Genomic DNA, 72089 nt, shown 5'->3' with positions numbered 1-72089 from the left:
AGGTACACCGTCTCCCGACTTGCACCTGGTCAAACTGTGGGACAAGGGACTGGAGGCTCTTCTATGCTACAGAACCAGGAAATCCCTCCGGAATAAGATACGCTTGAATCACGCCACAGCCGAACCATCAAACTCTGCCGCACCACCGAGCATAGCCTGTGCGACTCTTTTAATGAACGGACAGGCTACCGCAAGCTGTGGCAGGTCTACAAAGGGCTCGCCGCGAAAACAAAAACCAGTAACACCGCAAGCAACTTGGCCCTCCGTTTAGATATAACAGGGGAGGAGCTCGCGGAAGAAGCAGGAGATTATTTCTTTTCGCAACAATCCAAACCTCCAAACCTCCCACGGCCGAAGTATACACCCGGCAACCCATCCTACACGAACACCCGGCAGACGCCCCCTTCACGCTCGCGGAGCACCTAGACGCCCTAACGGCAGCACGAGCGAAGACGGCACCTGGCCCAGACCTTGTTACCATTACTTCGCTCCGGAATCTTCCATTAGACACCATGAAGGAACTTCTAAAAACATACAACACCACCTGGATGGAGGGAGAGCGACCTGCCGACTGGAAGAGATCTACAGTGATTCCTATACCCAAGCCTGGCAAAACGCCCCACACGGTGGCCAACCTACGTCCGATTTCTCTCATATCCAACCTTTCTAAAGTCATGGAGCGCATGGTCACCGCCCGCCTGTCATGGATCCTCGAGTCAGCGGGGGCCTTCCATCCCATGCAGACGGGTTTTAGACCACACCTCTCAACACAGGACAGTTTGCTCATGATTCATCATGACCTCTATGAGCGCCGACTCTTCAAAAGCCAGCCCCGTACGCTCTTGGCCATTGACCTACGAAAGGCGTTTGATTCGATTCCGCATAGCACCATTGTGTCTGCCGCCAAGAGGAGAGGTGTTCAAGGCCGCTTGCTGAACTTCATCAAGACGTTTCTAGAAGACCGCACATTCCAGGTCTCCATCGGTCAAACTAAAGGTCAGTGGAGAACAAATAACATCGGAGTCCCACAGGGGGCGGTCTTGTCCCCTGTTCTGTTCAATCTCGCTATGGTGGACCTCGCTCTCGCCCTTGAAGCCGTCCCGGAAGTTCGTTTTACAATCTATGCGGACGATGTCACACTGCGGACGACTGCAGGTGGGGCGAAGAGCCAGCAGAACAACATACAAAGGGCGCTAAACATTGTCACAACCTTCGCCCTTAAGTCAAGCCTCGAAATATCGAAGGAGAAAGCAACATATATGGTCATCCCCTGTCGACGCCGAAGCGCCCGAACAGACATCGAACTGCGGCTGGATGGAATTGCCATAAACCCAACCAACTCCCTCAAAATTCCAGGGGTCACATTTGAAACCAAGGGCGGCGCCGTTACCTGGCTCCGACAAGTAAAGTCGCAATGGAAGGACGGCATAGAGCTACTGAAGGCTATCTCGAGCAAAGCATGGGGGGCTCAGGAAGACCTCCGACGACGACTCGTTCGCACCATCCTTACATCTCAGGTTGTGTACGGACTGAATTACTTCCGTCTTACAAAGAACCAAGAAATGACACTTGTAACTATGATGCGAGCGGCCATGCGGGTCGTGACAGGGCTGCCCCGCTTCACACCGGTTGACCAGCTCGAGCGTATCGCACAAATGAACACCATCAGGGAGATTTCCGATGAGATGCGGATTAGCCAGGCTTGTCGACTGTCTCTAACTCCTCACGGTCGAATTATTCTTACATCGAGTGGACGCCCTCACCTTATCGAAGGCCCACTAATACCTACTCCGACTTCACCCTGGGATGCGGAGGTACTCACACCTGTCAAGCCCCTCCCCAGTCATCAAGGACTTGAGAACCCCGGACGACGAGCCACGCATGCAGCTATTCACCGGAGTGAAATCAGCAAGCTTGCCGCTCATGTAGAAATCTTCTACACCGACACGGCGAGAGACAATAGCGATCACACTGCGATTGCATGGCATTCTCCTACTCGCAATGAGACGAGTCATCAACTCACATCACACACAAAGAGCACTTGCACGGCGGAACTCTTTGCTATTATGTTCGCCGTTGAGACTGCCACGACCACTTTAAGAACAGAAATAAGAAAAACGCGTATATACATCGACTCCCAAGAAGCGGTGCGCGCACTTCGGCGCTCCAGCACATGCAACGCTACAGTTGCGCATATCCGAGAACTTGTTCGCCAGGCCGGGGCCCGAGAGACGATCATCATCGCGTGGATACCGAGCCACGCAGACATCCCGGGGAACGAGAGGGCGGACGGGGCCGCGAGGGCACTGCTACAGGCAAGTATTCAGCCCTCACAAGGCCCGGTCCCCTCTCCCGTTCAACGGGATGTTCCACCTGACGAAGACTATGACCCATCTGAGTCGAAGAAGGAGGAAAAGAGAGCCCGAAAAGAACGTCTCTCGGCGCTCCTACCTTCCAACCCCCACCCAATCCCACGAGGGCTTCCACGATGGGAGCAAGTGGCCTTGCACAGACTACAGAGTCGCAGCATGGTGAACCCCGTTTGGCGTGCCAGGTTCTACAGACCAACGGACCAGCAGGACACAGGCCCTGACCCGAATTGCACGCACTCTGGCTTCCCCGCGACTTGCCATCACCTGGTATGGTCTTGTCCGGGAGATCTCGTGAACGGGTTGCGGCAATCAACAGTCTACCGCCGCCCCTCCGACCGACGACCCTACGGGAATGGACCCACCCGACGACGCCAGCACCTGCTGACCGAACACTAGTATTTTCATCAATCATCTCCTACCTCCGGTCCTCCGGGACTGGACGGTACATCTAACCCATCGTCATCGCTAAACCCCCCTTTCCCCTCCCCCATGCCACATGGGGCCCAATAGGCCAGGCTATGGTTCACATAATAAACGTTTCAATCAATCAATCAATCATGCGCTCTAGACAGGACCCACAAATATGGCGCCCAGTGAATACTCCTTATAGTACGATGTTGTCACGTGCTAACCATGTTAAAGCTCAGTTTTCTGGTTAAATGTGATGTTCTCAACACAGTACTCCTTTTCACTTTACGTGTGAGCGTACAGAAGCTGAAAGAGCGAGCTCCGGGCTTTCAGCGTTTTTGCCAAGCACGCGCGCTCTTGCAGTGCAAGCACTGGTCAGGACTACATGCTCGCACTTGTTGCATCGGCAGCGTCTGGACTTGAAGGGGCCCTGCATAGCGTTTCTGGCCATTTTTTTTAATTTGCATCGCGTTCGCTCTAACTAGTGAGTGTGCCTCTAGCAACACATTAAGTCTGAGATAAAGAAAAATATTTCACGTATTTTCAACATGAGAGGTCAAATAAGTTCAGTTTTTTTGAGCGCATTTTCTTTTGTTGATGACGTCCTTGGTCTGAACCACTGATCTATATATATGTCTTTAGACGCTTTAAATACGCGCCAGATTGAGCCACCATAGCCGACCTTCTCTCGTTTTTCCAACATGCCGAGCCGCTGAAGCGGGCATTGACCATCCTCCCCAAAGGCCTATGCTGGGGAGAAAGACACAGTAGCACCCATCGTGGCAATTACCTGTCCTGCTGTGAAAATGATGAAGTGAAACCAACGGAATAAGAGGACACAAAAACTGAAGGTCGGTTATGGCGGCGCGTATGCACAGCTGCCTGTAAGCGTCTATCTGCAGGATCACGTTTGCCCGCTCCGCGAATGCGGCCACTGGCGGCCATCTTTTTGGTAGAGTTATATTACCTCTAGCCAATGCACAGCTGGTGCAACCACTATCATCCATCCATGGCAGGCTGCCATAAAAATAGCCGTGGGTGATAGATATTTCGTTCTTGATTGAAATTGTTCGACGAAACATATTGTTAAAACCGGGCTTGAACGGTAGCCTGATCTTTGAGGACCCGGTGAAAGTTTCACGAAATCGCAGCACCGCGGCAAAGCAGCACAGCACGCATCGAAAGTCGCATCGAAAGAAGCATCGAAAGCAGACGCCGGTACGAAGTCTGTTTTCGGTGCGAGCTGCGCTGCTTTCCCTCGGCGCTGCGCTTTCGTTGAACTTACGCCGTGTCCTCAAAGATGGGGCTACCGTTCACGCCGGGTTTCAAGAATCTGCTTCGTCGAACAACTTCAACCAAGCACGAAATATCACCCACGGTACAGTGTACTAGTCCCACGACTATTTTTATGGCAGCCTGGCGCCATTGCGTTGTCCGCCATATTACTATGATGGCTAGATATAATATAACTCGACCAAAACGATGGCTGACCGTGGCCGCATTTCTGTTCGTAGGCGGAACTGTTCAAACGCAATCCAGCAAATAGACATAGAGATCAGTGGTTTGAACCAATAGAGCCTAAATGACAAAAGCCTGGAATAACTATGCGCGATCTAAATGTTGGAAATTAACATCCAGTTATGAAGGTGTGAACGCCTCACCAATTTACGGGTGTTCCCAGGAAACATTTGAGTGAGAGGCACGTGCTTGAATGGATCAGAAGGGGTCACTTGCGCCTATTCAGATAGATTTTCCTCTAGAATGCTATGTCGTCATTATCTCAGGTTCTAGGTAAATATAGTCACTGAACGCTCGTGTACGACACTTATAGAAACGCCTTTCGAAGCAGCATTTAATTTTCTTCGTCCCGTTGCAATGCGCCTTGCAAGTGGGCGCATTTCAGTCTCATGCGCATGGGAAAGGAGCTGTGAAGGTGGCAGAGGAGGTCATACTAAGCTCCGCCTCCGGGGGAGGGGGGGGAGAGGGTTGCGGATGGAATCATCTCGGCGTTGACAACGGCGGACGTGCTGTAGCAGCTGCGGCTGTAGCCGCAAGTCCTTCGCGTAACTGCTGGTTAAAAAAAAATAAAATAAAATCGTTCCGCTTTTGTTTTGTGTGATTTAGAGGTCGGCTCCGATCAGGCGCTGTCCAAGGGGCAGTGTTACCAGTGGAATTTAAAACGTGCTGCGTCTTCGGATGTGGTGGGCGCATTCACGATGGTGCATCGCATTTTAAACTTCTGGGAGGATTGACAGATTCAGAGCTCTTTCTTGATTCGGTGGATGGTGGTGCATGTCCATTCTTAGTTGGTGAAGCGACTTGTCCGCTTAATTCCGATAAGGAACAAGACTCTAGCCTATTAAATAGGTGCGTGGTTCCCTGCACCTTACACTCTTCTTAGAGGGACAAGTGGCTCCTAGCCGCACGAAACAGAGCAATAACAGGTCTGTGATGCCCTTAGATATCCGGGGACGCACGCGCGCTACATTGAAGGAAGCAGCCTGTTTTATCCCTGTCTGTTAAGACAGTAAGCTTAGAAAAAAGTGACTTGATCAAATACAGAGGGCTAGTTGAAACCCATCGGATTGCCCCCGAGCAAGTGCTATTCTGTTGAAATAACAGGACATAGAAAAATAAGTTTCCATAGAATTTCGCCAAAAATAAAAACAATAATGATTTCTTGGTGTCAACGAGTCTACGACATAACTTTCGCGATAATCTCGACGCCGCGCACGAAAGGAGGGAACTTGCGGACGTTCACCACCCTCGTTCTCGGTTGTTAGCAAAGAAACCTCGGCGCGTCGGCCACCTCGCCCGTGAGTACCTTGGCTTCGCTCCTTGATACGTGTCTGCTAGAGTTGTTAAACAAAAACACATCGTACCGATCAAGTTATTTCGTTTGTCCTCTCTGAAAGGCGAAGTCGAGCTCGCTGGTAAAGGTAAGACAGCTGTTGAATAGCAGACGACGTTGCAAAGGAGCAGACGACGCTCAGATAGTGGGTCTCGGCGACCCCCTATCTTTCCGCTCGAGCCAATCAGGGCTCGGCGTTCTGACGTCACCGCTACCCCCTGCGCAAGAAGCAGATGAACTTGCCCTCCGCATACCCCTTTAAGCTGAAACGAAGTACTGTATAGCGAAAGGGGATGTCGAAATTGTAAACTTCTGCAGTAAATATAGCAGTCTCGCGGTGATATGTGGCGGCCAATAAAATGTTAGAGCGCGCATGACTGATAAAGCACAGAGTTGTTAAATGGGGCTCCAAAACAAGCGCACGTAGAACCGAATATAACTTCAGCCTCCCTAGAATGTATTCTGCGAAGTTTCGAGCTCGTGCAATCCGATGCCCAAATGTAATTTAAATTGGAAATAGTGTGTGTTCTTCGCGATATTGATGTGTAATTAGTAACATAATTGCACGCATCTCTATTAGAGAAATACGGACGATAACCAACCAAGTTCGGAACAGTTAGGAGTCCGACGTTTCAAAACCGGTTCGGTATTTTCATCAGGGGAGACTTTTTGCACGTGGAGAGCTGCAGCTTATTTTCTATCTACGGTGTGTCGTTTGCTTCCTTCACTTTTAATGCGAAAGCATGAACTATCCTATGGAGCGAACCGACGTCATCACGCTTGAAGCCGCGACAAACGGCGCCTTCCCCCGTCCCAATGTCGCGTGTAGCAGAAATCTGATGGACTCCCATTGGCTGCGCGTGTCATCAAGGAACGAGGCTCCCATAGCCTCTCGTGCGGCGCAGTTCCACGAAACGCCACCAAGGAAGCCCTCTCCATGGCGGCGCAGCGCACGCAGCGGTCCGGCCGCCGGCAAGAGGTGCGGCGGTGTGAGCCTGGCCGCCAGTTTCGCCAGGTCTATTGATTTCTCAGTAGATCTACTTATTTTGCACAGGGTCTGCTGATTCCTCGATAAAAAAGAATATCTAGTGACTTTTTTTTAATAGATAGTGAAAACATTTTTAAAGGCATAACAATACGGAGTTTAAAGCGCTGGCTCTCATACTAGCCAGCAAACGCATGTAAAATTATTAAAAACGAAACTATACATGTGTATCTACGTACCCCTCGATTCATTCAGCTACTTACCCAAAGCCGTATACAGCCAACGCAGCCGCGTACGCGCATACTTACGAAACCGATACGACTTCGGCTTTGCCTGATTTCGTCCCTGTACAATAATGAACGGCGACTCTTCAGATAGCGAGAACCGCACTTCTTCAGCACCTCCAAAAAGAAAAAAAAATAGGAAAAAAATAGGGGGCGTGGCTAATGACGTCGCAAACGTCAAAATAACGGTTTTTTTTTTTACGTCTAAGGCGTCACAATAATATTCAAGCGGCGAGCGAGCAACTAGCTCGCACTTTTAGAACTGTCGTGCGTTACCTTGGCGACAGTATGCGGCTGCTAATTACAAAACTATTAACCCACTTGGCCCCGTCCACGGTGGCCCCGCCGTACACGCCGCTTCGCGGCGTCGAGCCGGCAAACCAAGCCCCACTGTCCCCCATGCACCTCCGGAAAGGAAGTCCCATACCTTTTTGTTTAGTGAAAGTTCGTCGACAAGATTCGTTTCTTTTTTTTCTGTCTTAATCTTAAACAATAAATGTCGCAATTATCACCAATTGCCCCAACAAAACACAATGGTCGAAAAAAAAAAAGTAAGCCTGCACTGTGGACCGAACCCGCGAGCCCTTGGGCATGGAGCAGACAACTTACCACTATGCCACTTTGCAACTTCGGAAATCTCGTATAAGCTATTCGTTTTATACGAAGCTTTCTTTGATTGCAACAGAAGTGAGGGACGGCACCGGGCGTGCGAAACTGGAAAACACTTCCCTTGATGTTCCTGGACGTCGGCAATTGATACGCAACAGAACGCGACGAGAACGGGCGGCACGTCGACAACACCCACCAGCGAGGACACCGCCGAGCACCCGAACACGCACACACTCGCCGACCGACCGACATCTCAGAATGCAGTCGGCGGCATCCAAAATGAAACGTGTTTACGTAAAAATAACAGCTAATATAATTTTGACCCCCGTGACGTCATTGACACGCCCCCTGGACTTCAAATCGGTGTCGGAAATACGCACCCTTTCTTATCAGTTGTGAATGCGAAAGCACGCTTTGCTGCCTTCTTTCGTCTGCGGCGTACGGCTCGCTGACCTTGGGCGTGGAGGGTGGAGCAGCTGCTTCGCGGACACGCAGCGCCATCGGGTGAGCGATCGTTGAAATTGACGCGCAGTGGCCAATGAGAGCTTCGTCGACGCGCGCCAGCCAATCGGACCCAAGCCGAAAATTCATCAGCTTTACTTCGCTTCTTTGGGATCGGGGAAACGAGGTGGCCGTGTCTAGGCTTTTCGAGTGGTTTCATAGCTGGGAGCTGGCTACACTTGAGAAAGGACTTAAGGTGCCATTTTTGCGCTTCAAACTGATGGCGTCGGTTCGCTTTATGAGGCAGTTAATGCTTGCGCATTAAAAAACATGCAGCAAGCAAGATACACAACTAATTCCTATCTATGTATATTAGCATATTATTTATTATGTTATATTATGTATGAACAACGGTTAAGAATAAAAAAAAGAAGTTTTTTTTTGCATCTACTGCTTGCTTCGGTGACTTACTGATATTTAGAGGGTCCATCTACTGACTTTAATTTTTTCCATCTGGCAACACCACTGGCCGCACTGCCCGCTCGGGCAAACTCCGAAGATATTGCACGGCCGAGCTCAACGCGGTCTGCCCACTTCACGAGAAAGTGACTAATTAAAGACCAATTAGGTAGCTGTAATATCGAGCAGAATATAAAATACTACTTTGTTCTATTTAACAAAAAATATAAAAAAGCAAGGGTGACATTTATTTGCAAATTGAATTGACCGGCATCTTAAAAAGAAGAAAACCTCAGACGCCGAGCTACGTCGAAAATAGAGAGTATTAGTAGATCGTTCCGATACCTCCGATAGCCCCGATAACGATACTATGCATGCGCAAGGGAGGCGGTGGCGGAGTATCGGGTATCGTTATCGGAGTCATGGGAACGATCTACTAAAACTCTCTAATGTTCACTTTGGTACGCGCTATTTTATGCCAGATCCGATCTGAGTACGAAGATAATTCTTTTCTGCATGATTATACACCTGCATCACGGTGCTGAGTGTAAACAATATTGGTCAGGAAAGCAAACGTTGTGACTGCCGCTCAGTGTTTCTATAAAAGGTAGACTGAAAGGGTGTGTCCTAAAAGTTTCCTGGCATTTTGAAAGTAGTATTGCTTTTAGGTCAGCTGCGTCGTCATCATATATATTGTGAAAGATATTTTGCAAACTAGATTTCAAGATATATATGGCGAGGACGTGCTCATTTCATGATTTAATGCGCTGTAATTAATTCCTACGTTCAAGAGCATAACAGCATTCGACTTTTAATACTGCGACGCAAAGTTGCAGCATTAACGGGAATTTTAGGCGACCTACCAAACTGATAACCTTTAGATTCAGGTAAAATATAGGCGAATGAGGTAAAAAAATAGATGTTGTGTCATATATGTTAATCTAGCTTTCTTTTACTGTTTCATCAAAATTCAATAACGCAATTTATTTTGTTGTTTAAAATGAAAGTGAACTCTACGAATGATAAAAATCTATATAGATACTCCTTTTACTGTTGAAATAGTGGCTATTGCCAAAGAAACGCGGAAAATATATTCTCAGTTTTACGGTTCGAACCGGTTCGAACCGTCATTTCTTGTTCCCCGGAACTTAACCGGAGCTGAACCGAAAGCCGTGAACTTGAACCGGAACCGAGCCGGTAAAAATTTCGGTTCCACACCCTGGTCTGCAGCCCCCGGCCCGCGGGCCGGGTCCGGCACACGGAGATCTCCTGATCGACCCGCGACCCTTCCGCGGTTTTCAACGAAGCTCGGCCCGCGGTCCGTTTCTAGCAGACCCGCCGCTACCGGCGCCAGAAGAAGTGCGCGTAAAAAAAATGGCGCCGCGGCGCGCTCCCAACGCATAAACGAATATACCGGCAGGAATGAGAGAAACTGCATCGTAACGCGCGTCCTCTCACCCTATCATTAATTGAATATTGTCATCATCAGCATCACCATTCTTAGTCCACTGGTTTATGTCGGTGTAGTACTTTGCGTTCCCATGTATTACATTGTGCATAGCGTTCTCTTACCCAATTATTGCATATTCTCGGCATTAGTTTTATAATTCTCATAAGTCTTTTTCCACTTCTAGAATGTGTCAAAGTTCCCAAGCACTTTGATTTTTATCCGGTAAATTTTCTTGCTCACAAATGTTGTTTAATGTCATAGCTAAATATAAAATTTCAAATTTGTTTATAATACTTATTCTAACATTAACAGTTTTTTCGGTTGAAATGTTTTAGGTGTATTCGTTTAGTTTTTCGTTGTTTATAATTACCTTTTTATTCCCGGCCTGCGAGACTGTGACAGATGCCTATAGTCGGTTGCAAGCTAAGAAAAAACCGGAAATGCCTGTCAGAGGAAAATGTAATCCTACGCCGAGAAACGCCAGCCAATCGTTTTCATGACGTCACGATTCCGTGGACCAGTCGCGATCCTTTTGAAAAAAAGAAAAAGCTCAACATGGCTGCAGGTCTTAGCAACGCGAGGCTAACTTCTCGTGACAATTATTCTGCTTTTTTCGCACCGTGTTTTAGGTGCCCGAGGTTACGCCATGAAATCTTGATGGTATCGGCTTGCGTTTGCAGCAGTTCTTGCGCGACAACGTGAGAATCCAGCGACGCTATCGCCAACGAAAATTTCGAAGCGGGCGCGAGGCTTAGCACTGCTGAGAGGTATGTTAGAAGGTATGTTAGACAGTATCTTGGACAGAAAATGAATTGGGAAGTCGGTACATTGGACATGACTTTCTTTCTTTACTAAACAGCTATTTCGTTGACAAAAACGTATTCTAACTTATTTAAATGTCCTGAATGAATTAAATAAATATTGTAGCAGTTTAAGACACGTTTCCTTGAGGAAGAAAAAGTAACGTTGCTAGCGAACTACTTTCTCGACGGCGGAGGCACTTCAGATGGGCGCAATGCGCTTTTGGGTGGAGTTAAAAGATTGTTCTCAGGTTGCATCCGACTATAATCCGGCACCTTAGCCAAACAGTTTGGAAAACCACGAGCCACAGCGACAGCCCTCCCAACGTTCTTGCCGACGTGGTCGGCCTTCACCGACTGAGGAGTCTGGTTAATTTTTGCTTTCATCGACGTAATGAGAGTGATGCCAGATCGTCAATGTTGTCGGTGTTGGTGTCGGAATGCGAAGACCCCAAGCTTTCACCGGTGATCTTTAAGCAAACCATGGAACTTGTCATTCTCAAGCGGTGATAAGTGCCGACACGGCACTCATCGGCCACGAACGGGAATCTAAATATTCGTCGACGGATTGATTGTTGACGAGGGCATACGTACGAGCGACGCAGTTCTCGTGTCCAATGCGTGAGCTGGGTTCGGCTGACGTGTTTGGGCACCGCAGATGCACCCAGTGAAAAGGCGGAGAGCTTTCGAAGGAAAGGCGGTAGGAAATAGTTCGCTATATCTTCAAATTTTAGTACTGAAAAGCAGGCTTTGGCTTTTTACCCTCGTGTACTAGTGTCTTAGTGCGCACTAAACCATTAGCGATTAGTAAAATCCCAATCTAAAATAATTTATTCCAGCCCAAACTTTATATCATTGTCTTTTCCACTGTTCCTCGTCGTCGGGTTTTGCGCTGCGTTTCACTTTTATTAAATCCGTTTTGCGATTACCGCTTTCTTGATGCGCACGCTTCAATGCAAACAAATCACAGTTCCACAACAACGCGTATCGCGACGAATCGCTTCAAGTCACTATCCAACCAAAACACAAATAATATATATAATCGCATGCACTCGTGCTAAACATTTTGTTTTCGCCTCGTACTGTTTAGAGCATTACGCAGCTGTTTGCACACAGCTCTCGCCATGGAGCAATTATGCAAATCTAGTTACAACTCCAGCAAAATCTTCTCGTGACACACGTTCAAAACTTTAGCGTGCGGCCTCCAGTTTCTAGAACATTTTCGCACAATAACAGGTAAACATCTGCAGCCATGTTTGCAGTTATATGCATAGACCGACACCCGGCGCGACTCTGTTTACCAACACGGCCGGAAGGCCGCGCATGCTCAGAAGCTATGTGGGCAAAAGCGGTTTGGCTCTTCATGTTTTCGCCATTGCGTTGTGTGGCATGCGGTCGTTGTTGACGTTGTAGCGACGCTTCTAGATTTATTTGTGCGTCGTATTTCTTGTCAACGTATGTCGTACGCTATGCCTGACTATTTGAGCTCGCTACCCGAGCCTGAAGGGCTTGCGGTATCGGGAAAAAAATGTTGCGTGAACGGCGTTGCCTTAGACGATCCGTACGCCGTAAACCTGCTAGAGTTCCGATATGAAGTTGCGTTCACTGACGCCAATGGCTCACGTCGTCCTTAATTTATTTTCTTCGCCAAGCCAGTTCACGGCCGACACGGTGCAGGCGTACAGGTCTCTCAAAACCCACAATTACTTCGAGCCGCTTTCCGCGCTGCCGGCGGGATCAGCACAGTGGATGAGCAGACGGTGGATCTGCGGAAGTGTATTTATTATTTTTTAAATACATACAGCGCCTTTTAAGTCAAGGTATGCTATTTTTATTACCCTCACAATCAGAAGACATGACAAGCGGTCACGCATTTTTCCGTTCTGCCGCCGGTTTCCTTCCGCTTGGCAGGATGCGCGTAGCGAGCAGTGTGGTAGCCGTTACCGAAGGAAAGTAACGAAATATGTCGCTCGTTACATGTAAATAAAAGGAACGCGTCACCGACCTACATTACGTTGAAATAAAAGGATATCGCTACCGTTTAAAGCAACGTACGTTCCCCTTTTGCATGAGTTTTTTATTTATAAATTACCAATGACCGTTTTTTTTTTTTTTGCGACAGCGTTTTTCAACATTGGGACAAAGGGCGTAGGCGTTGGGAATTTTCCGATGTGGGACTTTTTTGCATGGGGAAAAGAGAAGCAAAATTTTGAAGGTAGGTGGAATGAAGTGCAATAATTAATTACTTGGCGCCTATACTTCGTTTCAGCTTCAGTTCAGAAGCAGCCGACGCTACCAGCTAATGGGACCAATCAAGCAGCGCCAAACGAGGGAGTCACTGGGCCTTTCTTGTTTATGACTGGTTCAGGGGTGGTAGAACACGTACAGAAACATGACGGACACCAGGGTGGTGTGTTTTTGGCGATGTCGATCGGTCCCATCACCTCGTAGCGCCGGCTCCGTCTGGGCTGAAGGTTTACGACAGTGTACAAAAGCACCAAACAAAATACTTTCTTCAGGTCTTGGGAAGAATATGTAACGAGTAACGCAACCAGTAGTACGCGCTATTCGAAATAAGTAGCGTAAGTACGTTCCCCGTGCTGTCTTGAAAAAGTAACGAGTACGTTATTACGTTACAGAAAAAAGTAACGAGTACGTTATTACGATACAGAAAAAAGTAACACGTTACCGGCAACGCCGTTACTTGTAACGTGTTGCCGTCAACAGTGGTAGCGAGCCACCGACAAGCGCTTGGCCGATGCTTTGTGCGCGATCACCGTAGGAACAAAATCTGGGGGGTCTTGATCAGACGACGGTTTCCCTGCAGATAAGCAGGCATCGGGACGGAGATTGAAATGGGAGCCACACTTACCTTCAAGAAAATGCTTCCCGCACAAATGGTCGTCCGTGCGAGGCAAGCATCATTTTCGATTTACGGATATTATCCACCCTCTGCGCCTTTCAGAGTCGGCCGAGAACTTGGGAAAACTCGCTCCGCTACTTTTGCTGCACCGTTCGGTGTAATTAACGGCTGCACAACTTTGCGGCATGCTGAAGTGCTATGACGCTCATGCTAAACGCGCGCCCTTTTGCCCACACCACCCGGCTCCGGCGCGATCGCAGCGCCGCGCATCTTCGTGATGTCAAGCCCGCGTGTCGGTCTATAGACTAGTGGTGACACAAAGCTCCGAGAGCATTGAGTGAGCAGAGCAAAAAGCTGCCGAAATATGGGTGCAGCCGTATTTTCGTGACGACATAGAAACTTCAATATCTAATCAAACGGAGCAAGTAATTCCGCATTAAACAAAGCCGTAAAAATTATGTTGGAGTTATCAGTGTCATAAGCTTAAAACGAAGTGAACCATTGTCCGCGAGATTTTGTGTGTGCCAGAAGGAATAACATCACAAAAATGATTTGCGGAAAAAAATATTTGTAACATTCGTCCCTGTGTGTGACGTGTTAGGAGCCTGTGTGCTCGCATTCCCATCATTCGACATGTCTGTCGTTTGTTTTTAATCAAGAGGCAGATGTTTAATTTCAACTTCTGCTCAGTAATTTATTCAACGTTACCTCAGGGCCCGAGGGCGTCACATGGTGGAGTATGTTACAAAGAATCAAACAAATAAACAAAATCCAGGACTCAAAAATATAAGTACAGACTTTCAAACGAGGTATTGAAAGAACATTGTAAAGACACTTAGACGTAATATATCGTCTGATATGTCGGGTGTTTGCGTAAACAGAATACCGTGTTTGTTTGCTCGTTGTTTTTTTTTTGTTTTTTTGTGTGTATTTTTCTTGCCTCAAACATAGGTTACCTATCGCCACACGTTCAGTATCCGCCCGACTGTAGTTGCAGGCGATTGGTACCTTGTGCAAATATTTCACAACTTTTCATTTTACAATTCAAATGTTTTAAGTGATTTTTCAAATTGAAAAAAATTATTAGAGGGAGGTCAACTCTATAAACGCCAATACATGGAGATTATTCGAATCTAACACTTGAAACAGAACTCATCTTCTTAGTAAAACGAACTAAAAGTTGCGTGTAACCTTTTAATTTTGATACTGAGTATGAAACGGGATTCTTAAACAGTACTTATAAAAATTAATTAGCTGTAAAATGTAGCAGCTTCCCAAACAGGTATACCGGCCGATTTTGTCTCAATTTTGATGGCGCGGTAAGATGTGGCAATAAGAAATTAGTAACAGCTCACACAAAAAATGAATAACAGGCTGAAGTTGAGCTAGTTGGTACATAATTTAGGTAAATGGTCAGCTAGAACGAGAAGGACAAACACAGACAGGGAGAAACAGAGACATACACACCGCTGACTATCAACTAAGACTTTATACTTCTTCTTCATCACTGTGACCCACAAATTCACACCTAAAGTAATGCCAATGAATGACCCTAAATCCTTACAGTACACTACTAAATCAAAATACTGATTAAATATTATTAAATTAAAATTTAAACTAAATAATTACATTAAATTATTAATTATTAATTTTGGTCCAACCCACAGACCACCACCGAAACATATCCCTCCTAGTCCCTTTCACGGCGCCGTGCCACACTGCAAAAACTGTCTTTCTTTCTTGCTGACCGTGATGGAGGGCATGCTCACGCAGTCGTCGCCGGTTTGCTCAATGGCCAGGGCCTCGAGGATCTCGCGCGCGAAAGCATTCCTGTGTCTGTTAATAATGGAAACGCTACTAAACCGTGGCCTGCACCCGCACGTGCGGCAATGGGCAGCAAGGTGCCCAGCTCCCGTGCCTTGCACCGACGCCGCGTGCTCCCTGACTCTGTCGTTAACGCAGCGTCCCGTCTGCCCAATGTAGCAGCTCCCACATGACATAGGAATCTTGTATACCACACCGGTCTGGCACATGGTGTACTTATTCCTGTGTGCCAGCCAACCTGCAATACTGCACACAGGAATAAGTACACCATGTGCCAGACCGGTGTGGTATACAAGATTCCTATGTCATGTGGGAGCTGCTACATTGGGCAGACGGGACGCTGCGTTAACGACAGAGTCAGGGAGCACGCGGCGTCGGTGCAAGGCACGGGAGCAGGGCACCTTGCTGCCCATTGCCGCACGTGCGGGTGCAGGCCACGGTTTACTAGCGTCTCCATTATTAACAGACACAGGAATGCTTTCGCGCGCGAGATCCTCGAGGCCCTGGCCATTGAGCAAACCGGCGACGACTGCGTGAGCATGCCCTCCATCACGGTCAGCAAGAAAGAAAGACAGTTTTTGCAGTGTGGCACGGCGCCGTGAAAGGGACTAGGAGGGATATGTTTCGGCGGTGGTCTGTGGGTTGGACCAAAATTAATAATTAATAATTTAATGTAATTATTTAGTTTCAATTTTAATTTAATATTATTTAATCAGTATTTTGATTTAGTAGTGTACTGTAAGGATTTAGGGTCATTCATTGGCATTACTTTAGGTGTGAATTTGTGGGTCACAGTGATGAAGAAGAAGTATAAAGTCTTAGTTGATAGTCAGCGGTGTGTATGTCTCTGTTTCTCCCTGTCTGTGTTTGTCCTTCTCGTTCTAGCTGACCATTTACCTAAAAAATGAAGACATTTACAATTTTCTGTAACGCCGATTCAGAGCGCAGCTTTTGTGAAGGGCAAGAAGAGGGTACGGTGGGTATGCCCCCCTTGCTTCCTCACTAAATTTAGAAGACTTTTCCGCTAAATTTCGCCGGAAAATTATACCCTCGTGACGTCACACATGACGTCACGTGCGACGTCATTATGGAAAACGTCCCATAATGCAACGCGTGATTACGCCGACGGCGAGGCCGCTCAAGCCGAAAAGGGGGCCTAAGAGCTGCGCTATAAAAAGTGATTGTATTATATCTTATGCAACAGAGACAAATGCAATAGTCTCCAGTTTCATGCCTATATGACTATGGTCAAATTCACTTGCGCTCTCATGTATATTGTGCTTAGTTGCCTGTGTCATATAATTCTTGCCTACTGTAATCGTCAGATCTACCATTCTCAGTAGTCTTCTGCGCTATACGTATTCATCCACTTCATATTTCCTTTTTGAAATTTCGCTCTATAGTTTAAATCTTAGTATCTAAATGCCGATTTTGGCTTTTCTATTAAGTATTTCATCATTTATATTATCCCATTGTGTTATTTAAAGGCTAGTTCCCACACTTGCGACTTCTTAGGACCGTATCTCTTAAAACCTGTTAAAATGTTTCAAAACGAGAGAACACACTAGCGCCATCTATTGGGTAGCCGTGGAACACAAGGCACTGCCAAACATTTCCTTCTTTATTTCGCGCATTATTTTATTTATTTTGTTTTTGCCCGAAAACTTATTGAAAGTTGTATAAACGACCATTTCTCATGTAGATATTACGTTCATTAGAACTAGAAATAACGAAAAAAAATTGACTTGTATGAAATTCAGTTCCAGGGTTAGGTCATAGATGGCGCCAGCGTGCTGTGTGTTCTCTCGTTCTAAGGGGTGACAAGAACTCGGTCGTACAGGAACGCAAGTCTGTTAACGTCCCTTTACAGCCTCTTGGAATCTTTTACAACGAGAAGACACACTGACGCCATATATCGGGAAGCCGTGGAACACATTCGATTTCTTTACATTTTTCTTAATTTTTTCTTTTATGCTGGCATAAACTGAGGGAAAGGAGAAAATCAGAGTACGCGTGGACGTCAGAACGTCCACTCGCACTTATTTGCGAGCTAAGCTAGGCTTTGACTAACCTACTTTCAGAGTTATTAGGTTTAATGGATATTTATAGTGCCGTGAAGAAACGGTACTACTTAATTTGTGAACTCCAGGTTCCAGACAAATAGGGCCGCCACTAATTATTTTCAAAGCACGCAAGTGTCGTACAAACTAAAACTATTATAGTCACAAAGAGAATGAAAATGGCGGAGTGTCTCTTTCAAATTCCCTGCCTCCAGCACGCGCTCCGTGCCTTCCGCCGTGTCTTGGTGGCAAGCGCGCGCTCGACGTACACGACGCCGACGCGTTGTCCAAGGTAGAGAGTTCGCGCTGGAGGCGGGACGGCTTGTCAGCGGCTATATGTATCGTAATAATGTTTTACAGCTACTCGTGCCAAATACGCAAAGCTCCGAAAGTAGATCTCTGTGAATTGCCTACCGCGGTAATTCCCCGTCTACTGTAAAACTATTTGTTAGCCTAAGCAAACACAAATCTCCTCGGCGGCTAGAACTACTTCTTTATATTTTGAAACAGTGCTTTTAAATAACACATTGATAATCATGAAGAAAGCATTGTTGGTAGTATATGCTTGACTCTAACTCTTTTTTCAACACAGCTCAACACGGTTTTCGAAAGTTTTATTCCTGTGATACCCAACTGCTAACATTAACTCATCATCTTCACCTCACTCTAGACCGGGGTTCTACGACTGACTGCATATTCCTGGATTTCTCAAAAGCTTTTGACAAGGTTTCTCACCAGCTACTTCTTCATAAACTTAGTAACCTTAATATAGATCCCAATGTCCTCACATGGATAAAATCATTCCTAACGAATCGCTTCCAATTTGTTCGAACTAATGACACTAATTCTTCGCCCTCACCTGTTAACTCCGGTGTCCCTCAGGGCTCCGTACTCGGACCACTCTTATTTCTTATTTATATCAATGACCTTCCTGTGCATGTTTCTTCCTCTATTAGTTTGTTCGCTGACGATTGTGTAATTTATAAAGAGATAGTTAACGACTCTGACATTTCCGCCCTTCAGGTTGATATTAACAACATCTGCAAATGGTGCAAGGAATCGCTCATGGAGCTTAACATCACTAAATGTACATCTATGAGAGTATCTCGTCATAACAACACTTGTCCTTCCTACTCTATTAACAATTCTACTTTAGTTTCTGTGTCCTCCTATAAATATCTCGGCATTCACATAACCAACGACCTCTCCTGGAATATCCACGTCCAATATGTCACTAACAACGCAAATAGGCTTTTGGGCTATCTCAAACGTAACTTTTCGCTTGCTCCTCTTTCGTTAAAACTTCTCCTCTATAAAACCCTAGTTCGTCCTAAACTGGAATATGCAGCTTCAATCTGGAGCCCCGGTATCACCCTTGCATCAGCTGTCGAATCTATTCAGAATCGTTCTGCCCGTTTCATACTCTCGAACTATCATCGTACAGCCAGTGTAACTTCCATGAAATCGTCCCTCTCCTTACCTGATCTCTCTCTCCGAAGAAAAATATCTCGTCTATGTTTATTTCACAAGATTTATTACTCTAACCGCGCTCTCCGTCAAGCATTGTTTTTAGAACCATCGTACATATCATCACGTGTAGACCATGACCTAAAGGTAGGGATTCCCCATTGTAGCACATCCACTTTTAATGCTTCTTTTCTACCCCAAACCTCCATTGATTGGAATCGCCTTCCCGCACATATAGTCTCAATAACTAACACTGTTTATTTTAAAAATGCTATTACCAACTTTTTAACAGATGATGCGTAGCGCGTGTTTTTGCTGTGTGTGTGTGTGTGTTTTTTTTGTTTTTTTTTTCTATTTTTGCCTCGTTCAACTATGTTATTTTTATCTGTCGACCGCCCACTCCCCTCTGTAATGCCTTCGGGCCCTGAGGGAATAATAAATGAAATGAAATGAAATATAAAACGGGACATCGAGCCTGTGTATTATTTGTGAGTCAGCGATCTCGAAGACAGACGGCCGGTCAAACCCGGAAGTATAACGCAGAACTCAAACTTCAAAATCCCTCCTGTAAAAAAAAAAAAAAAAAAAAAAAAAAAAAAAAAAACAATGTGCGAGTTGTTTTGTGCTACGTGTTTTTCAATACGGTTCTGAAAGCCTAAATTCCCGGGAATGTACCGACATTCCCAGAGGAAAATGCAGCATTCCTAAAACGCGCGATGTTTCCTCCGCTAGCTCCTGTCCCGACGTCAAATGTTTATTTCATGTCCGATTCCGCTGGAGCACTTTGTTCGATATCGTGTTGGGATGTATGCTCCCAACGCGATCAAAGGCATTCTTGTCTGGGGCCAGCGGATAAAAGGCCAAATCGAGATAATTCTAGATGACGGCCTGATCCCAGACGAGGAACAGCGAAACTATCCATCCGATAGAAGTCTCGCTTGACCCAGTTTATCTAACATACCAAACGCTATTACTTCTAGCTGGCTTCTTTGTTTTTCCTTTTAGGAGTAAATAAGTTACGTATGTCTGAAAAAAGGCAAGATTTTAGCGTTCGATCTGCAAAACTATTTACGCTTTCTCTTTTTTCTTTTTTTTTGTTGTTACGCCTGCACATTTGTCAAGCAACAGAAGTCTAACAAGGAGCATGGATACGTCAAAGAATGACATCAAAAACACAACACCCTCGTGTTTTCTCTTGCAGAAAACAAAAGGCTAGCAGTATATTCACCGGTAACCGAAACGACGCGTACGTCTGGTGAAGGAATATAGTGATTTAGAAGAGTGTTCAAATAGTTTTACGTATTATTCGTTTTCGAGTTTCAAACGGGGATAACGGGCAATTCTTTTCGAATGTGCGGACCAGGTGGCTTTATTAAACCCTGTTTTCAAACTTTGACTTGGATCGAGACAGCCTTGTGATTCGTAGCGTTAAGTAGTATGATGTACCAGGCCCATCAGAAAGACGTTTGTTAGCTAGCGTAAACAACAAAAAAAATAAGACTAGTGCTTAAAGGTACCTAATAATTGTAACCGTGCAAATTAATTGTTATGTGTGTAATTTCTGTTCTTTTTTATACTAGCAATACTTTTTTGCAGCTATTTGTTGTTGGTTGTTGTTCGCCCAGAGAAGCGATGACCATTTACATAAATATGATAGACCTTTTCCAAAATGGAAACGATCCTGGCGGCGTAGTGCCACGCAAAATATTCTTGGAACCCTTTGGTCAATAAGTTTCGGTTTCGACTTTGCAACCTCGCTTCACGACATCCCGTCGCAACCAAACGCAGTGCTTGCATTTAAAAAAAAGAAATGTAACTTTCTTTAAAATTGTAATACTCTTGATTCCCAATACAGAAGAAGAATACTAGGCCGGTCATCCCGTTCCATAAGCTCCTCAATAATGTCCTAGGCTTTTTAACTTATCCGTGAGCACGGAAGAGTTAGGCTACCCCCTGGAGTCGTGGCCAGGCCGCCAGGAAGGTTTTGAACGCTGTTGGCCGTACTCATAATATCATACTCTTCGCTAAGCAAAGGCAGGTCCTTACGGCCGCTGCGGAGGTTCGTGTTTCGACGGGGGCTCTCACGAAGATGAATAGGTACAATGCAAGCGAGCGCCGACTTTATTTTTCGTTCCGTCCTCAGATACGCACACTTCGTCAACGGGGGGCAATCGATACCAAGACTATGCCACTCCTCTATATACCCAACAATGTTCCATAATGTAACACGCGCGCAGTAATGCGTTCGGGGATTTTTTTCTAAAGTATTCTCTATTATAGTCATACGACTGTAATAGACTGACATTACGTATAAAAAACTTCGCCGATACTACTGTACCAGCAAACCAGTGAAAAAAGCTGCGTAGTCCGTCGCAGGTTAAAAGTTGCAGAAGCTCCGGCGAAAGCTTACCACTCCTCACATTTTTGTACCACGTTTTACCGGGAAAGATAATTCAAAAATAAAAACAAACGCGACTTTTGCCTTCTCTCATGACGAATTATCTTGCTCGTCAAACCACCTACACACAAACCTTTTTACACAGCTAACTTTGCCAGCAGAGGTGATGCTGGAACTACTGACTCCGGTCACTGACCGATGCAGGGCGTGGCTTCATCTGCTCGAGAAACGAGGGAACTTAAAGCGAGTTCGTAGCGAAGCACACATCCCGGAAAACTTGACAAACCAGGATAAAACACTTCTTTGGGAAAGGAGAGAATGGGCAAAGGCAAGACGGTACCAATACGTTTGGTACAAACATGGAAAAGTACTGGTAAGGAAAAAGGATGGGGCACAAGCACATGTGGTGAAAACTGTGGATGACCTGCAAACACTTCTGTAGTTTTCCGCTGCTGGTAGTTTTTCTTTTTCTTTTTTTTTGCTATGAATGACAAGACTTTTTCGTTGAAAAGTGAAATCGGAATTGTTTTCAAGAACCAACCAAAAGTGCCACTTTCTTGCTTTCACCTAAATGTGCAATCAATACGGAATAAGTTTCATGACTCAAGCATATTCTTGGACGGTTTTGATTATCTTTTTGATGCTATTAAGCTCAGTAAAACATGGTTTAAAAATACCGAAGAAGTGGATAGGCTTGAGAATTACGAAATATAATGTGCAAACAGAATCAATGAAGTACGAGTGGGAGTATGTATAAATGTAAAAAGAGGTCTTGAGTGCACACTTATAAGTTGCTTTACAGTTACTACAAGCGATTATAAAATACTAACATTACAACATGCAAAAAACACGTTTTTTGTTGTCTATCGCCCGCCAAGGGGTAATAGCTCCTCCATTCTTGAGCTTCTCGATGTGTATTTCAACTTTCTTGGTGAAAACAAACTGACTGTCTGATTAAAAGGTGATTTTAACATATATACATGCTTCCATTCCTCCTTTATATCAGTCATACGGACTCTTGAATGTTCTTTCCTAGCCTACTCGCATTACACCCCGAACTACGGCTGTAGGGTGCACCTAGAGTTCCTGTATAACCTCCCTACGGGAGCCAGAGTTGCGCGTTCATCCCCGTAGCGCCGTCTTTTCTGCATGACATGTTGATCTTGCTTCTTACGTGACTCAATTCAGCGAATAGCGGCGCCGCGCGTTCGAGGCGCGCGGCGCGCTCAAAAACGGGAACGTACTGTCGGGGCGCGTGCAACGTCTACTTTCCTGCACGGCATTTGATACGGATCATCACCTGATCGGGTCTCGGCGAATAGCGGCGTGGCGGCACGTGGAAAAGAGATGCGCAACTCTGGCTCCCGTAGGGAGCCTATACAGGAACTCTATGTGCAACGCACCCACAGATCCATCTTTATTATCAAAATTAAAGAGATGGCTCGAGGCGCAGCACGCGTACGCGCATCGGAGAGCTCGTGAAGAGAATGTTCTGAAGCCGCCATCACAGGCAGACAGCTCGTTCCGTTGTCTCGTTTTATGTCCTCACTTTAAATAACGTGGTAGGACCTCGCGGACCCCCTATATTTGGTGACCTGGTCGAGAACCATGGACAACGTCGAACCCCAGGGAGTAGCAGCTGGATCCCCGGCTTTCATCGTGTCGGTTGCAGTCCGACTTCCACCGTACTGGGACAAAAACCCGAGGGTCTGGTTCTTGCAGGCTGAGTCTCAATTTCATCTCAGCGGTGTGACGAGCCAGGAAAGCAAAGTATCATCATGTCGTCTCGGCGCTGTCGCTGGCAGCAGCCGACGGAGTATACGACATCCTTGCGCAACCCTCGGCCACAGCTTCGTATGACCAGCTGAAGGTGGCTCTCCTACAGAGAACAGAAGCATCAGATCGCTCTCGCCTTCAAGAACTTCTTTCGGTGGAAGAACTCGGCGATCGACGTGAATCCAAGCTGCTGAGGCAGATGACTCAGCTCCTTGGAGATCGCGCCAACACGATCGGCGACGCTCTGCTGCGGGAACTAATTGTTCAGCGCCTGCCAACCAACGTCCAGATGTTGTTGGCCACCGCAACAGCTCTCGACCTCACAGGCCTCGCAACCCTGGAAGACGCCGTTATTGAAGTTGCCACTCCACCCGTCACCAGCGTTACATCGGCGGCTGAAGCTAGTAGCGAAGCGATGCCTGCCCTGCCAGGCACTCCATCGTCTGACGGCAACCTCGAGCAGCTTTGCCAGCGGTTCGAACAGAGTGTTACCACAGCAACTCACCGGCGAGATCGTCCACGCACTTAACAACAACGTACACGTTCAATATGTCAGAAAAATGCTGACCCTTCCCACTCGGAAAGTTCAGCGGACGTCTGCGTATACCATCGCCGCTTTGGCTCCGATGCCCGGCACTGCCTTCGTCCCTGCTCCTGGAACAAACCGATAGAGGCAACAAGTAGTCAGAGCCTACCGGAAGTCACCTATTTTACATCACCGACAGGACTACTGGCACCCCTTATCTCGTCGATACCGGGGCTGAGGTAAGTGCAGTTCCTGCAAAACACGCGGATCGATCACAAACGCCCGTCTATTACCTTCGGGCTGTGAACGACTCGTCGATCCCCGCCTACAAGGAACGGTCCATCGCCTTAAATCTTGGCCTCAGACGAGTCTACCGATGGGCATCCCTGGTCGCAGACGGAAGCAACGCGATCATCTGTGCTGACTTCCTACAACGCCGCACTCTCTTCGTAGACGTCAAGGAGAGATGTCTGCTTGACTCCACAACGCGACTCTCCGTACAAGGCGTCTCAACAACTGACACCGCAGGATTTGCGTCAGCCTGCTTTAACATCGACGGGTCATTCCGACCTCTGTAGGATTTTCCAAGCTTCACGCCAGCTCCTGACTGGACCAAATCGGTTTCGCACGATGTCCACCATCACATCGAAGCAACGGGCGCACCGGTTCACGTCCGACCTTGTCGTCTGGCTTCACAAGACTCCGCATAGCTCGCGAAGAATTTGAGCATATGCTCGAGCTTGAAATTATCCGACCTTCGTCAAGCAGCTGGGCGTCTCCCCTACACATGGTGTCCTAGAAGAACGGAGATTTGAGATCGTGTTGCGACTATCGCGCGCTTAACAAGAGCACAGTGCCCGATACGTACCCCCTCCCAAACATCGAGGACTTTAGTGTCAACCTTCAACGCGCTAGCATTTTTTCGAAGATTGACCTTACTAGCGCGTACCACCAGATCTCTGTCGCTGATTAAAATATCCCAAAGACAGCGATTATCCTTCCGTTTAATTTGTTTGAGTTTCTCCGCATGTCCTTTGGCCTCAGTAATGCGACTCAAACATTCCAGAGAATCATCGACGCTGTCCCGCGCGGGCTTCCCTTCGTATTTGCCTACGTTGACGACTTGTTGGTCGCTAGCTCGACACCGGAGGAGCACACCAACCACCTCCGTCTTCTTTTCCAAAGACCCTCAGATCACGGCATCATCATCAACGCCAGAACAAGTGAGTTTGGGAGATCGGAATTTGAGTTTCTTGGACATCGACATCGAAATACAAGGCATCAGACCTTTGCCGTCGAAAGTGATAGTGATCAGAAACTTTTCTAGACCTAGCTCGATTACAAAGCTTCGCCAGTTCCTCGGTCTAATAAACTTTGACCGCCGGTTCATTCGCAACTGTGCGAGGCTTGTCCACGGTGTAAGATAATACTCTTCCGGTGAGGACAACGCGCTCTTTGCGACCGTGCTGATAAAGTTCGCTTTTCACTCTCTCTCACTACGGTCTCAAGCGGCGCCCGCAGATGTCTCATCGACCCGTGGGCACGGTGTAAGACGCAGGAGGCAGGCAGCAGTGCACAAGACGGCTCGTGCCGGCTCATGCACTACACGCGCAGAGGTCCAGCGAGGTTGTTGCACGTGTAGAAAGACCATGGTGTACCGGGGTGTCATGGCAACGAAATAATTTTTTTCGCTCTCAAGCCTAGTTCACATGCAGCGGTTTTGGCCCTAGAGCGGCGCGATTTCTGCCGTCGCGGCGTTTTGGCCAGCACCAGCGGTCGAGCGGCACGAGCGCCGCGACGGCAGAAATCGCGCCGCTTTAAGGCCAAAATCGCTGCATGTGAAACAGGCTTCACACAGATTCGCCGTTCGGCCGCCGGCGATACTGTCTGCCGCGGGAACGGTGGCCGCGGAATAATGCAGCCTTTCGGATGCCCGTCGAACGAACGCTATCTGATTCCTCGCGCCGCGCATTCAGCCCCGCCGTGTCCTCACCGAAAGGGTGTATCTTACACTGTGATCCAACCCCAATATTAAACAGCGCACAAAGGGTCGGCGGAAGAGAAAAGGACAGTAGAACAAAAGAGCTGTACTATAGTCCAACCCCTTGATTCGCTCCTGGCCACGATGTAAGATAATACCAAATACTTTACCAGGGGGAATACATTCCACTCTGCTCATTTGCATTAGACAGAACGAATAGAGCGTCGAATCCAACCCTCACGGTGTGGAGGTCCGCGTCAGTCCACGCGCAAGTGCACGTGGATGTTCGCGGCGGCCGCGGCGGTGTCGCATCTTATTCCACCTGAAGTCATGTTTCAAAAGTAGCGCAAGGTGCGTCGATCCACAAGGCACGTGCAACGTGCAATTCTTGGGAAGGTCATGGCGGCACAGCGCAGCAAAGTATTTAGCGCACCACTGAGCTAGAATTTAGACGCCATGTTATTCTTAGGAGTGGCGCGCGGCACGTGTCTCGCGCATTTCCACAACAATGAATTTGGAATGCAGAGCAACCATCATCAATCTCATCATTTACCACCCGATAGCCGAGACCTTCACAACGATAAATGGCTCTCGCCAAGCCCAGAAAACCTGTCCGCGTAGAGGCTATTGTATTTGAAAGGAGTGGAATGTATTCCCCCCAGTAAAGTATTTGGCTAATCTAAGCTGTGCACGTGTGCACTCTTCCTCCTTTCGGAAATGCCATACAAAAAGCTCACCACGAGTATTAGCGGCGAGATGTTTCGGTGGCGCCCTCGTATGGTTACCTCTCGTGACGTCATTACCTTCTGAACAACAAGTTCGATGGTGTCTGTAATTAGCATGGCGGAAGCTTGGAATCATAGCGCTCTTGAACCAACACTGTCAACACCGTCAAAATTGAAGTCCTCACGTTCCGCTTATTTCCGACCATGAGAACTCCTTTCCTGACGTCATAGTCAGCATTCGGCCAATCGTAGAAGGCCGACCATTGCGATGCTTTGGATCGTGCACGTCGCCAATAAACCACGGTGTAAAATATGTGCTCTTCAGGTGAGGAAATTGTCGCGAGGAATAATGAGACACGATCGACTAGGGCTATGTTCCAAATCTTACCCGAGTAACCTGCCTCCTACGTCAGCGGGTAATACCACGTGACATCGCGAGTAAACGATCCGCGACTCGATTTTGGAATGGCCAGGATAATCACCTGGATACTACGCGGATTGGCTTCGTCTTGGGCGACGGCAAAAAGAAAACACAGCAGCGATGGCAGAAAATAGCAGACGATCCTTTTGATCATGGAGAAAGCACCCGAAGAACGGTAATGTTAATGACCACCCGGTGTATTTTGAGGTGGATCCACCAGCTCCTTTTACTCACCTTTGTTTTGAGCTGTATATTGAGATCAAAATTACTTACTCCTTACAGCTAGACATAAAAAAATGTGTTTTTCTTAATCAGCGCGATCGCTGCAATTCTAGTCACGGTGCCCTAAACGCATATATTCCACGCATTGTAATTTGCACCGATTATGTTTTGCAGAAATATATTCCACACGGTGTAGCGGCCCAGCCCGAGGGTGCTTTCTCCAGAATATGAAACTCACGTTCGCTTTGACGCGAATGTGATTACAGTAAAATTTTCGAAGCCTTCACTGCTTTACAAACGTTATCCTCTCATTACACACACTCTGGAGGAAACAAAATATTACATTATCATATAACGAGTTCAAACATTTTCGGCCTTGAACGTGAGATTACGGCATCCCCCAACGCCGAGGACGAGGATGCGGAGAAGCTCCTGTTTACGCTCGCACTCAGATAATAACAAGTACACGTTCCCGGGGAAGGTGGACGGTCTGGATGTAATGCAGTCAATTCCTGCGTTGACAACAGCAAATCGCAATAACCACACATGCTGCACCTAATTCTTTGTCATTTCGAACGTCCGCCACCAAAACCAACGGAGCAAGCGAGCTTTGGCGGCTGTCGGCGCAGAAAGCAGACGACGAACAGATCACGTGACGTATTTACTCGATTTGATCCGACTTTACCCCCCGATCGAGGAGGGTAGCGCGAGTAATTACTCCGGAGTAAACAACCCGCTTCTGGAACGCGAGTTCTGACGTCATCGAGTAAGCTCGAGTAAGTTTTGGAACGCCACGGTACGAAACTTTTACTCCGGAGTCGGATCGAGTAAATTTTGGAACACAGCCTAGATCATGTTCTCTCACGAGCACATGCGCGCGCTCGAAAGCCCGTTGCTGACTTGCATCGCTCGTTGGCGAAACGAGGCAACTGTGAAAAAACATAAATACAATATCTTGTTGCCATGGCATCAGACGAGCACGAGCTCCTTGCCAACGTTACTACAGGGTGATTCAAGGAGAGGCCAGGCTCTCTAAATCGACCGCAAAATTCGGTTTCTTAACCTATCGCGCGACGACTTTGTGTAGCGTTGCTCACAGATGGTGCACTTTTTTTTTTATAATTTACAAAGAGCGAACTTACCTGAGGAAAAAGTAAAGAAAGAAAAAGGCTTAGCTTCTATGGAAACGCAGCGACGCCACCGGTCTTCAAACAACACGGCTCCGTTTCGCCCGGGAGACAAGAGATGGCGCAAGCAGTCGCGACGCCAACTGTCGCCAACGAACGATCATACGACGCCGAGAGCCGGCGTCTTTAACAGATAAGGAGCTGCAGTTCCTTGTTGTTACCGCGCCTGTCTTTTTTGTTTCTGCGACTGTCGCCGCCTACGGAACGCGCGCCGCTTTTGAGTCGAAAAGAGCGTCTGCTAAAGATGCCGGCCGTCGGCTCTCGGCGCCGTATGCTCGTTCGTTGGCGGCGTTCCTTGCGCCATCTCTTGTCTCTCGTGCAAAACGGCACCGTGTTGTCTGAAGACCGGTAGCGTCGCTGCGTTTCCATTGGAGCTAAGCCTTTTTCCTTCTTTACTTTTTCCTCAGGTAAATTAGCTCTTTGCAAATTAAAAAAAAAAAATGCACCGTCTGTGGGCAACACTGCACAAAGTCGTAGCGGGATAGGTTAAGAAACCGAATTTTGCAGTCGACTTAATGAGCCTGACCTCTCCTTGAATCACCCTGTAGATTATTTCAGTTGTGGAACTTCCGCGGAAGGGAGTACCCCACTCACTCACTTCAGTCCACCTAACGTCGTTCGAAGCGCCATCTAGATTTTCATTTACTAACTGTAACTGTGTGTTCCCTAAAGTACGGTGGAACGCCATCTAGACGCTGCGCTTCGATACGTACGTATTCCACAGAATACAGTGCAGTTACTATAGCAGCCGTCCAGCGTGTCGAACGACAGGAGGCGAGTCATGATGAGTGAAGGGGGAGGGGTGGGGGAGTACTGCTCGTGCATGCAGCGTCTATGAGCAGTCTCATAACTGAGCCAAATACTTTACTAGGGGGAATACATTCAACTCCGCTCATTTGCATTAGACAGAACGCCAGCATGGCCGGATCCAGCCCTGACAGGGCAGGTCCGCGTCAGTCCATGCGCATGTGCTCGTGGAACTTCGCGGCGGCCGCGGCGGTGTCGTCTCCGATTCCACCTAAAGCCCCTTCATGTTTAAAAAGTAGCGCAAGGTGCGTCGATGCACGAAGCACGTGCAACGTGCAACCCTTGGGAAGATCATGGCGGCACAGCGCAGCACTGAGCTAGATTTTAGGCTCCGTGTTCTTTCTAGAAGTGGCACGCGGCACGTGTCTTGAGCATTTCCAAACAGTGAATTTGGTATGTAGAACAACCATCATCATCATCATCGTCATTTACCGCCCGATAGCCGAGACCTCCCCGACGATAGATGGCTCTCGCCAAGCGCAGAAAACCTGTCCGCGGCGAGGCTATTGTATTTGACAGGAGTGGAATGTATTCCCCCTAGTAAAGTATTTGATAATACTCTTCAGGTGAGGACAGCGCGCTCCTCGCGACGTGCCCGTTAAAGTTCGCTCTTCACTCTCTCTCAATATGGTTTCAAGCGGCGCGGGCAGGTGACTCGTCGACCCATGGGCACGTACAAGACGGCTTGTGCCGCCTCATGTACCACACGCGCAGAGCTCCAGCGAGGTTGTCGCACGTGCAGAAAGACCACGGTGTACCGGGGTGTCATGGCAACGAGATAATAGAGAGTTTTAGAATAGGGGCCCCCAAAGCTTGGGGGCCCCAAAGAAATAGGGGCTCACCACTGCGCATGCGCAGAACCCAAAATCTGTTTGGGGCTTTGGGTTGGCGCTTGGGGTCGGGTTGCGTCGGCAAACATGGCGGCGCCCTTTCTGCTCGCTTCGGAGCAAATTCGTCATGGTCGCTGCAGTATTAGCCCATTTAAATGCCAGTGAATAGTGCTACCGGCTTTCGCTTTGCTTGATCTGGCTCAAATCACAAAGAATGAGCGGTGGGCTCGCCCCATTTTAAAGATCGTCCCCGATTTTGACCGTTTCTAAGCCTAAACATACGCGGTAACCGTTGACATGGCAACGTATTGCTACTCGGTGGCACGATACCTGCATCTTGCAAACAAGTATTTCAAGGCTTCAAAGTCGCTCCAGCTCAGATCTAAATAGTGCAACTGCCCGCAGAGTATGCGCGCTCGCGTTCGTCTCAGTCTCGGCATAGTTGAAGGCCAAAATCTTCGGCAGCATATGGTCAAAGCGCACACCCAAAAATATCGAGAACGAGCCATACCTAAAACAGCGCGCAAGCAAAGAAGGAAGAAAATAGAACACAGGAAAGAGCGCTGACTCCCAACTTATATATTGTGAAAGAAAGAGAAAGAGGAAGCTTCAGACATGAAGCCCACGCGCACAAACAAGGTATAAAGAAGAAAGAATAAAAACATATAAATTACTAAGTTGCAATAGAAAAGGAGAAAACTGACATTATAAGGTCACGAAGAAAAAAAAGATGAGAAAAAAGAAGAAAGAAAAACAACAACGTGGGCTTCATATCTGAAGCTTCCTCTTTCCCTTTCTTTCACAATACATAAGTTGGGAGTCAGCGCCCCTTCCTGTGTTTTGTTATCTTCCTCCTGTACTTGTGCGCTGTTTTAGGTATATCTTTTATGTACAAGCTAGCTCAACTCTCTATGTTACTACGAGAACAAGCGCCAAATTAGAGCGCTACGGATTGGATTGTTTCGGCTACACCCGAAATGGGATGGCCGAACGAGTCGAGGCCGATCCAAGGCCAAAAGAAAATGGAGGAAGAGAAGGCTCCCGCGAGCGTTCGCTTCTCGATCGGCGATGACATTTATGTGCTACGCGAACTGTATGCCACTAACTCATTAAATTCCAGGAGATGGACTTGAATGGCCGACGAAAGGGTCCCCGAAGCAATCGGAAGAAATTTCCCCACGCGGGCCATACGCGACCGGGTCGACCTGCTGCTGGCACAGTTCAACACGAAGCACAGATTTCCCGGTTACTTTTCGTAACTTAACGTGAAAAAAAAGAAAAAGAAAGAAACGGGTCTGTGTGAACGAGCCTTTAGCCGCGGAGTAGCAATACGTCACCATGTCAACAGTTACGACGTATGTTTAGGCTTAGGAACGGCCAGAATCAGGTACGATCTTTAAAATGGGGCGAGCCCACCGCTCATTCTTGGTGACTTGAGCGAGATTAAGCAAAGCGAAAGCCGGTTGCACTATTCATTGGCAATGAAATTGGCTAATACTGCAGCGACCATGACGAATTTGCACCGAAGCGAGCGAAAAGGGCGCCGCCATGTTTGCCGATATACAACCCGGCCCCAAGCAATTGGGGGCCCCACGTTATTTCTCGAATTTCACGTTGGGGGCGCGGGCCAACCCAAAACCCCAAACGGAGTTTGGGTTCTACGCATGCGCAGTGCTGAGCCCCTATTTCTTTGGGGCCCCAAAGCTTTGGGACCCCCGATTATAAAACTCTCTATAACTGTCGTGCTGCTTCAGCTACAGGATGAGCTAACAGCAAGCTACACCTACCAGCGTCGTGCCTGTGACCGGGAAATGGCCCGTCCAGTTCTCAGATAATTCCATTAGCTCACATGATAGCCTGGTATTTGAGGGCGTGCACTCTCTTGTTGACCAGAGAAGTAAATCTTCTGATTCAGAGACGGTCGGCAGATGGGCCTTGCTGTGCCGTTCCAACTGGTGTTACCCTCCCTATTATTTGAACCGCAAGCCACAATAAAGTGTCGTTTCGGCGGAAATGTTTTGCGTTTTAATAATTTTTCACTGTTAAGAAGTTCGTTCGTTGTCCACAATGGCGCTGCATGCGAAAAAAGCGAGCGTGCCGCGTTGCGTCGTCACAAACCCTATTCTATAAGCACGCTGCGTGAGGTGTCGTTGCGTTGGGTACCCCAAAGCTTTGGGTTACCCAAAGCGTTGGGGCCCCCTATTCTAAAACTCTCTAATCTTTTCGCTTTCACACAGTTTCGGCGTTTGGCCACCGGCGACACTGCCAACCGCGGGCACGGTGGTGGCGGAATGATGCAGCCTTTGGGATGCTCGTCGAACTTACCGCTCATTCACACTGGAAGCGGATCCGCGTTCGCAAAGCGGTCGCGAACGCGGTTGTATAAAGAAACAGCGCAATCGCACGCGCACTCGATGACATCAAGTGGGCGTGCAGTTGTACTGGATATTTATACAACACCGTTCGCAACCGCTTTGCGAACGCGGATCCGCTTCCAGTGTGAATGAGCGGGAACACTATCTGATTCCTCGCGCCGCGCGTTCAACGCCGGCGTGTCCTCACCTGAAGAGTGTATCTTACACCGTGCTCCTGGCAAACTCTGGACGTGCCACTTCCAAGCTACCTTGGTGTGAAGACGCAGAGCAAGCCTTCTGCGAAGCAAAGACTGTTCTTGCAGACGTTGTAGGGTGCAACGCACCCACAGATCCATTTTGCTCATCAAAAATAAAAGAGATGGCTCGAGGCGCATGCACACGCACGCGCCTCGGAGAGCTCGTGAAGAGAATGTTCTAAAGCCGCCATCACAGGCAGATAGGTCATTCCGTTGTCTCTTTCTATGTCCTCACTTTAAATAACGTGGTAGGACCTCGCGCCGTTGTTGGATTTATTTTTAACAAATATTTCAGAAACGAATAAAATTGCTGGAGTGGTTGAGGAAACTATTACCGACCACCTTCCAATATACATGCTTGCCCCCCCCCCCCCCCCTCCCCCAAATGTAGACTACACCTTAAAAAAATATTTTATGCTCAGATTTATTTTAGAAATATAAGCGCTAGAAACCTTGACCTTTTTGAACAACTGATGAGTTCCGAAGTCGAGTGCGGTGCTGTCAAACGTGTCTGCTGACGAAGCGTTGAATTGTTTCCTTGAACGGTTTAAAATGATATAGGGTCGCTGCTTTCCTTATCAATTGCATAAGGTTCCTCGAAAGTCTCGCAAACCCTGGGCTAGAGCCAAAATAAAAAGAAGAGATAAATAAGAAATATTTTTCTTCCATAGATTCGTACACACTAGGGTATTAACATTTTGGTCCTATTTAAAAAACTTAGAAATCAATTAACACGGACTTTAAGGCAAGCTAAACGCGTGTATTTCAATAATTTATTTAAAGATGACAAGAGATACGAGGTAGTATGGAAGAAACTAAATGAGTTAATAAAACAAGGGTGGCATGCGGATAAAGTAACAAAGACAAAAATTGAATGTATCGTCATAAAAGGAGTTGATTTGGCCAAAACGTTTAGTGATCATTTTGCTTCACTTGTCCAGAGTGTACACTGTGTAGATGCCGTTAGGTATGTGCAGAAGGTTTCACATAGTATGTTTTTGTTTTCAACAGACGAACATGAAGTATTTTCTGTTTTCCAAAGCTTAAAAAAATAGTAAGAGCTTCGATATATGTGATTTTCAAATTAAACCTGTCAAACATGTTTTGCGGTCGATTGTTCCTTGCGTAACACATATTTTTAATCTAGCGATTGAGAACGAAACGTTCCCACAAAAAATGCAGGTAGCAAAGGTGTCTGTGCTATATAAAGCTTGAGATAAAAACAACCTTGAAACTTATAAACCGATTTCTGTTTTACCCCATTTTCCAAAGGTCTAGAAAAAATAATACATCACAGGCTGTATAGTTTCTGCAAAATATTTTCTATCTTAACACCCAGTCAATACGGATTTAGGAAGAGTTTCTTTACCAAACTTGCCTTGTTAAAACAAAACAAATTAATTTTAAACAACACTGAAAAAAGTTATTAACGCTCGGTGCATTCATAAATTTTTCAAAGGCGTTTGACCGGATCAATCATGACACATTACTTCAAAAGCGGCATATTTACGGCATTCGTGGTGTTGCTCTAGATATGATTAGAAGTTATCTTTCCCTATTGAAAATTCCATCAAGCTACGTAATTTGGGACACTGACTGCCAGTCAGCAGCCTTGGTGGAACGTGGTGGACCATCAGACGTCATCTGATGGTCCATCAGATGACGTCTGACTGCCACTGCCAAGGGAGTTTCATCATCAAGGGCAGCATTTATATAAGAGTAAAGCTATACGCACTCATAAATATCGCCAAATGCCTCGATAAAACAAAATGTTCGAGAAAAAGCAAAAAAAAAAAAAGCAGGACCACCGAGGATCGAACCCGCGACCGCTTGCGTACAAATCGTAAACACTAACCGCTATGCTACGCCACCGCTACAGAAACTCGATTTGACTATTCGTTTTATACGAGATGCTTCGGCTGCAAATGCAGTTAAGTCGTCAGCATGTTATGAAAGCACTCGTACATCACTCGCCGTACTTCAGTTCTACTCACCTGCCATGTAGAGTACTTTCGCGTCGTAGAATGATCCTTTTGTTCGCGCGTCATCGGCCCAGTAGACCTGGTACACCTTGTCGTCTTTAACTACACCGCTAAAGTCCCTTACATCGTCGGAACTCACAACAGGCTGGGTCTTGTCGAGTAGAAATTCTACTAAAACATAAGACATTGTAGAGCCCGGGCAGGATCGACAGGTTGGAGCAAGCGGGCAAACAAAACGAGTCGAGAGCGATCGTTCATGAAAGCTCGGCGAAGCCTCCATGGGCGAAGCGAAGTGCGAAGTGTCGCGTTCGACGCTTCGGCGGCTTCGGCGGGCTTCTGATCAAGGTTGTCGGTCGGTTGCTTGTCACATCTCTAACGTCAGCGGTTTTATGGGCTCACGTCCCGAAATCGTTTTCTCGTGCATGGATTACTTTTCGTATTCATAGATTTGACGAAATAGTGGTATCCGAACGAACTTTACGTCCTTTGACCGTACTTCTGTCTGCACGTCAAAGCTTTCTGACGTACAGTCAGAGACAATCGATGTACAGTCAGAATCACCACCAGGACATCCTGATGGCATTTCGCGGCGGCCGACTGCCACCAGGAAACCATCAGAAAGCCGACAATCGGAGTCTGACTGGAGTTTGACTGTCGGTCAGAGTAACTTGTTGTCCAATCAGACATGCTTGACGTACAGTCAGGCACAGTCAGCGGTCCACTAGAAAACATTGACTGCCAAACAGCGTTACATTGATGGATTTTTCCTTCGGGTTATTATCAATACCGGTGTGTTGAAGTAAATAAAAAAAAATCGGATTTTAGGAAACAGACTGCCGGCGTACCCAAGGGAGCATTCTGGGACCACTTCTTTTTAATCTCTACATCAATGACATCGTAAATATTCATAACAATGTAAGTCTCGTTATTTACGCTGATGATACCAGTGTATTCTTTACAGGCGATGATATTTACCAGATTATAAGTACTGCGAATAATTTTTTTGGAACAGTTAAATGCCTGGACAAATTAAATTTTTTTTTTTTTTTATTTTCAAAATATTGCCAATTCCCATTGAGGGATTATAGCAGGTATGGTACAAATAAAAACAACAGACACAATTTTTGAGGCGCGCGAAAATAAGTAATTCTTAGAAATCGTCACTTCCTTTCATATTGAAACAAACGAAACAGAACATAACAGAAAGAACTAACTGATGAACTTGCTGAGAAGGTCCTGTTCAAGAGCTTGAATGAACGCATCCACATTTGTGTAGCTAAAAAACAGCGGATCAAGGCTGTTCCAATCTCTTACAGCTGAAGGAAAGAAAGAGTACCTAAAAGTATTATTATTGAAAGAGTATTCAGTTAATGTATTGCAGTGTTTATGTCTTGTTGTTCTTGCCTGGGAAAAATTCACATACTTGTTCTTGTCCATTTTAAAGGCGTCGTTTAAAAGGAGATATAAAAATTTGAGTCTTCCTAGTTTGGCGCGATCAGCAATGGTCAGTAGGCTGGATCTTTTCAGCAATTCTGTAGGGGAATCAAAGCGACCATACTTGTGGTGAACAAATCTTATCGCTTTCCTCTGAATACTTTCGAGGATGTTGACATTGGTTTGCGTATGTGGGAACCAAGCAATGAGTGCATATTCTAATACCGGGCGAACGAGTGTGGTGTATGCGAACAACTTGGTTTCACGACTAGAGTGTTTTAACGTTCTTTTTAGAAAAAATAATTTGACGAGCGCTTTACTAGATACGTATTTGACATGTGCATTCCAGTTTAAATTAGACGTTATCACGACACCTAGATATTTGTATTCAGTGACTCTGCGCAAAATTTTACCGTCTAAGCTGTAAGGAAATTCCAGAACATTTTTTTTTATTGGTCAAGCACATACAAACCGTCTTTTCAGTGTTTAAAACCATCTGCCATTCACTGCACCAGTCTGCTACCTTCTTTAAAGATCTGTTTAATATTGCTTGGTCATCTTGGCATGAGATATCGCGATAAATAATGCAGTCATCTGCAAATAACCTTATGTTTGCGTCAGTGCCATCAACCATGTCATTAATGTACAGAAGAAATAAGAGTGGAGCTAGGACAGAGCCCTGTGGAACTCCCGACTGTACTGCAACTGGTTGTGAAACCTGTATTTCGTAATAAACAAACTGAAAACGATTTCTTAAATAGTCCTCTATCCATTTTATTATCGGTCCCTCCCCCATAATATGTTTAAGTTTTTTTACAAGTTTGACGTGCGAAACATGGTCGAAGGCCTTTGATAAGTCTAAGTAAATTACGTCAATTTGTCTTGTATTGTTTATACCCATCGAAAAATCATGAAGTGTCTCGATTAGCTGTGAAGTCGTTGACAAACCTCTCCTAAAACCATGCTGGTGTGCATTTAGTATATTATGTTTCTCAGTGAATTCTGTCATAAATTTCAAAATTATGTGTTCCATTATCATGCAGCAAGTACACGTTAGGGATATAGGTCTGTAGTTAGAAGTTAAAGAGCTATCGCCAGACTTATGAATAGGAATAACTTTTGCGACTTTCCACTCTGCGGGAACCAAAGAAAGACTCAAAGACTTGTTAAAAATTAGCACTAAATACTTGCTTATCCATTCAGCGTATTTTTTTAAAAACATGTTAGGAATTTCGTCAGGACCCGTACCCTTTTTTGCGTCTAAGTCGAGTAAAAGTTTTAGAACACCTGCTTCTGTAATGTGTAAGCCACCAAGATCTTTATCTGCGTAGGTTTTAGAAGGTAGAGTTAAGTTTTCTTTGCCATTATCAGCTGTGAAGACGGACTTAAAAAAACTGCTGAATTCTTCTGCCATTTTTTGTGCCTCCGAGGCACTTATGTTGGAAGTTTTAGATTTTGTGGGAATTATATGGTTCCAGAATTTTTGCGGTGATGCTTTCACAAAATTGTGGAGGGTAATATTGTAGTATTTGTGCTTTGCTTCTTTGATCTTCAGTTTGAGCAGTCTGGATAGTTCCGATATAGTTGAATTGTGGTTGGTGAGTGGACGCTTTTTGGACGACTTTCTTAGTCTTTTTAGCTTACGCTTCAGGTGAATGATTTCACGTGAAATCCATGGGTTTAGCTTCCTTATCATTTTACGTTTACTAGGAATAAACTTAGTGATGCAGTGATTAATAATTGACTTGAGTTTTTGCCATAGTTCGTCAATACTAATATCAGTTCCATCATAGAGTTCTTGAAAATCGTTAAATTCATGAGCAAGATAAGTTTGAATGCTAGCATCGTCGGCTTTGTAGAAATCGAGCACGTATTTGGCGCAGCCATGGGAGATGGCGGAACTACGAACAGGTACCGTGCATACAACAATTTTATGGTCAGATATCCCCTCCACCACTTCTACGCAAGTTTGAGCCCAAGGAAAGTGGTCACTGAGGAACACTACGTCAAGCAAGCTCCGTGACGATCCCTGCACCCTGGTTGGTTCCCTGACGATTTGGGTTAGATTGAACGCAAATAGCATGTCTATAATAACATCAGCAGTGTCCAGGCCAGGGTGCAGCGAGTCCCAGTTTATTTCGGGCATATTAATATCACCCGTCATGATGATTTTGTCGCTTTTAATATTTGCTAGCATGTAGTCATAGAGGCTATGAAGATACTGTAGGTCAGAGTCTGGGGGACGATAAACAACGCCGACATCAATAGAATAATTTTCAAAGGAGACCTTACACCATAAAGATTCCACGTTTTTTACCTCAGGCATAGGCACATAAGAAAGACCGCGTTTTAAGATGATTGCTACACCACCACCCCTTGTTAATCTATTCTTTCTTAGAATAATGTAGTCTGGTGGCAATATTTCGCTGTCAGATATTAACGGGTGTAGCCACGTTTCAGTTACTGTAACGATTTCTGGATTGTATTCCAAGAGTATAGACTCTAGTGCATCTACCTTATTTAGAAGACTTCTTGCGTTCAAATTAAGGACTGTAACATTAGATGGTAAAACACGGTTATCAACTAGGCGTGGTCGGTGACATCGTTTTTTGCTATTAGAACTTTGTCATTTTTATCCTCGTCCCATGCGTACAACTGCCCGTTTACCCTGACCTTATCGAAAGTCAAGAACACTTTGTCGTTTTTATCTCGATTGATTTTAGTGCTTTCCCACAGTTTCTTTCGTATCTGTTGCACGGGGCGTGAAAAATCCTCGCTGATAGAAAACGTTGTCCCTTTCAATTTGAAGCAATTTTTCAGCACTCTTGTCTTATCTCTGCAGTCAAGTAGTTTTAGGATGACAGGTCTAATTCTTTGGTCCGTCTTTTTTCCCAGACGGTGAATTCTTTCGATGCCTGATATCGGCGTGTTAAGAAGCTTTCCGAAGATTTCGTCTGAAACCACTCTTTCAAGTATTTCACTGTTTTCAGTGTCTTTTTCTTTGATTCCGTAGATTATCAAGTTTGCTCTCCTGCTTCGGTTTTCCAAATCGTCTAGCTTTTTAGAAATGGTTTTGATGTTAGCTTCAAGTTCAATTATTTTTTCTTGACACGCACTGACGGTAGTTTGGAGCGTACTAAAGCTTTCTAGCTTTTGTTCGATGGCTGAGAGTCTGTCATTTGTTGTGACCTTTTCGTTCTTTATGTCCTGTATATCTTTAGCAATGGCTTTAAGCTGTTCCATTATAATCTTCATGTCCGGACCAGGGTTAACCTCAACATCACCGCTAAGCAGGAGTAGCATTTTTAAATACACGATCACATTGCACAACAATGAATAACACGACCGTGGGCACGGCAGCAAGATCAGGCACACGTTATTACTACGAAAAGATAGGTAGTAGTGCCTCCTTACCTGTACGATAAAGACGAAAGGGTTTTTAAGCCTCATGTCCGAGAAGCTGCCGTGCCCAGTGTCGTGGTGCCTCCCGCTGCCCGGTTTTATAGCCTCAAACGAAGCTGTCGATGACGATGGCTTGTCGAAGATGGGCCGCGGGTATTCGTTTTGAAGTGGGTGGGTCCGATGCTTGTGACGCTCGCTTGTGTCCGGTTGGTCAAAACGTCTGATGACGGATGCAGACAGCGGGACGTCGGACACCGTAATCTTGCCGAGGGTTGCATCATCCACGCTGATAGGCACCAGCAGAACGTCGAGCAAAATCTGTACGATAAAGACGAAAGGGTTTTTAAGCCTCATGTCCGAGAAGCTGCCGTGCCCAGTGTCATGGTGCCTCCCGCTGCCCGGTTTTATAGCCTCAAACGAAGCTGTCGATGACGATGGCTTGTCGAAGATGGGCCGCGGGTATTCGTTTTGAAGTGGGTGGGTCCGATGCTTGTGACGCTCGCTTGTGTCCGGTTGGTCAAAACGTCTGATGACGGATGCAGACAGCGGGACGTCGGACACCGTAATCTTGCCGAGGGTTGCATCATCCACGCTGATAGGCACCAGCAGAACGTCGAGCAAAATCTGTACGATAAAGACGAAAGGGTTTTTAAGCCTCATGTCCGAGAAGCTGCCGTGCCCAGTGTCGTGGTGCCTCTCGCTGCCCGCTTTTAATATTTGCTAGCATGTAGTCATCAGTAAGACAAAGATCAGTAAGACAAAAACCGTATTATTTATATTACGAAATACAAACGGTTTATATACGTCCATTCTTTCTCTTGGAGCACACTGTATATAGTTGAAAGCGTAAAAGTTCTCGGAATTATATTTAATCACTACACGTCATGGGACGAGACTGTACAACAGACATGTCAAATATTATCAAGAGTTGTAGGTCTTATTGTACAAATATCGCCACATCATCCCAATTTTGGTTATGCTTAATTAATATATATAATTTCCTCTTCTATTCAAAATATAATTATTCCTTCTTGGTATGGAAAAATACGACCGCTACAATCATAAAACTAATACATACTCTACAAAAAAAAGCTGTTCGCCTTATATGTAATACTGAATATAATAGTCCTACGAGTCCATTATTTAGTAAATTGAATATTCTACAGATTCCTATTCAGTATTATTATAAACTTTTTTCTTTCGTAAAAAAATATATTTTTGCCAAAAAGAAAATATATTATGTCCATTTCCTACCTTAGGATGAGCGGGTTGCCTATGAAACTCGGTCTGTTGACACGTTGTTAGTTCCGCACTCCGGAACGAACTAAAGTAATCAGATGTTGAAATATATAGTACCTTGTTTTTCAAATCGTCTGACTAAATTGAATGTAGAAGTTTTGAGTGAAACCATAAAAAATGTACGTTTCATATTTGTGAAAGAGTGGCCCTGGAATTTGTAAACTTGGCTAAATCGATTACTTTTCTCCCCCTCCCCCCCCCCTCCCCACGTAATGTCTATTTTTGTGTTATAAGTGTGCTTGTGAAAAACATTATGTATATGTACATGCTGTCCTCTTTCGCTACTACGGGGAGGCAGAGGCTCGTCAAGCGACATCTGAGTTGCCTTTTTTCTCTGTTTCCCCTCTCCAAGTGGAGAGAAATAAAGAGCTTAAGTTTGAACTCTTTTGGCCTCGCAATTCGATTTTTTGCTTTTGCGGTCTGATTTGACAATACCACAATCTGATTGGCCGCGGAACAATAGCAAGGAGCTCAAGACTAAGCACGTCCAAAGCTTATTAAAAATCTGGAGCGCCAAAAAAAAATTGTGTTCATGGTCACTATCATTTGACCTCGAAACGACCTTAAACGTGAAAAAAAAAGAAAGAAAGATAAAACATGAGCTGCTCGCCGCCACTGAACGTCATTGGTTGATCAAGTCGTGACTTCGTAAAAGGTGCCTCTTTTGCAGGACGATCCACTAATTGGCCATTTTTACCCTGTTCACCTCATCTTCTCCTAAACTCCTCGGATTCACCGTGGTGCCTGCCTCTTCTCTTGAAATATGCTTAGAATAAACACGCCGCTAGACTAGTAACCATTTAGTCGAGATAAACTTTTTGCACACTTTTTAGTCACAGGATACGAAACTATATTTCGTTTCAGCTTAAGTCCAGATGCAGCCAATGCAACAAGCGCGAGCTCCGGGCTTTCAGCTTCCCTGCCAAGCACGAGCACTCGTGCAGTGCAAGCACCGTACACGCGCAGCCTCCTCGATACTTACAAAGCCTAGCAGATCGATGACGGAGCCGCCCTATTGAAAAATACACCTGGCAATCCTGTTGTGATATGAGAGAATCCTGATGTAACACCCGAAGATGTGGTGTGCCCACCAGCAATGCTGCTGTATCGAGCACACCAGCCTGGTGGGCACACCAGAGAGCCTGGTGTCACACCACACGGGCTCATGTGCCCACCAGGCAGCCTGGTGTGCACAGCACACAGTTTGATGGGACATCAGTGTTGTACTTTTGTTGACTTTCCCCCCGTCCGCGAGCGTGTTTTTGATTAGGTGACGCCCCTTCCCCCGATGTGGTGCCTCGTTTCCTCCCGTCTTGGTGGTCGCCGGAGATCCCGCGGCGGGCTCATTTGTGTTCAAGAAGAGCCCCCTCGTCCCTACCACGTTCCCGGGCGACCTTGAGCAGCTTGGGGCGCTCGCCTCGTCGGGGGTTTCCCTTTCCCTTTCCGCCAGTATTGTTGTTGTAGTTTGAGGAAATAAAGGAGTCTTCTCTGTGAGTCGAAGCCGAAAAGATGCGTGTTGGCGCCCTTTCCTGACTTCTGACAAGCTAAATGTAGTTAGACATGGTCTGGTAGCAAAACAACAAAGAAAGCTAGTAATTATTGCGGTTTTTTGGTGCCGAAACCCGGGAATTAACGGCCAGATTATGCCTAATACGAGCCAGGAAGGCGTGGACCGCCTGAAGCGAAAGAGGACTACCCTGCGAGCCGCCACAACAAAGATCGTCAACGAGATTGGCGAGTTGCTGGCGACGGATTCAACCGACATCGGTGAGCTCGAAGAAAGATTTGATATTCTTCTACTTAATAAGGCCTACCTGAAATAGCTGGACGACGAAATTGAGCCATTTGTCGAATATGATGCCTTAGAAGAGGAGATAACTGGCGCGGAGGGGTACGCTGAACGGACCAGCGTGACTAGGACACGAGTCAACCGCAAGCTGAAAGGCCAACAATTGCGGAACGACAGGGCGCCCAGTTCTTCGGCGCAGGGGAGTGACTCCGGACAAATTCCAGTTCATCACGGCCAACTTCCTACAACAGTAAAGCTTCCGAAACATTACTGTGTGCTTTACTGCTTCTTTGAATGAAGTAATTATGACGTCAGCGTTATTGTCAAATTTATCATTGTACCCTTCTTTGAGTACAGCAACAACCAGCCAACAGGTGCTCCGGTATCTCACCACAACAAAACCTGATGTCACAACATAACACCAGATTGCTGGTGTCACACCGGCACACTAGATTCCTTGTGTAACACCTGAACGCCAGATTGCTGGTGTGAAAATGTCCCAAATCACATCTGTGAAAAAGCCTGGTGTCCCATCAATTCACACCAGCCCTCGGCCTGGTATATTTTTCACTAGGGAGTGCTTGGTCGAAGATTTGGAGTGCGAGGATCTGGTAGCACAAAGCATTTCTCGGGAGTCTGGTGTTCAGCGCACAGCTTTTGCAGCGGCGAGGACCCCAAACATGGCTTTCAAACCCGACGAGAAAAGAAGCGGTAGCCTGAGCAACGCGAGAAGCACGAGAGGAGATTCCGTCGCTCGAGACAAGTGCGTTTCGGCGTCTCGCCACAGCGCGGTGCCCGTTACATGGCTCTTGTCTGCCGGTCTACCTCCTTACTTTCGGCGGCCGCTGTCAAATGACGATCTGCCAGGCTTTGTCAGTAGAGAGGAGGCTATGGTTCAGGGCCACATGCTCGCGCTTGCAGCACCGGCTGCGCTTGGACCACGGTTCAAAAAACACGTTGAGGTGACGCCACTTGCCCCTCTTCCCTCGGGGTGCGAGCGAACAGATCGTGTTCGGAGCTAATTACGAAAACAAGAGTAATTCCGCGCCGCTGCGGAGTACGCTGCGGTATGGGGTCTCTCCTCGGCGGCCATGGTGTTGGCGGCGTAGCGAGCTCGCCTTTTTCGCGGTGTGGTGGTGTGGTGGTGGTGGGTGGCCAATGGCTGGCCTCGTGTGTTGCTTTGGTGCTGTGTCGATCACATGTGCCACCATCGTGCTTAACCCGAAGAAGAAGAAGGCGAAGAAGAGAACACAGATTTACAAAACTACGGCGACTTGGTGGTGGCGTGGCGGCGGTAAGGTTCATCAAGAAGGGGTGAGGGAGGGAATGCGGAACCACCGCTGGGGAGAAACAACCAGAGCGGTCGGTTTGGGAGGGACCCCATACTTGGGCGCCATCTCCTTGCGCGTGAAGCGCGCTCGGTGCGCCGAACATATTGTGGCCGCCGCCTCAGACGGAGAGTCATCACCGAAATGTGTTTCTTCCACCGTCGCTAGATTTAAGCTGAAACAAAGCACAATGGGCATGGAACCATAAAAGGTTTATCTTACGTAAATGGTTGTTAGTCCAGCAGTGGTTATCCTTTTTCTTTCTCTCTGTATTTCTCTTCTTGTATCATCCTACGTTCAGATAGTATATTTCACAAGCACGAATCACCAGCTACCTCAGCTACAAGCAGTCGCAGCAAGTATCGACGACGCAAGACACTGGCTGTGCGAATCGAGGAACATTCGTGAGGGTTTTTTGTGATGTCATGTTTTTATCTCGTCTCTTTACTCTCCCCTCCGCTGCCGCAGAGGGGCGAAGTTTCAACGGAACATTTCATATTCGTGATGACTGAAGTCGTATAAAAAAGAATCGAGTGTTTTTATCAAAATCAAAAGAGCTTCAGCTTACACTTTATCCCCTTAACCGCTTTGGACGAGTCTAGCTCCTCCACTTGGAACCATCTCCGAGCCATTCAGGACGAGTATAGCTTGTCTGCTTGCACAGGTTCACGCACTCAACCGTTTTGAACGAACCAGGCTAACTCGTGACTTTTTTTGCGGCTCCGCCAACGTACAACAGCACTATTTTTTTATGGCTAATGGCTTGAATTTGAAGGCAACAAATTTAATTTGAAGACAACAATTAAGCGGTTGAGAACCAGAACTTCCCAAAACTATAAACGGTTGAAGGGTAATTACAAGAGTAAGAAAATTACTCTCGTACTTAGTTTCTAATAAAAGTAATCAAATGATTACATTTATGTAATCGTTTGACTATATTTATTAGGAAGTGATTACGAGAGTATTTTTTTTACTTTTGGAAGTTCTGAAATTACTTGAAACCTTTACTATTTCTTCGTCCCCTTTTAATGGCAACCTTTGCACACGTTTCTTACCAAAGTGTCGTCTAACCAATTCTTTGACGGAAGGATGATTTGCCGAAATCGTTGGTTTAAGAAGAAGAGTAGTTTTTAATTCGGTGATTCTAATCCAATAATTAATGGACAGTACGAAAGACCCGCCGTTTTCACACCGACAGCGAAATCTGTCATTTTGAAAAGCTGAAGTAATCGGAGAGGTAACGGTTCCTTTCCAAGTAACGGCCAAATATTTTTCCTTTTGGATAATCAAGTAAGCTAGTTGAATGCCTTTTAACCAAGAGGAATTGTATTTTAGTAATAAATTACTTCATTCGAGTAACGTGTAGAAGACTGGCTGCGGGTGACTATATGTACGCATATTTACGCCTCGCGATGCTCGCATGTCGGAAACACCCGGAGAATAGACGTAGTCTTATTGATTGTATTTAGCATATAGATGAAAATTCAAATAAATGAAAGTAGACTGCTCCTAAAAAAACCTCACAATTTCCTAAAAAAGAAAAAAAAAAGAAGCTGTTGTATTTTTGGTTTCAGAACAACATGCTTTTTAAGATGGCTTGTTCGGGACCCTATGCAGAGCACAAGTTGGTCAGCTTTTTACGCAGGGGTTAAGGTTACGTCAGAACGACGCGGGCTCTGATTGACTTGATTGGAAAGTCTAGCCCCTCTTCTCCCAATCAGAGTCAATCGGAACTCGGAGTTTTGACGTCACCGCGACCCCTGCTCAAGATGCAGACCAACTTGCGCTCTGCATAGGTTCCGTATCTGGATCCTGGGGCGTGCGCATAAGTCTTCGCCAAAAAACAAACCTAAATAAAACGTGTACGTAACCCTAAAAAACAAAGCGTAGCAGCGTGGGTTTGCTGCACAAGTTTATTTTCTTTTTCTTGTTTCAAAAATATAAAAACGCTCGTCTTGATGATTCAGATACCTAATGAAAAGTAAAGAAAACGACATGAGAAAGCCGAGGATGAAGATCCCACGCTGCACAGGTTTCTACTTGGACGTGATGACTGCTTCTCAGTGAAGCTTTGACTCCAGACTAGATTTTTTGGGTCGCGAGAAACCTAAAGAAATGATCAAACTAAACTATTGGGAATGGCACTTATCGCGTTACACCGGGCGCTAGTAACACCAGTGACATGTGCAGTGGTTGACTTCATATTGCAGCTTATTTTTTTTTCCTCCAGCACATCAGCTCTTCAGGAGATACAGTCAATAATGTTCTGCTTTTTGTTTCCAGCAAGTATATTAGCATCGATATTTCAGACATGCATGGAAACGGCACTAACATCACTTAAAATTTTAAAGCTCGCTAAAACCCGGGAATAATCAAAAATGCCTACATCTCACAAAGGCAGTATTTCGCAGGACATCTCATGGGGTAGCGGAAATTTCATCGAACGTCATTTCATTGAACGCCGTTTCATCGAATAAGTGGACATTCCATCGAACGCCGTTTCATTGAACGCCGTTCATCGAATCGCTAAGGGCCGTTTCATCGAATTTCTCTGTACCGAGTTTTGGGACATAACAGCGCTTTATAAATGTGCTACTTTGCATTTTTTGAAGACTAAGGTAGTCACTTGTAAAATCGTTTTGAAGGTGGTGGGAAACTACTAGAAATAAAACAATTGGTATAAGAAATAAAAACAATTAGGTTTGTGACTTACTGAAAAGATTTACTCATGTACATGACTGAAACCCCGACAGTGCGAATAAGGGGCATAAACTTAAAACACTTTTCAGTGTCTGTGTGGGACTTTACCTGCTGTCTCGGGGTTTCAGTAATGTGCAATTCACACCAGCTGGTTTGCACCGTTCCGCTTAGTCCAAGGTTTATTCACGGAAAACATTTAACTGCCTCAACAGCACGCTTATAATATATCGATACTCTCTTAGGAGAGCACGCGAAATAAAATATGACGATACTCTTATTATCATCTTTATGCCCAGATTGGGTGCACTCTGCCACCCAAGAAAACTTAACTCTTCCGGATAGTCACATAACCCAAGGTCACACGTACACGCTGTCAGACAATAAAACACTACCCGCTCCCCAGAAAGTAGGCTTTCTGTTTTATTTTTTTGTCTCATTTTTCATTTTTTCATGTGACATGGATAGGGGCAATTGTTTCATGGAGGCTTTCTTCTCGAAGCAGGATATGTTCACGATGAAACTTATCTCGTCACAGCACCCTGTAATATAGAAAAAAAAAGAAAGAATCAGGTGAAGTTGCGTATAAAAATTAAAATAAATTACAAAAATATTACAGGCTGTGAAGGCGTTCGATGAAAAAGCGTTCGATGAAACGGCTTCGATGAAACGGCTTCGATGAAACGGCGTTCGATGAAACGGCATTTGATGAAACCGTGTTCGATGAAACGGCTTCGATGAAACGGCGTTTGACGAAACGGCATCCGACGAAATGTCCGGACCCACATCTCATGCAATACGTGGGGTATTTCGGCCATTGTGCTAACTCTAGATGTCTGTGTGAATACACATGCAGTGTTTAAGGGAAAATCTTGAGTGCGAGAAGAACGACAAAAATCCTGATATGTGAAATATTATTACTGTTTATTAGATTCTCGCATCAGATTTTCCCAGCATATATTTAACTTTCGAACACTGCATTATGGGCAGCCGGCTAGGCAAAGCTGTTCCACCTGAAGCTCGCGTCTTTTCTGGCACGCATATACGCGCTTTTCTTTTTTTAGTGTTCGAAATTAAAAAAAAAAAATATTGTAGCGATTGTTGAGCTACGTATACCCATTTCAACTTTGAATTTATTTCATTTTTGTCACCCCTGAAACTTCTCTGGTACAGAACAAGCTACAACACACTTGTATAAAACGAGGTAAAAGTAACCCAGCATGAAAACAAAAAACACAAATTTTCCTAAAAAAATAACAACGCGTGGAAACGTCACGACTCAAATGTTTTTTCGGGTTTTTTTTGTTTGCCAGTGCTGTGGGTTTTACCAATATTTTTGACCTACTGAAGTAGTGTAAACCCCTCGCGCCGTTCTGTATTATTCATTCAACCTAGCATGATTTTAGGATGAAGTAATGAAAAAGCGAACAAAGCCATAAACCTTCAAAAACACCAAACAACACGACCTTCACATGCGGTGAAAATAAGAACCATTATTTTCTTCACGACGGGATAACTCGAAATCCGGGAATCTACGCATCGCACGACCCGGAAACCTCTACCGCATCCCATGAATCCCGAACGAGCTCCCGGCGCTCAAGCATGCAGGCCTGAGAAAAAGAGACGAACCCAAAGAGACAACGAACAGCTTCACGCGCCCCGTGCGAGGAGGCCAAGAACAACTAATTTCCGGAACTTGACGGAAGAAGGAAAGATCCTTACGACTCATCCACCAGAAAGAGCAGGGCTCACTTTGCCACCAAAGTACGCCTACCCGCGCCACCAATATAAAACGTCGTTAAACCGAAAGCGAGCAAGCGAAGCAATGAGAAAGACGAAGACACTGGGAATCAACACCTCCTTTGATTGTCAGTTCTATTGTTTTTTTCGCTGCAACCGTCCGCGGGATGCTCCCGAATCACGCCCGCGCACCAATCGAGCCCCGGTGCCGAGGTAACGGAGGAAAGTAGAAGAGAACAATCTGCCGCCCCCAAAGTTCGCCGAGCGCTTCGAAAACAGCACGTCCCTTCATGTCCCTCCTGCCTATTTCTTCGGCCACCCACACGGCCTCCCTTTCTCTTGCCATTGTGCTCCGGTTTCTACCTGACCGGTTTGAGTCCTCTCGCGGAAGCCTTTCCTCTCCGTCCCCATTCCTCTTTTCGCCTCCCCTCCACCTCCGCCTCCCCATTCTACCCTCGCCGTTCACGTGACCACTGACGACACCTCGAGGGCGACCAATCGGCTCACGGAGCGGCTAAAGACGCGCCAAACGGGCTCGTACCCGCAAAAAATGTAAACGACGCGGAGTTGACTTCGAGCCACAGGTCTGGACGGCCGATCAGACGCACGGACGCACGGTTGAACGCGGCCCCCCAAACAAAACACCGCTAAGACATTGTTTTCTTCTTTCCATCCTGCTCGAAGAACGAAAGAGCGGGTCGACGGCATCCCGATTTCTGATTTGAAAAGGAAGAAGAAAAAAAGATATTTCTGATTCGAAGTTGGAATTGTGGTGTTGTGCGTGCAAGTCCCAGTTTCGTAGTCGCGTGTGAGCGGGCATCGGGAGAACTTTCTCCGTATCAGAGCATCTCGCCCTCGCCCTGTTCTAACTGGAATCGGGCGGTCGCTCGACTTTCCCACGCGTCGTGCCATCCTGGTCCAGTGTTGCTGCGACGAAGAGGACCCTGGTTCCCTGACAAGCAGTATCCGCTATGAGAGCACGAAGCGCCTCGTCCTACTTTTGCAAGTTGATAATTGTGCTCGGTGTTACGCTACTCCTGACGACATCCGGTAAGTTCCGCCGTTACCGTTTTTCCTCCCTCTTTTCGGAGACAAACACGTTACGTGTGGCCGCTCTATGAAGGAACGACACAGTGCTAAGATTTGTTGCAGTATTTTGGATCGAGTTTTGCTTCACAAAACTCAGGCGTGCTTTGAAAGATACAAACTGGCCCCATTCAAACGTCCCTCTCCGGGTAGAAAAGAAAACAAATGCAAAAAATAAACAATGTGCCAGTCACTAATTTTAGAATCGTTTTTTTGTTTAGTTTGCGATGCAAGGAACGTTACTAAGAACCGATGCTTGCATTATTTTAGAAATTATATTTTAACTAAATTGTGACTCTATCTGATTCGATCGCACACGACTTTAAATATTGGTATACAAAAATGAAAACCCCTCACGTGATTGTAGAAACCTTTCATTCATTCACGTTAAACATTAACAAGGTCTATCTTGGATTTCTTTCAAGAGCCTTCAAAACTCGGCTGTTATATTGTTATATTTCAGTGGGAACTGCAATCTTGCGATTCTAGATTAAACAGCCATATGACCATCACAAGTAGACTAACATTCACATTTAATCAACGCATTTACTCAGCCAACGTAAACATGCGCATTTTACAGCATGGGTTTAAATATCGGCGGTTTGGTTTGTACATCAACACACCTTGCCCATTTTGAGATCCTCTTAGTTCAACGTTGTTCCGCCCTACCCCTAAATCCTCCGCCGCGATCAAAATATTTTTTCAACCTTTCTACTTTATTATTTTTGTTTCCCGTTGTAGAATTTTATTTCCCCGCTGTGGGTTGATAAAAACTCAGGCATATACATATTTCCTCTGTTAATTATTCAACACACCAAGAAATCAACGCGTCCAAGACAAAATGTGGTTCACAAAACTAGGGCAGAGATAGAAATTTCAACTTCGAATAAATCCACTTCGAGATGAGTTCACAAATTACGCTGCGCACTTATACAACACCTCTTTTGTAAGAGGACACTCACACGGACGATGTGAATTTCGCATTGCTGCGAGAGGTTTGGCTCGCCGTTCGCTGTTTTTATATAAATTTTGAATTTTGAGAGTCTTCATGTACTATGAACCTTTGTAGATTGCGAAATTCTCATCGTGGGGCGTCGTGCAATGGTAGATGCATTTTCTTATGGAAACCTAGTTCTAGTGAGAGATATACGGTTGGCTGTAGGACGGGACCAGTTTTGAAATATTTAAAGTGATATTCTTGGCAGAATGTTCACAAGCGCAGACTACTGTGGGAAAGTAGCAAGGGCAATCGCGTTAACTGGGAGACATTTTTTCTGGTACACGATAAAATAAAAATAGAAAGTCAGGTTTTTGAATGGGACTATATATCGGGCAAATGTACAAAGAAAATAATCAACAAACAAAGCAAATCGGTAGAGAATGACTTCAATCTACCCCTCGAAATCGCATGCGACCTTTAAGTTTCAGTGCACGCAGTATTGTGAATAAAGTGGACGATTTGGAAATAATACTGCTATCTCACGATTCGCACGTAGTTGTCATCACGGACACATGACTGCATAGTGATACTACAGATAATAAACCCCTTCCGCCTCCTTATAACATTATTAGAAAATACAAAATCACTACTGGTCGCGGCGTTGCTATTATCGTTAAATATTTTGTTGATATAACACCATTAGATTCTATTGTCATCGGAGAACTACTGTGGTGTAAGTTAAAATTCATGGAAGTGCATGTCTTGTTGATGTTTTATATAAGCCCCCGAACGCTGCCCTGAAGTTTCTGGAATAATTGTACGATTATATGACATTTCGCTTTAACGATCAGGCTAAGATTATTTTGATGGTGGGCTTGCCTGATATTTATTTATTTATATCACACAGCCCTATATAGGACTATAATATGTGTGGGTTAATAAATAAGACATAAAAACGTATATAAAACACATTACCACTCAGCTATTGCAACAACACCACAAAGTACAAATATTTAGCGACCGTTACAGGAGTAAAACAATCCTAGGAATACAGTGAATCATCATTGTACATATCAATTCGAGCGCGAAATGATGATAAGGACTGACATGGAACCACCGCCTTGGGGAGTAGATTCAAGTCAAGTCAAGTGAAAAGTCAAGTCAAAAGTCTTTATTTTCTCTCCGTTTCGAGATGGGAGGCAAAGAAAAAAGCAACTCAGTGTTGCTTGACGCGCCTCTGCCCCCCTCCCTACAGCAACAGCGAAAAAAATATATACACGTACACAAACTCATACAAATTCACAATCTCTACACCAATAAAAAGAAAATAAGTGAGCTAAATTCCCTCCCTACCGCAGCAGAGAAAAAAATATTTACACGTACACAAACTCGTACAAATTCACAATCTCTACACCAATAAAAGAAAATAAGTGAGCTAAATCGTACAATCGATTTATGCTTTAACTATTCCGGAACGCATTTAAGAAAATCATTAACAAACACAGAAAGCACGTCCTTCCGAGTTCCACCTAAAATGTTTATATCCAATTCACTGCAACAATTTAAAAGGCGTGGTAGTGTATATCTCAGCATTTGATCGCCGTAATTGGTCCTGGAGTGCGGTACTGCCCACGCATCTTCAGAAAAGTGTTGTAGAGCGTTTCCCTGAACTGAAGATTTGAGATCGATAAAAGTAAACGGTTGGTACAAAACGACTTTTTATAGGCAAGGGCTAATTTGTAACTATAGCGACTGGTAATTTGCACAATATTAAATTTTTTAAACAATGGTTTCGTATGACTGCCATAGCTAGTATGACATATCATACAAATCACTCTCTTCTGAAGAATATGCATTTGATTTATATTAGTTAAGGTTGTATTTTCCCATACCAAAAAGCAATAGTTATATTGAGCGTAGAAAATAGAGTTGTAAACGAGTATAATGGCCGAACTAGGAATTATATGGCGATATCTGTATATTATATCACAGCCTTCGATAGCTTTTTACATGTGTATTGCACCATATCGTTCCAAGTCATGTACTGATTAAAGATTATCCCCAGGACTTTTACACTCTCAACTATATCAATAGTGCCTTTACCAAACAAAAGTACAGACCTAGGACTACAATGTGTATTCCGAGATCTAAATACCACGGCCTTTGTTTTACTTACGTTTATTTGCAGGGAATTTGATAATGCCCAAGCATTTAATTGATAAAGATAATGGTTCGCATTGCTTATAATTCTATCTATGTTAACGCCGGAAAAACATATACTCGTATCGTCCGCATAAATGATGCAGTTCACATTACCATCAATATTTACTAGGTCATTAATATACAAGTTGAAGAGTGGCCCCAAAATACTGCCCTGTGGTACACTGGCGGTTAGTGGTCTGAAATTTGATCGTTTTTTTATTTATTTCAACACACTGATGGCGGTTTTGAAGGTAACTAGTAATCATTTGTAAAGCGACCCCGCGTAACGTTTCATGATTTATGCGGTCGAAAGCTTTTGTGAAATCAATGAATATGCCGAGTGTTATCAGTTTCGCTTCGATGTTGCCTAAAAGTAGTTCTTTTTGTTTTAAAAGTGCAATCTCAGTCGAACGACCTTTCATAAATTCATATTGACAGGGCTTAATGATTGAAAATTTCTCACAAAAATTATTAAGCCTTTGATGTATGATTTTCTCTAATCCCTTGGAAAATATGGGTAAAACCAAAATAGGTCGATAATTTCCTAAGTAATTCTTATAACCGGTTTTATATATGACAGTCACCTTTGCTATCTGCATTTTTTTTTAAAGGTACCATACTTAAGTGCTAAATCGAATATGTGCGTTAAATAGGGTAAAATCGCCCGCTATACATGTATAATTGGTTTTATTTGAATGTCGTATATATCGAAGCTTTTACTGTTTTTTTCTTTTTTAGTTTTGAGACGCTGAGAATACTTCCTCTTCGTCGGTTGGTGTAAGAAATAAGCTCCCAGAAACACTAAGCATGTATTTGGAGGCACTCATAGAACACACACTTTCAGCGGGCTTAACAAAATGTTCATTAAATGTCTCAGCTAAAGCTTCCCCGTCTAAATCGGTGCCTTCAATTTTGATTTTCGTGATTATCTCCTTGTGCGGCCCATTCTTAAGTATACCGTTCAATTTTTTCTATATAACATCAGATCTGTTTACACCTTGAAATAAATTGTTAAAATAAGAACGCTTTGACTGCCTTAAGGCCCTGATTTCTTTTTTCCTTAAATTTAGCCAACACGCTAACGTCTCTGGTACGTACGAATTGATAATAGATTCCAATCGCTCATAGTCAATGAAAAAAATTTAAACATAATGCAGTCCTTCAGACAACGGTGCCGTTGTAGAGGTTGACTGGGCTTATTTCTAGAGGTCCTCAACTTATGTGGTGCTAAAAAAACTATCTTTGTCTACCAAAAGTTGATTATTCCATAACATGAAGAATTTCAGTATTTTAGTTTTTCGTCGATATTTAAGTAAGGAGAGATTTGCTTTGGAATACAGTTCAGGGTGGGGGAGTCCAGCCTGCGAAACTTGGAAAAACTAAAACCCAGAGCCAGCCGCTGCACCCTCTCCACTTTTAGCACGTCACACTTCGTGTGAGCATCCCAAATTTCCACCGCGTTCTGCAACAGTGGTCGCCCTAACGACTTGTACGCCGTTATTTTGGTGTCACTCGAGCTTTCTTCTAAGGTTCGTCGCAGAAACCACAGTTTTGAGTTAGCCATTTTAATGATGTTGTTGATGTGAGCCCCCCAACCAAGGTCATGCGAGATTGTAACACCAAGGTATTTGTATTTTAAAACACATTGGGCAGAGCATAGGCCAGGAAGTAATGAAGTTACGTCTACGAAAAAATAATTGAATATAGCACTGAGTTTTAACATTAAGCAAGTAGTGGGCACCCCAACTAGGGTAACAAATACAAGATAAACAATTCTAGACTTACTTTTTGTTGGTAATGTGACTGAGAAGGAAGAAGTGCAGATAATCGATGGGCTGTCGGGACTCGGATCATAAAATAGTGTTCTTTACTCTTGGAATTTCTAAAAATGAGCATAGCACACGACATAAACGTACAAGGAGAGATTTACAAAATGCAGATCATGTGCTCATCTTTGGCTATTTAGATGAAAATTTCAACGATTTTAGCCAGTTGAGTGACGTCACTGAACAGTGGAGTAACTTTAGTAAAGTTTCCCTACTGTGGCACATCGTACCAACACGAGGCGTGAGAGCAAAACGAACCTATCCATGGGTAACGGAAAAAATTTTGCAAATGAGCGTACGTTTAAGCGTAGAAAGAAAACTAGAACAAAGGATGCACCAGAAATTGCCAGCTTGGGGCTAAAATAGAAAGAACTTGTCTCTCGTACTGGAGAAAAGCACTGTGGCAATGTGCCCTCTCGTTTCTTTGCTAAAAGCACCACAAAGGTATTCATTCTTTTACTGTTTTTGTTTTTGTTGAGGAAAGAGCTACCCGGACTAGGTCATAATAAATGATGAGGTTATAGGCTGTGCTAACCAAGTTAGAGAAGAATTTAACAAGTATTTTCAATCAGAATTTACAGTATGTGACTCAACAAAAAGCCCTTTTACTAGCCTTCGCGAAGCGCATATGCCGAAGTTGAGTCTGACGGAAAGCAGAATATTTAATTTAATTTTGAATATTAACGTAAAAAAAAGCCTGCGCTACACGATATTCCCAATAAATTTCTCAAAAGGTATGCGGAGTGGGTATTTCGATATCTTATCATGACATTCCAGGCTTCGACAGTTTAAACTACCGGCAGACTGGTTATGCGGTGAAATTGTTCCCATCCACAAAGTTGGAAGACAACGAATGTTGTTCCATATTTCTAACACCTTCATGTTGAAAACTTTTCTAACAGACCATTTTTAGACATATCAAGCAACGAATGAAAGAAAATAACTTACTATGCAGGCATCATCACGGTTTGGGAAGAGATTCACGGACAGTCACGCAATTAATCGAGTGTAGGCATGAGTTTGCATCTGTTGTAAATAAGTGGGGTAAAATTAACATCGTGTTTATGGACATTTCAAGGTCGCTTGATCGAGCGCCACATAACAATTTCATTGGGAAACTTCATCACGGGTATCAGACAGGAAATATAATCTCGTTCATCTGTTCTTTCTTAAAAAAACATGACACAGTATGCTTGTTGTAATGACGGATTTTCGGTCCCATTAGCAGTTCATTCCGAAGTGCCGCAGGGGTCGGTGTTCGGCCCACTTTTATTCCTAGAATATGTGAATGGTAGAGCAAATGATATGCCTCCTGCTGTTTGGGTAAGATAATTTGCAGATGATTGCATGATGTTTTTTCAAAGGCTGTACGATTGAACATAAGATTCATTTGATGCTGCTGTTGAGAAACTCCGCCCGTGGTCTAATAGATGGGATGTGTAGTATTACTCACAAAAAATTTCTTAGATTATTACAAATAGAATTGATAGCACTCAATTAATGAAGGTAAAAGAGTTTCAGTATCTGTGTGTTTTGTTCTTTGATACGTTTTGTTGAAATAATCACGTTACTACGTTTGTGCAAAAGCTTACATAGAGGTTTTATTCCTAAGAAGGCATCTAAGGTATGCTAAAAAAAGTGTCGTTCGTTTAACTGTTTTCAAGTTGTATGTGCGTCCACTGTTAGACTAGTCAAGTGCTATATGCCACCCATATAAGACATATCAAATTCCTCAAATTGAAACCAATAAAAAAATTGGCCCTACAATTTATATTTTCTAAATGCAAGCGTACGGAATCTGTTTCTGCAGTTAGGCGTAAGGCAGAGCTAAACTCGCTGACAACGCGAAGACAAATATCCAGATTAAAATTAATGTTTCCTATTACCAACGGTTCGACAAAGATAGTATAGCAAATCGCACTTGCGCTCTTCTTCGCGTATTGAAAGAACATGCAACGTTAGGGATATTGCAACTTACTGTTACAAAAATGACGCCTTTATGTACCCTTTCTTTAAAAAAAAAACAATAGTAGAGTGGAATGCTCTGCCTAATGAAGTCGTCAGATGCACCGATATAGAGTCATTTTAGTTAAGACTACGGGATTGAAGACCGATTCACTGGAAATTAGTATTAATACATTTACCTTAGATTTTATTACCGTACACAAAGACATGTTAACTCAATATAAGCTTATTTTTTTATTACATTGGTTAAAAAGCATATTTACCAAAATTTTCGATTCACATCTAGTGTTTTATTTCTTCTTGATAACTTTGTTTTCTTCTTAACATTTTTTTAATGCCTGCCTATTTAGTTTACAAAGTTTACAAAGACAGCGATGTCACGAACGTTACTAAGCAATGACAGCTTGGTAAGGACTAAACAATATTTTGAGACAAGAGTGCCTCGTATGATCCTCGAATAAAAAGCAAATAATCCGCCCTCAGTGAAAAGCAAAACCAAAAGGTAACTTCTGAATTCTTTACGTTTCCGGTCAAAATACAAAACAAAAAATTACATTTATATACATATAAAATGTAGTATTAACCGATTAATATATCTATTTGTTCTACATATAAGTTGCCAAGCAGCAGTAATTACATGGACACACCCAAGTACGATGATCACACAGATCGAAACGGGCTCACCACCCACGCCTGGTTTAATGACTGCGAACGTCGTGTTTGTGCACGATCGTGTAATAATTACTGCTTTGATGAACCCTGAAGGTCCCGGGTTGGCAGTCGTACTGCTCCGACTTAATTTCCAATTACCTATGATTATATACCTCAAACGTAAAGCAACAGCTGGTTTCCTAAATGTTCAAGGTATAATTTTCGCTCGCCCTTTCTTTTGCCTTTTTGCGAAAAAAAGAAATATATATATATATATATATATATATATATTAGGCGCAAAATTTAAACAAACGACCGAGTCGTTAGTTGTTTGGAGAGCCGGAGCTCAGACTGCCTAAATATGGCGACATTGTAACCCACTGTAGATGAGAAATTCAGCCAGTGATGTATGACTGCTAGCCTGGAGTCTTTCCGTGTATCACGCAGTAGGGATACACGACAGCGTGCCGGTACGATGCTCATCCAGATCAAAACGGACAGGGGTGAGGATTGCGCACAGTTCGTACAGTGCGCAAAGGTGGTTCTAACCATATTTTGTCGCAAAATATAAGAACGACTTGTTATTGCTTTTGAAATGCATACGTCTTGGTCAAATAACTAATAGCAGATCATGCGCTTTTAAGTACCTCAACGAACCGCATTAAGAGGCAAATTACTAAAACGCCGCGAACGTCCAAATTTTTTATTCGTTTTTTTTGGGTAGGAGCCAGTATATTGCTTCGCTCGCTGGTATTTCAACACGACCGCGCAGTTTCAATGCAACCTTCGGTTGCTGAGAAAGTTTGTGGATCACACACTATTAAAAAAATATACGGTTAAGAAAAAAAATTAAGTTACTCGAAAAGGGCTTTCTTTCTATGGCGAGTGTTAAATTAGGTGTCGTTTATGAAGACCGCTTATTTTTATTAGAAGTAACTCCCCAATGCAAAGAAATAGCTGGACATACGGAGAGATACTAAATCATTACCAAATTAATACACATGTCGAGTTACGTACACAATGTTAGAGCGATTGGCGTGTAAGCAGACATTTTTGGAGGGCCCTTTTGCTGTGGCGTTGCTCGTACAGCGGAAGTGTCATAGCAAGGAACTTCCCCTTGCATCCATTTATATTTCTGTATCGCGATACAATTTATCAACTGTAATTGTATTTTTGTATCGAAATACATTTTCGGGTGTCTGCTTCGTACCGCATTAAATCCGATGAATTGTGTTACAATTTTAAAAGAATTGTTGGCCTCCCCACAGAGGGTCAAGACCAAGTTTCGTCAGGGAGGTCGTCTGTCTCTGACCGCGCATGACCCCGTTACTTTTTGTGCAAAAGTTAACAAACGTTTTCTACACATAAGGTGGTTGACCATTCGAAGCGATTCCAAAAGTTGAAGGCTTTTTCGGCGCGCCCAAACAGAACAACTGATAAGTTTTCCTTGAATTTCATTCCACGGTGATGTTACAATGTCCCATCTGAAAGAGGCGTCCGGATTGGACATAATCATTGTGACTTCCTCGGGGTTATTTTGGAGGACACAAAACTGATTTAAATGTCCTTGGGGTTTTGTCTCACAAAGACAGGAGATGGCAAAATAAAAACGCGCTCGAGCCACGGTGAGAATATTGCTTGCTTCCCTTACTACTTCCAAAAATGTAAGATGTTAATTCTCCTGTAAATTTGATTCGAGCTTATTTCAGGCTCCAACATGCAGTGATAACTTGCTTGCTAGTTTAAAAGGAACATCTCGTATTCTACAACATGTTTCTTTTTTGTTCGTCGTGTGCTCTAAGGGGAGCACCAAAACATCGAAAATAATGTTTTTATAACAATGTATTTCAATGTCTGCATTTCACTCCTGACAAAATGTATTCCTGTATTTGTATTTTCATATACTTTCCTATTTTAGAAATGTATTTCGGACACGTATCGCGATATATTTTTATAAAAGTATTGCAGTATCGATATTGTACCTGTATTTGTATTTTCAAATACTTTTGAGATTATTTCTGCCCAACCTTGAATCCAACATGATAATCAGGACAAGCAGTTAATTTTATGCAAAACGCAAGGCGGACATTACTTTGGATTCAACGAGATGTAGTTGCGTTGTACGCATATACGTACAAGTTATTGAAATAAAGTACCTAAATACCGGCTCGTTACTCTGTAAAACGTTAACTAAGTACGTTACTCGTTACTGCAATTTAAAAGGCACGCGTATCATTAACTAAAAAGTAACACGCTGTTTTCTTGTTACCTTGAATATTTCGTTTTTTTTCCCCTAAAGTAGTAGCCGCTTTAAATATTTGCGGTCAATAATTTCTCGCCATTTAACAAGTTTATTAACTGTAACTGTACTGGCGTACCTTTTGCACGTCTTTTAATGGTCTGTCTAGTGTTTTCGCGTTGTCCTAATTGCAGACACAAGCTAGTGTCAGAACTAGGTTGCGTACTCCTGCTGTACACTTTCCCCCCAGAAGTAACTGAATGCCCTTACTCTTTACTTCATCGGTAACGCGCTGCTTGTAACTCACTATACTTGCAAGCCTGGTTGTTCTACGAATGTTTAGACGGCAAGAAGTTAGCTTCAGTGGGCGTCCAGTGTCTCCACTCTAGATAAAAAAAAAAAAAAAAAAATCGGCAGTGCAATAGGACTGCTAGCCTAGCGTATTTAATGCAAAAAGAGGGTCCGGTGGCCGACTGTGTAGCCGTGTAGTGCGCGAAGCGAAATCTCGCACCGTGCACTCAGAAATCAGGGACTTTTAGTGAGTCGTTTCGAGGCGAACCATTTGTATTCGAACAATTTGCCGGCGCGGCTGCTCATGCGCGCGCCAATTACGCGGAAAATCGGGGACGCTTTGCCCTGATCACAATGATTTGCGGAACCCGAGATAGCGTGAACAAGGAAGAAGAGCCTTTCAACGCGGCGGATGGAGCAGGACGAGCTTGAACGAGTGGTGCAACGCACACCTCAAGACGTCCACTGAAGAAGTTGAGGTATCGTTTCGAAGCGAAAGATATGTGTAAGAATGATTAGCCGACACATCAGCGTATGCCCTCCTGGAAACGAATCACTATCTTCTTATGCATTTGGTTTCGTCAGACCGGCGGGGCATTGCAGTGGCCATCCCGGGGTCGAGATTCCAGGAGGAGTATTATTTCAATAAACGCAAACAATCGATCAAATATATATGTTGGAGGGTTATTACCTGTGTGTTAGTATTGCTTTATTTTGCTTTGTTGTACAAGAAACAACTACGGCAGGCATCGTACCAACTTTTCCCTCTCTCTCGCGTGAGTTGAAACGGGGTGGCGCCAGTGTGCCAATTCGCGACTCCAGCAAAACGAACGGCACCTAGCGGGAAAACACTGAACTGGCCGGAACAGGTCCCTTCGCGATTTCTGCTCGTCTCTTCTGGCTTCCTTGCTTACATGTTGTCGGGGGTTTGCGCGACAGAACAGTTCTATTGGTGACTGTGTCGTAACCGTAGTATCGCCTTGTGACCCAGATTGCTCTGCACGCGACCTACGTAGCCGCGTGAGCCAGACATTTTGCGTTTCTCAACGTTCATCAGCACCGTGGAAGGGCAGTGGACAGTCCTTTCCTTGTTTCCTCGAAGAAAGTCAAGCCTCTGGAAGTTCGCTTACCCCAACACATCGCCGCAGGTTCGAAACGTGGAAAATAAAACGCGGGGGGACCAATTTTGACTCCAATGCTTACTTGCTGCTGCCCCAGTGTTGTGCGTTGATCTGGCACATGGCACGGCACGACCTGGATTCGACCGCCATATTTGCCCGATAGTGGCGTCCCCTATAGGTCGCTGGAGTCGCAAATAGCCCCCAAGTACTTCCAGTTCTGAACTAGACGGCGGCTTTCGCAGTATTTGCGAAATCAAATTTACACGCTAACTTCTGTAAATAACCACTTACAGCCAGTCAGACTTAGTTCACTTTTATAATAATAGGGGGACGAGTAACAAATTAGGAAACATACGTGAAACAGAAGTGTGCCGGGGCAACCCAATAGATTTCACCACTGCGTTTGTTGCCAAACAGTAAAAACATTGCCTCCATAATTCTTGGCACGCAAAGCTAACCTCCGGTCATTCCATTCATCGAGAGAGTCTGAGATAGAAAAAAAAAAAAAAGGCTGGATACTGTTTCCCCCGGGTGGTGGCGCTAGGATACAGGCCCTAAAATCATCGTCATGGAGCTTACTTTGCTAGCTACACGGAAAAAAAAAAAGGCGCTTGTTTGCCCGAACTGCAGTTTTTGCTTTTCATCAGAACACGCATTACTTTTTCCCGAAAGCGGTAGGTCGAAATCCGAGTGTTCTGTTCTTGCGAACTGGGAAATATATATAAAAAAACAAATGCACGTCTGAATTTTTTTTAGACGAAGTTTTCGCCTTGTCATTTTGAACAAAAAATTGTGCCGAGTATATAACTAGTCTCAGTAAAGTTTTTGACTCAAAACTACAAGTATCTTCACGGGACCGAACAAGCGAAACGTCATGCCCATCATTCCCTCTGAGATTGCGTTACTGAATAGGATTTAAGAAGGGTTCGAGTTCTTTCGTCTCGTCATTCGCCTGGGACTTCAAATTACATGGTTTCTTTTGTGATATCTTTGCTTAATTGTAGCCATAGTTTTCGTTTCGTTCTTTTTTGGCTTTTCTCAAGTGTTTCTGAGACGCCATCTCGCCATGACTTTGCTATCAGCAGGACTTTCACGGCTTCGGTCCTTGCGCCGCAGTGGAATTTTGTGCCACATTTTCTTATTATTTACTGTTCATCACGACCGGCTTCTTAGAAACCGAATCTTAGCAAATGCTGGGGGAAAGAACGCACTGCCAGAGCCAGCGCACCAGCTGAGCGGCATTTGAGTCGTTTATAGACGAACTCATGTGTACAAACAAACCGGAGCGCCCCTAGTGGACGCCACCACCGCCGCGCATGTGCTATGGAGTGTGGGCAAGAAGCTCGCCGTCACCCATGAACAAACCACCGAAATGCGATGTGGTCGGCGTCGGTGTGAGTTCCAGGGCTCTTTTTTGAGTTGGAGTTGTTGACTCCATGCCTTCCTGGCAATGTTTGACTACTTGAGCGGCCTCAGCGATATCACCGAGGCTCGTTATACGAAACTTCTTGTGAATAATGTGACATACGGCGACTCATTCCGCGTGGACGCCGCAGAATGGACGCTAAAGCCTGATTCCCAAGATGAGATTCCACTCGCAATTTTCAGTCGCGACGTCGCTCGGGCTGCAGAAGCGTGAGCTGTACCTTAGATAGTCGACGTCGATACCGAAAATCGCAAGCATCAACTTTGTCCGATTCAGACCAAGTGAATCAGACATAACAAGTCAGTGATTGCCACTGGTAAAAATGGTCAACATCTCCTTGTATCTACTGTTTACACCGATTCTGCTTACCCCAACCAACCTTCAAACTTAAATGTATTTTGAGGCCTGCATTTACTTCTTATCGCAATTACAGGCCAACGTTTAGTCTACGGGCCGGTGTCGTCCGAAAGAGCAGACGACAAAAAGAAATGTTCCAGACCGGAAGTGAGCTCTACGCGCCACCACCGCGCCGTGACGTAACAGAGTTGAGTTCGTGTATACACACGCTTCCGCGCGCCTATACCCAATGGGAAGGAAAATACGAGCGCTACACCGAGTGATCACATTTAACATTTGACATAATTATACAATTTATAATAATCATTTTTATTGGCTCAGGAAATTGGCGGCACTGCAGAAAGTTAACAGCGTACCCTGGAGGTCAACGATGTCATGTATATATAGGATGGTGATTATGTGACGATATAATATTCACGATGAGGATGACGCGTACTGATCGTCGCGGAACCCGCTGCCCAAGTTTGGAAGGTCGGTGACGGTTGAGATGAGTCAGCCAGCGAGACGTGGTGACATTGCGCGTTGCTCAATGAGGGTTTCAGATAGATAACGCCCTGGCAGTCTTGCCAGTCTTGTGGTGCGGTCGTTCTCTTCGATGAAAGCGTTGGGCTGCAGGAGGTGGCCCGTTCTAAATAGACGGCTGCCACCCCCAAGCAATCCATATCAAGAGCTTAAAACGTAGCGCCGCGGTCACCTGGTATAGCTGCCTGCCATCGTCGTCATCGCCGTCAATGATGCTAGTATCAGCATCATAAAAGCTCTGTATCCGCCCCGTCGATCCGGATGAGCACCGTACCGGCGTGCGATCGTGTAACACTATTGCGTGATGCACGTTAAAGACCCCAGGCTTGCAGTTGTACTGCACTGCCTAAATGTTTCATCTACAGTGGGTGAGAATGTCGCCATATTCAGGAACACTAACCTCCCGCTGTATAAACAATTATCGACTAATCACTTGTAATTACTTTGCGCCCGTCTCGTGGACCACTGAAGAAGCTATGCTATACGCTACTTCTGCTGGGCAAACGACAGTCTGGAGGGGCCGGGGGATTCTTTTGCGCGCCTAGAATAGCGAAGGCCAAGCCAAAAATTAGACGCTTTGCTTTAAGATCACTGAAAATGAGCGTCCAACACCGCCAAACCTGTACTTCGAGGAGCGCAGGCCCATACTCGACTCGACGATGTGTTGTTTTGCGCGCGCCGTCATGTTGTATTCTAAGTGGGCCTAATTTAGCAATAGACAAGTTCAACGAAATGCGTGGTGATTGAACCGTTCCGTTGTCAGCGGCGACATCCCGACTCCCTTACTTTCGAAGTTTATATACTGGCGAGGACGTCGGCGAATCACTTGAACGAACCTTCACTTCAAAACAAAACCACAGCTGCCTCTTTGGATTGCCTTGAGATGTGACTTCCACCGCTCGCCCAAGCTCGTCGTTTTCTATCCGCTCTGCTGAAAGGCTTTGCATATTCCTCGTTTACAGTATAGTCCGGTGCCGGAAATAAATATTATGATGAATCCTTCCCAAGCTCCTTTAGTGACAAATCGGTCGCTTCGAAACGACCCATCAAGGCTCCATTTTCTTAGACTTGAACAATTCGCGCGCGGATACGCAGTGATGTCGGCGAATCATTATGGAACGTACCGTTCACGTCAAAACAACTCAGTAAAACTCAATAATACGGCCTCCACTCCCAGTTCTAGTTTGCATGTGTGTGGGTGTGACACCGGCTTAAATTCGTAGAATCACTTTAGGTGGGCAACTGTAGTGCACTTACCAAATTTCCTGTCTAGCCTATTCAAATGGTACAATTTTGCTTGTGATTTCGCGGCTGCCATGTTGAACACTTCAGCTTCCATCACGCTTTTCCTTTGCGGTATGAGAGATGTCGCAACTGCAAAATTGCAAGTAAACTTGCACTATGTAAACTTGGCAATATTGCCGCGCGCCAAGTAGGCACCGCGGCCGTAGCACAACGGTTATCGCGCTTACCTCTCACACGAAGGGCCAGGGTTCGATTCCTGGCCGCGGCTACGCATTTTTGTTTACACTGTAATGTGATGTTCTAGTGAATTCGAGAACCGTCTAGCTGATTCGAGGTTAGAATGTTCTCCGCGTCGAACCTTCTACATCGAACGCTCCAGAAGCCAACGCGTGTACAAAAGCGGCTCCGCCTGGCAAGCAGGATTCAGTCTCGCCCCAGCGTTCGACTCTGCTGCCACGCCGACTTCGACGCCCGCGACGTTCTATTATTATCTTTTGTACTCTTTTATTTTTGGCACAAGTTCGCCACATTAAACGTTTATTTCTTCCTGTTGATTTGTTATTTTTGGTCACTACCCGTAACAATATACAACTGGCCATATTTAAAGACAAGCATACTTGTGTCTGCTGTCCAAACATTCACACAACAGACTTGAAGTTTTACTGAAACGCACAAGAAGCAAATGCCCGACGGCAGGATTTGCTCTTCCAACTGTCATTCTCGCAAGTTTAGTCCCAGTAAATGTGAAACACAATGAAGTTTCCAACACCTTTTATTTTCCAAAGCAATGCTCCCATTGTACTTCTGATTAATTTCACTCAAAGTGTCTCGTTCTGTGAATTACCTAATTCTCACGGACTTAATATTCCGCGATTTTCACGAACTGTAAGTTTCAGCAGTATTTCACGGGTACGACCTTTAGCGATTTAGAATGACATGCTACATGCTTGGTACCATGGGGGGATAGATTCGGGGAATCAATTTCTCCTGGCATTTTTTTTTTAATCACGAAAAAATGACATTTTTTTCCAGTATTGAATCAAATCAGCAACGACTGCTTAGAAGGCTATTACAATTCGTCAGCATCAGATACTGAGAGGTGTGTTAAGGGTGTTCCGAATCAAATAAACACTGTTCTGTTGTCACCTTCCAAAATACCAAGATAACGTATTTTCTTTTTCTTTGGTCGGGAGGACCAAAGGTGCACAGGCGTTGCACCGGGCAGTTTACGAATGATGCCACACGACATTAAAAACCACTTTTTGCGCACGATGCTAAGCACAACAATAAGGAAACCTCCTGCAGCTCCCAAGAATTAACGACCACGTTAATATTTAGAGTTTTAGCTCATCCTACTTTGGATTGATTATTTTTTCTCTGAAACGTCAAACACCATACAAATTGACGACAAAGCAGCAGAAAACATCGGAACTAAATTATGTGGGAAATTGATGTCCGTGCAATTTGCACACTAACATTGTAAGATTCCTTTTTTTTTTTTTTTTTTTGTTTTTTTGTGATGCGTCGTACGATTTGCCAGTCGGTTTCTCAAAATTGTTTCGGGCGCTTTTTGTGCAGCGTTGCAGCGCACGAAACCAACAGCGCGTTTTTTTTAAACAGCTCGTTTTCTTTCTCGATTTCTCGTGCAAACAAGTCATTTCGCATTACTACGTTCCAGCTCCTGCGTCATTTACCGAACAACACGCAACTCGAGCCGTAAAGAATGACTCCACCACCCAGCACATGGTGCTTCTGAAACGTTCCCGAAAACAAACCATATTTCATATTCGTTTTGGACGGGTTAAATATACATCGCTTTTGGACGTGCACCTTAAATCCTGCTTCGCAGCGGCGGTGCAAGCTACAGTGTAGTGATGTCGTGACTGCACAAACGAACCGCAAAACATTTCTAACAGCCCGACGAGCAACTTGTGAGGTGGACCACTTAGGCTAATATTTTTTAATACATACAAATTTGTTTTTAGTGAGTACAGTCTGTTAGCTGAACGCCGTCTTCGCTATGTGTTTCTTGCGGTTGGCGGACGTTAGCTGAGCGATTAAAAGCGCGCCGCCAACCCTGACCACGGTGACGCTCAGGAGAGTGACTACGGAACTCTTCCCAGCCTCAGTGTGGGCAGGGATTGTGGAACTCTTTTGCCGTGCAATTTCTTAAATCGTGCTAAAAACGGTGAAGTTTGATTATACAATATCTCAAAAACTGATGCAGTTGTGCTAATCATTCCAATTGTTCCGGCCTCTAATAGCAATTGCTGTCAATTCTGAAATTGCAAAATGACCCGTAAACTAATAATTAAAAAGGTAATTAACATATTTGAGCTAGTTAGCTAACTTACAGTGACGATTCTTTCCTCAGTTTATGTCCGCCTAACTCGAGAAACACCTAGTGAAGACGGCATTGAGCTGGCAGTTTGCAGTCTTTTTTTAAATTGTGTTTCCAGTAAAAAAAAAATATCACCCTGTATATAGTCACCACAGTCACTGACGGGAAGAGATTGGCAGGCAGTGTGTTTCGAACGCCAACCTCATTCTGTCAGCGTGTGTTCAAGGTGCATGAAACGCCGAAGCACTGTCGAAAGTATGAAGCTCGCATTGAAAATGTCCCGCTTCCAGTGCGAGCTTCAAAACTTGAGTTCCTTTTGCGCTCTCATCTTGTCAGTGACTATAACTTATTTTTTTTTTTGTTTTCTTGCTAACAATTATGTTGTGTGTTATTATGTTGCGTTGTATGTTATTTTACAGCCGGAAATAAGTCAGCTCGAATGGGCGCCTGACGTGCTGAACTGTAAATAAGACATTTAGCCAGCGCAATATATCTGCTAGCTTGTTAACCTGCATTACGCAGGTTAATTCATGAGCCGCTTTGGACTGTCGTCAGTCGGATGGTTTCGATTCCACACTCACGTCATCCAGCTTTGCAAAGGCGAGACTGAAAGAGGTAGTGCCCTTTAATCTTCGCAATTTCACAATTTCACCTCGTCAAAGAAGTTTCTCAAGCGGTGGCGGTCTGTGCGAGCATACGGTTCATACTGGTCCCAGGCTGGGACCAGTACGAACCAACAAGGTCATGAACGTTCCAACCCGATAACGTTTCACGACCCCTTTAAAGGGGCCGTGAAATGATTTTAGTGCTCAAAGAATCTGTTGCGAGTCACTTTCGCTTTACCTTCGTTTAATAAATAAATAAAAAAACACGCCTTCAGTTTTTAAACTTTTGTGAGTGTCCGGATAAAACGCGAAGAGGAAAGGGGACTATTTTTCGTCCTGCAGCCGCTTGTACCGGCCAAGAAAACTACGCGCGTGACGTGAACTGATTGAAAAAAAAATTGGGTTTTGTGTATGTTTATACAGCCTAGAACTTGGTCAGCCTCCAAGGGCGACGAGTCTCCCAGCTGTAGATGAGCAATTTAGCCAGTGCGGTACAACCGCTAGCCTGGGGTCTTTAACATGCACCACGCAGTAGTGATACACGACCGCACGCCGGTACGATGCTCATCCAGAACGAAACGGGTAGGGGCGGGGATTGAACTAAGGATCCCTGGGTTCTGCAGCGCGAGCTTTCGCTCCACGTGCTCCGAGCTGGTGTGCACTAGCCGACTCGGCCACCGATCCCCCTGAACTGGTTGAAAGTGTAACGAGTTAGCAAGCTCACTAAATGTCTGCTCGATTTGAGGATATTTTTTTTTTTAATGTTGTCTTGAAAACGTGAACAGACGCGTCAAAAGCCTGATAGGCTTGACCTTTATTACGCAAAATTTTAGTGGCGCCATCTACAGAAGCGAAGAAAAGCGCTCCCTCCCCACTTCCCATAGCCGGCGACACGAAACTGGATGTCTCCGGGTGCCCCCCTTGGGCCTTGTAGTAGAGCGGCACATCAAACTTAAATCTGTTTCACTTTTTTTATACAAAAACTAAGACACCTAGTCAGATATCGTTTAGTGTTCTTTATTGTACCGTTCTTTATTGTAGCGCTTCTGGTCAAGAGATCCAACGAGTCAAAAGGTCCAATAATGGATCTTTTGACTCGTTAGACGCCAGACACGAGTCAAAAGATCCAATGTGGGCCAAGAGGTCCAACGAGTCAAGAGATCCATCGAGTCAAAAGATCCACGGCGAGTCAAGAGGCACAACGAGTCAAAAAGTCCAACGAGTCAGAAGGTCCAGTGATGAACCTTTTGACGCGTTGTGAATCGGCAGACGCGAGTCAGAAGATCCAATGCGGGTCAAGAGGGTTAATTACTCGAGAACTGCCGCGTCATTATGCAAGGGGGTCGCGAAAAGCTCCTCACCAGTCCTTCCCTAGTGCAAGGGGAGACGTTGGATATTAAAGATCAGAAAACAATTTTTTACTAAGTGCTTTAGTTTTTGTTGAAAAAAAAAAAAAAAAATGTGAGGCAGATTTAAGTTTGACGCGCCGCTCAACTCCGCACTGTTTTCCGGTTTGCGGCCGTAAAACGGGCCTGAAGGGGTACCGGTTTTGTGTCGCTGGCTTTGGGAAGTGGGGAGGGAGCGCTTTTCTTTGCTTCGGGTAGATGCGCCACTAAAACATTGCGTGCCAAAAGTCAAGAAGATGAGTCTTTTGACGCGTCTGTTCACGTTTCCACGACAACATTTAAAAAAATGTTGCCTCAAATTGAGCAGGTAATTATTGAACTTGCCACCTCTTTCACCCAGTTCACGTCACGCACGTATTTTCTTGGCCGGCAGAAGCGGCTGCAGGAGGAAAGGGAAATAGTCTTTTTTCTTCTTCGCGATTTCTCGGCGGCTAGGGGAGGGACGGAGGGGATTCTCCTCATTTTGTTCCGGTGTCGCTGAACAGTGACTTTTTTTCCGTAAAGCAATATTGTCCGCGAAGACGAAGCAGAACGAGGATGGAACCGCGGCGAGAGGACCTACTTTCAAAACTCGTCACCTTTGTCTTTGGGTGACTTCGATTTTCCTGGAGTCACGAATAATTAGCGGGCTAGCAAGCAGACAATAGACAAATTGCCCATATCTAAACGAAAAATGCAGGCGAAAAAACGATCTGAGTAGCGATGTGTGTAAACAAAGTTATCCAGGATCTAAAAATTGGTGAGCTTATGTCCGGAGAGATAGCATACGGCGAGCTTTTTACAGCGAAGCTTTTTATGGCTAGGGTTCTGTAGATTTTTCGTGTGCGTGACCAAAAAGTTTACGCTCACACACTCTTAGAAAAAAGGGTAAGGATAGTCCTCCCTTAGGGGAGTAACGGTCTTGCAACCTATGTTCCTTTAGAAAGGGAGAAACTTTCGTCCCTGAAGCAGGGGAGCAAAGTTCCTCCGTCGCTTGCATCTCAAGATGGCGGCCCCGAATCGAGCAAATCGAGCCCAATAAGGCTTGACGAGGACGCTACTTCTCTTTTACGGGACGAGGGCAGCAGCAAATAAAAGTGTAACACGAGCTTTCCGCAAACTGTGTTTATTTCCGAAGCCACTTGCGTTTCGAAAGCAGTTACTCAGTCTTCTCGTCGACAGCACTGCGATGTTAAACGGAGACAACCGATACCCAGTTACTTCGCGCACTTTGCGTCTTACCTTTGGTGTTCCTCGAGTCACAATTCCTTTGTCAATCGCACATCACGGAGAAGGGCACACTCAATTCGCGAAACCAGGCGCCGCTCTCAAAAGAACAAACTCGAAGCCGCTGTTTATCGCGTAGCGTGAAGGAAGGTTAAATCACTAGCTACCAGTAGGGGGGTCAAGCAGAGAGTGATTGCAAGTAGCTAGGCTAGGTGGCGCTAGGTACCGCCCAATTCATGTTCTACAAAAAATCATTTGCTTTTCTCAGGTCACTACTGCGCTCGGGGATCCTCTACTGTACACACATTACGCTTATTAGAAGCATGAGGTGAACATACATTGAGCACACACACGGCACACACAAATATCAATACAACGGAACACCACACTAGCCCGAACACTACACCCCTGCTCTGCGTTTCCGTCTTTTATACTGGTCGTTTTGAACGTACGGAACTTTTCGGTGACTCCCTAAGCAATAAAAAATATTCCCAGCATGTTGATTTTTTTCCAGCAATGTAATACCTCTGAGAGTAATTTGAATGGTTCAGGGGACGAATCTCTTATTAAAAAGTAAACGGTCGATCATGCCGTAGTGTTTTGAAAGCCAATAAATCAAGCCGCTCCAATGCGGTTCGAAGCCATGAGTTTGTTTCCCCACACGGCACGTCGTAGCCTGTATTTCTATTGTTTTTTTTTTCTATTTGTGCTGTTCGCGCAAAGCTGCAAATGCCGTCTTAAATTAATCTCCGCAGAGCGGATATTCACTCAGCTGGAAGTGGTGCTTCACGGGCTGAGAAATCGCTTTAAGATCAACTTGAATGCAGTCAAAGCCGCGACTTCCGGCAGGTGTTAAGTGTACGGAGCTACGCCGTGGCGAGCCCGAAAACTTCTAGCGCTCATCCCAGCGCGCCACTTGGAAGCCAGTTTCTCCAGGAACCGTAGTATATTTAAACAGCAAAATAAAGGGTAGCTTTTTTTTTTCGATTTTACCTACTATTGCTTTTTAATGCCGAACCTCCATACTGTAAATATACGCACTTTCCGTCACGATTTCGTACTGTTCAGTCCTTACCCCAGAGCGCAATAGCTCTCGGGGACGAGACAATTCCGACAGTCGCATTGGCCACTGTACGATAGCGATAGGAGCTTCTACTGTTCAGACCAGCGTTCCAACATGACTATCCGCACGTTGATCGATTGCACGTAATCCCTCAAGTGGTATTAAACTTTCTAATGTAAAGCGGAATGTCAACCTGCGACACCCCGCCCCCTCCGATTACGGCCCCACCAGCGGCATCAATGCCCAACAGTTTGCGATCTCATCTTCTTGTTGCACCACTGACACGCGAACACACGGTCACATCGGCGATAATTCCAGTGTTCTGTTCACAACCCACAACACTGCCATCACGATGTTGGAGCTATGTTGCTGACACGCACAAATACAGAACCACGTTGAACGCCGGTTGCACTCGGCATCGAAAACAGAACCGAACTCAGCACGGAAGGCACCCAGGCAGCCGGCAGCAAAACCTGCCTGTCTTGGACGCAGTTCCTGCGGTTTCCATAACGTCGAAAACGTCGACACAGTTCCGCGTGGTTTCGCTACTGTAGTTCAGTGCCGCGTGTATGGTGTACTAGAACTGGGCAGTGTGTCGTCCGCGCCGTGAAGCAACGGAGGGAGGAGGTTGGCGCAGCAAGACGGCGCGCAAGGACGCCAGGGGGCGCTGCGGGTAACAGGCATGCTCCTTCCCGCTCGGGTTGCCGTGTGGTCGTACTGCTTGTGATCGCGTGGTTCGCGTCGTCGCCTCGTTTTGCTGCAGTTTTTTTTTTTTTTTAATAGTTGAGTGAAATGGATTGTGATCGGCGCCGTTCAGTGGGATGTAGACAACGCGTGCAATTACGGAGAAACGGCGGGACAAGAGAGACGGGACGTGTTTTGTGCCGGGGCAGTGATTTCCATACACCCCTCTACGGGGGTGTAGTCCCCGCTTGTTTTTCCGAAAGCACCCCTTTAATTCGCAACTCCTCTTATATTCTCAATGCCCCCCTCCCCCCCCTCCCCCCCCCCCCTCCCTAACCTCAATTCCTGGGGCCCGTGCCGGGTTGCAACAGTGGCTACCGGTCCTGCAAAGAAGCCCGTTCCCTTTTTCGTGCCCCTCTCGAGTTCGATCGGCGTCAGTCGTCGTCCCGCGACATTAAAAGGAGTGATAGGGAGACTCTGCTTCATGTAACGCAGGCAGTCATGACAGTCGACCTCTACATTTTTTTTCGGACTTTTTGCACTCTAAACTATCTGCTAAATCGGTTTTACAGACACTGGTTCGGACACGCCGAAGGGTCCTGTGCACGCTGACTGCATTAGAAAGGCTTGGAGAAGTGACTGTGAAAATGTGACGTTAAAGGTTATGGCCTCACATCAGCAATTTTTTTTTCCCGACAGCTTTAAAAAGATGAGGGTTGGCCCAGCACTCCGTCTCTTCAACGAGGAGGTGTTAAGAGGCCTCTTTTTTTTTACCGCAAGAATATTGAAGGGTCTTATGGCCCAGCGGAAGATACTGAGTCACTTATCCTGAAGATGTCGAAGCTCATCAAGATCATGACCTCACGTTGGAGAATGTAGAGGTAC

The 72089-nt window shown here is 45.2% G+C and overlaps 2 protein-coding genes and 1 pseudogene across 2 annotated transcripts; 1 reads left to right on the top strand and 2 right to left on the bottom strand.

Moving 5' to 3' along the window:
* Window positions 1-21754: 21754 nt before the first annotated feature.
* LOC115313231 lies at window positions 21755-22240 on the top strand (annotated as a pseudogene).
* A 14811-nt stretch (window positions 22241-37051) lies between these two features.
* LOC115318981 lies at window positions 37052-38321 on the bottom strand (the record flags this gene model as incomplete). Its single annotated transcript, XM_040205541.1, has 2 exons — window positions 37052-37096; window positions 37197-38321. Coding segments are annotated over 2 exons (1170 nt in total), but the record flags the coding sequence as incomplete, so codon positions are not given.
* A 35-nt stretch (window positions 38322-38356) lies between these two features.
* LOC115318980 lies at window positions 38357-39835 on the bottom strand. Its single transcript, XM_040205542.1, has one exon. It carries the CDS (start codon window positions 39833-39835, stop codon window positions 38357-38359), a length of 1479 nt encoding a protein of 492 aa, XP_040061476.1.
* Window positions 39836-72089: the final 32254 nt, after the last annotated feature.

This window comes from Ixodes scapularis, unplaced genomic scaffold (genome assembly GCF_016920785.2).
Source record: "Ixodes scapularis isolate PalLabHiFi unplaced genomic scaffold, ASM1692078v2 PGA_scaffold0__279_contigs__length_252992795, whole genome shotgun sequence".
In the NCBI taxonomy this organism is placed as follows: Eukaryota; Metazoa; Arthropoda; class Arachnida; order Ixodida; family Ixodidae; genus Ixodes; species Ixodes scapularis.
The sequence above is the reverse complement of the archived record's forward strand: the minus strand, read 5'-3'. Positions and strand labels throughout refer to the sequence as shown.

What these genes read in the sequence shown, in the direction of transcription:
- LOC115318980 (XM_040205542.1), bottom strand. Translation starts at nt 39,835, where the DNA reads ATGAGGCTTAAAAACCCTTTCGTCTTTATCGTACAGATTTTGCTCGAC.